Here is a 71,327-nt window from a genome sequence, read left to right as displayed (position 1 = left end):
AGTTTGCGGAGCCACAGGAGTGAGATGGATGTACATCAATCCATCAGTCATACAATCATGCTGTCCTGTCTCTTTAGGAGATTAGGTGATGCAAACAAATGCACTTCCAGTATGGACTTGCCAGGTGGGCTATAAGCTGCCTTTGTACTGCTTCATAAGTCTTTTTCATTCATCACCAAAAGGTGGCAAACATCCCTCCCACTCCTGCAGGCTATGACAGCATTGCTAGATATTGTTCCTCCTCTATCCCACCTGTGCTTACTGCCTACACTGGCAATAGACACAAAGGGTGCTAGTCCTGCCCCAGCTGGACCTTTACTCTCAAGGCATCTGGAGAAGGACTTTCTTTCATTGAGTTCTTCCTTTCATTGGCACTAAATTCAGTTCAATCAAAGCCACTTGTAAGTGGTTAGACTCTGTAAATCCATCTGTCTCAAGCTGTTAGAGAATATAAATTACAACATCACCATTAATCCCAAGATAGAGAAATGCCCAAACAGCTATATAGAATAAGAAACACTCTGCCCTAAGATTTCATCTGGCAGGGAAAATTGTGTTCTACATAAAATACAGCATGTGTTACCTTGTTCCAATAAGCCTAGACTCACTGGAAACTGTCTTCCTTGAAGGAAGGTAAATTGCAGCATCACACCCAGTTGTGACAGAGCTGCTGACTGCCCTGAAGAGTTTGAGGACAACATAGGGCGAGGGAAACACAATGCTATATCCAAAGCATTCCAAATAGAATTCATGGGTGGTATCATTAAAAGTGAGAGGGAGCCACAAACTCTTCTCTGCTCCATGACAAATCACCTGTTCTCTTGGAGACTGGACGTGGCACTTGGTGCCATAGTTTAGTAGTCATGAGGTCTGTGGTGACAGGTTGGACTTGATGATCTTTGAGGTCTTTTCCAACCTTATCGATTCTATGATTCTATGAACATTGCACTGAAACAGATCCACTCCACTGAAATCAATGGATCATTTGGGCTTTTTGATGACCCATAGTCTGGTGTTTTGCATACTGTTGGGTAAATAATTCTAGAAAGACTGTGTTTTCAAAGCAGAAAGAATATTTTATCTGCATAGTCTCCATGGGCACCTATAACCCTGCACAGATAGGGGGAAATGGGATTTGTCATTTATAGCAAGGAAAGATCTCAGAGGACTGCCTTGAGAGGCAAGAGTTGACTGTTCAATGACCCATTCCTTAGCCTATGGGTTATGCTTGCAGAATAGGAAGCAGGGCCAAATCCTGCTATAAAACCTGTTATGAAGGGGAGTGCAGAACATGTTGTGAAGCTCAGAGCTATGTTATTTGGGAAATCAGGTGGACCACTTAAACTAAAAATGGACTGGATCACCTGGAGATGGAATAACTAACCTGCAGGTAGCTGCTCCCAATTGTAATGCTTCAGGGGACAGGATTGGGGCATAGCTCAAGACCGTGCAATCCTATGGGAGCAGATGTGTTGATGTGATGGAGGCCAGCCTGGTATTGTCTTTGTCAAAAATGAAGAGCTTGAAGATACTTTGAGAATCACTGCCACCATCAAGGCAAATTGGAAATATTCTCTGGGCAAGAATTTGCTTGATAGCAACAACAGAAGGGAGTGAAGCTAGAAGGCACTGGCAGCCAACTGGCAGGCAGTTCATGGGTGTCAAATCTTTCAATCCAACCTTTTAAAGCCCATCAAAAAACTTTACATCCAGTACATAAATGCCCCATGAAATATGAGGCTGCTGGAAATTATTGAGGACAAGAGCCAAGCACATCTCAGAAAGAAATTGGACATCACCATGGAAAAGAAGAACTTGCAGAACAAGGAAGGATTTTTTGGAAAGCTTTTCCATTTTGATGCACAAACTAGATTCACCCTAACAGAGGTGCAGAAGAAACATAACTCCTAATTATTCCCTTGCTTTCCTCTGGCTATAATGGGAGCCAGCACACCAGAACTGTGCTCAGCAAAGCAATCCCTATTACCAGTTTGGGGCTCTTGCTGTTTATTCAGAGCTCGCCCACTGACCCATCTTCCTGTCACAAACTGATTAAATGCACATGTCAGAAGGACTGCCTGCAATATAAAACAATCAGTGGAAAGGAAAAGGCAACTGGAGGGTATGAAAACAAGTAGCTTTTGACTAGGGGCTTCACTGTGAAGTACTTGAAAGTCACGGTAGGGCACTAGCACATGTCAGGATAGTCCAGAGAAAAGACGTGGACATGACTGGGGAGCTCAGACCAGAAGAAGCATCTGCAGCCTTATGTTGGTCTGAGCATTGAACACCTTCTCCAGGTATATAAAAGCAGGCTCTCAGGATGGGCTCAGAAAGGTAGGCACAGCATCACCTTACAGTGCTACATGAGGTTCACCCCAAACCTCATTCCTATGACCCCTGTCCCTCACTGGTGTGTCTCATTGCTGCCTGACATTAAAGCCTACATGGAGGACAACCTAGTAGAGGGACAGGGATGTGCTGCCTGGCCCTCTGAGTGGAGGAAGCAGGCCTTCTCTCATCATCAAAAAATAGGATTGTTCTTAATATCTTTGATATTTGGATTCAAATTGTGGTTTGAAACAAACTGAGGAAGAAAGGAGAATGCAGAAGGGATAAAACAGAGCTTGGGGTGTGGAGGTTGTGGGTTTGTTTTGTATACATGTCCAGTGTGTTGTGACTAAGGAGAAGTGGAACAAGATGGCACAAACCAGTGCTGGAGAGTGTGTCAGTGTCAGGGGCATTAGGAGACAATGGCTGGCCCGTGCCCGTGCCTCCAGTGACAGCTTTACCATCTCCCAGGATGGTCAGAACTCCTCAGGGCTCCAGCCATCGTGAGAAGAAAAGCTTTTACAAAGGAGCAGGTCTTTTCTCACCAGCTGGGAAGGGTTGGTAGTCCTAACTTTACACTTCATCAGAAAACAGTTTCACAAACCTTGTGTACTCAGGTGATGAAGAATTGCACTTGGCAGATAGCAAATGCACATCATATCTTGTAAATCATTCCTAAAAGGGCATCACAAATTAATCTCTCTGCTGTAGTTACTATTCCCCCCCCCCTCCCCCCAGGCATCATTTATCAATTTAATTTAACATTAGTTCAGTTGCTAAGGAGCCATGATTGGAAACCTCCATCAAACAGGTTTGAACATTAATACCTGGTCATATAATTGGGAAATATTTCTTAAATCAAGCTGAAGCCCACCCTCTCCAGCCACACTGCACACTAGAGACATGGAAATGTTCCCTGTTATATATAACAACACTGTTTATTAGTCAAAATTTGTAATTGTTTGAGACAACAGCAAGATCACAAAAGCTTCAGTAAAAGTGACTGGCAAATTAATCTCATTATTCTTGAAACTGAACTGCTTTGCATGCTCTTGGCAGAGATAGCTCAAGAATACCAACAGTGCCTGTATCCCTGTATTGCATTCCACACCACGAGCCTTCTGCTATACACAGTAATGCAGTAAGTCTCCATCTGGCCAGTGATGGGAAGGGGCATGTTTACTTAGTGATGTGTGAAATGATGAATAAAACTGCAGGAATTTTTGGGGAGAGCACAGTTGAGTGGAGAGCTATATTATATTACTGGGTCACTCCAGAAATCTTGACATTTTGCACATCTTTCAAATAATGAGCATCAAATGGGGGGGGGGGGGGGGGGGGGGGGGGGAGGAAAGGGGGAGGAGAAGAAAGGAAAGTTAAGTGCTGGTTCAAATTTCTGTACATCCAAAAATGTATCTTCATTTCAATTAAAACTTGACCTATTTTTAATCAAAAGAGCCTGCTGTGTCTTGCTACCTCAGAAGACTGGCATTGCCAGCAGGGAGCTGAAATCTCAGGTCCTGGCTCACTGGGGAGAGGCAGAGACTTTCCGCAGGGCAGCATACAGGCAGGTCTGCCTCTGCGGGGGCCAGGGACTGCATCCCACGTGTGTCTGAGTGCCTCTCCTCACTGCAAAGGAGAGAGCAGACATAGAAATTACTTTTCTGGTGTTGTACAGCAGGTCTCAGATATACCAGCAACTGGAACCATGAATCAAGCCCCTCTACATTCCGGATCATGTGTGCTACAGGCTGAGAAGCCTGCCAAAGGGGTGGGCTACACTGAAGTCCACCATGGGGTTACCAAAAGGGACCTGAACTGTCAGTGAAAGAGACAAGACACAGAGATAGGTCAGTAATTTTTCAGAGAAAAAGTGTGATGTTCCAAACAAGAACTTGCAACATAAATAAAGAATAAGCAATAAGATCTCCATATGCAGACACACACACACATGCATATGCATTACAAAGAGCTCTTCTTTACTCATTAATTCCCTTGGGAGCTAGAAAATCACAGCTGAAAACAATCATTTGTATGCAGAGGCAGACAGAACTTTCTAGTTTGTTTTTTTTTTTTCACTGACACAATACTTTTTGGCAACCCCCCCCAACAAATTAATGTGGGCCATACTCAATAATGTTGTCTAAAAAAATAATGAAACAGACATTTTCAAAAAGCAAGGAAATAATAAAAAAAAAAAAAAAAGCCAAATGATCTTTATAGTTGTAGTTTGGTAAGTTTTAATTTCAGAACACTGCTCTCAAGACCTGAGCAATTCAGCCCCTGCATAAGGCTTCTCAAAAACTGTATTGCCCAGGGAGTGGTTTGGCGTGAAACAGGGGTGGAAGGTACTCACTAGAGAATAGGCAAAACTCCCCAGATTTCACTGTAAGTGGGCTTAGACCAAAGCTTCCACTTTTCTGTTTCAACTTCATAGTAAAAAATTTCCCAGTTCACCCAGGCTTACTCATGTGTCTGACAACTGGCTAGGTGGGCCATGAGCTTGTTCGTGACTTCCCTGCTCTCACCACCAGCTATGTTGCACAGAGGCAGTTCCCCTTCTGCCCCACCACTTCCACTTGTGTGTGTGATCTGCAAACCACAAGACACAAATCCTGGAGCAATGATATTTGATCTGCTATTGCATAATTTGCTGAGCATATAAAAATCAGGAACAGCAGAATAATGTCTACTAGCAGAATGAGTGTGATGGTCCTAATTGTTTTGGGTTTTTTTAATGCTATTAAAAAATTAAATGTTCTCCCTGGCCATTGGGAGGATGAGACAGAGCACTTGGAGTGATTTTTTCAACCAAGGCAGGTTTCCTGGCCTTTTGCAGCATCTCCTTGACTTTATTTCTAATCTCAAACAATAAAGATTTAATCAATCATTGCTCCCCCTGTTCTTGAAACCAAAGTAGTTCAAAGCACTTGTATTTCCTGAATGCCATTAGGTCACAGTGATGAAGTAGCTGTGCTTGTATCCTTAACCCACTCCTTATGACAAAGCAATGCAAGATAGAGCTGTCTTTGTCCGGCACAGCTTTACCAAGCAAAGCCCCAGACTCCGCACCGAAGAACAACGACAGGAGGAGGAGAGGACTGATCTTCCCCATTTCTCTTGGCTAATCTTAAAGGTTAATGGGAAGAGAAAAACAGATGCCTTGTGAATTATTTCTTTACATATTAAACCATCTTTCTTGTGTTGAATGCAAGGCTGAGCTGTTCCTTACTCTGTTACAGAAACCAGCAAGAGCTGATTTTATCCACAGTGCTACCAAATTTTATCTACCTCGTGTCTGAAGAGATGTTTCAGGAAGAGATGCCACATGCTACCAGCAATAACAAATGCTTGTGTTCTTTGGATATATAAGTGAAATTCAGGGACTCACCTAGATGCTTCTAGAAGTACAATCACACCTGGCTAGCAGCAGAAAAGAAAAATGGAAAGCTGCTCCCTGGGGATTTTCAACAGCTTCTTTCTTTTGAAGGTACATGAGGAGGCCTGAAGGATTCACCAGCTCTGCTGCACTGAGTGCTCATACTACTGCTTTATGCAAGTCTCTAGCAATCCATCTTGCTTGGCTTTTCACTGTCTGGAACAAGCCACTTGTAGGAAGGATGTGCATGATGGTTGTCCCAGAGACCTCGTTCCATAGAGCTGAAAAACTTCACAGTGCCAAATACTCCCTTGTTAGGGGTCATCAGGAGTTAAAACAACGATATTATCTGTCATGAACTCTTTCAGGATTGGCAAAATTTCACCCTGCATTGCATTTGTTGAGTTGTTCACTGTGCCTCACTGTTTGTAAATACAGACTGACTGTTTTGAACAAATAATTCTTAAACTTCAGACTCTTCCCTTCAGGGTATTTGTTAGTGACAAGTTCTGCTTCACTTTGGCAGAAACTGGTTTTTCATTTGACAAATTTAACTCTGACCCTTCCCACCAGTTAGGACCTGGCTTTATCCACCTGCAGCAGGGAAACTGTTGCTGCTCAGTCCCCAATGCATCACGCAGACTGCCCCGAGCCCTCCTCACTGTGCCCTCCTGCACTGCATCACCAACAACTACCTCTACAGCCAACATTCCCCTGGCCCTTTGGGAATGGACCTGAGATACACAGAGCAGAGATATCAGCCCAGAGTCACTTCAATTCCAAACCATGTGAATTTATTTACAACTGGATGCAACATCTCTGACCTGTTTTGCCTTGAACATCTGGAACACTTTTTATTTGCTCAGCCCAGTATTACCCTCACTATATATAAAGGAGCACTTCAGCTTGTCCTTAATTTGTAGGATAGCATTTAAGGTTAAATTCATGTTTAAACAACAAGCAATTTTTTCCTTTTAATTAAGATTTACACAGGTTCCCATCTGTGGACTAAGTGATGAAATCCTAATGAGCAGTGAGTCTAATTATGATCATTCTGTAATTGAAATAATGGCATGCTTCAGAATAAGCTATTATGTTGCCATATAATGGACTAATAAGCTCCAAAGAAGGACTAACAAAGGTCTGTAAAAGACTCTTGCTGTTCTTATGAGGACATGCCCACATTTAGTATTCAAACGTGTATAATGTAATAAATAGTATGACACATCCAAAGATTTATATCAAGGCAATAGTGTTGGTAATGGCTGAAGGTCAATGGCATGCCAAAAAAGCAATGGAATTAATTATTTATGGAAGACAGACGAAAATAAGCCCAGAGAAGGCTGCCTGAAGTGATGTAGGAGGCAGATTAAAAGTAGAAAAAGGGAAGTTAGTGGGAGTGAAGACTGGGAAAACAATCAACATCCACCACAATATTGGTCCCATCAGCTGAGACCAGCTCCCTCCACACTCTGATTGATGAAATACACTTGAATCCGATATTTTATCTTGTTTAAATCACCAGCTCTAATCACAAGCTCCACACACTGCTGCTTTCCTCATCGTTCAGATGGTCAGGAAAAAGAAAAAAAGGATAATTACAGAATGTTTGTGTAGTAATTGTCTGGTTCTATTTTGGAGTTTGCTTCTGGTGCTAACGAATGCGACTCCATTATGTCATTTATCATGTGAACAGTCAGGTTGAGGAACATTTTAAATCAGGAACTATTTTGGTTTGCATGAGAAATAACCCCACAGAACAACTGACAGCATGTGTGAGCAGAAAAATTCCATGCCTGAAAATGATAGGTTAGGTGATTTCACTGGATAAGAAGCTTAAGAAAATCTCTTTTCACCAGCAGAGCAGAGTGTTCATGGGGAAGGGAAGAGCTGCCACCCCATATTTATCTTCATGAGGAAGCTCAGATTACAAGTTAAATAAACTGGCTTGCTAGGAGACATTTGTTTTCTGTTACCTTTTTTACTATCATGCATTGCAAGGGAGAAGTTTTATTCAGATCTTGCACAGGCTGAAAATTATATTCTAAACCTGGCCGGAGCACAGGTGACACAGGCTGCAATTATATGTCAGGTGTGGAAAGAGCAGGAAAGTGGAGCTAAGGGGAGGCACCAGTCTGACATTATGCACAGGTACATCTGAAAAATTGATAGGGAGTCACACACCCAAACAGCACCCTCCCCATAAACCCACGTTCGTGTCAGAAACATTCAGTTCCCCATTATACTGTCATGATTTTCTCCTGACGTGCACTTGTCCATTAGGGCTGGATCTTGCATGTATCCCCTGTCCATAGGACAGGTGTCATTATTGGTGAACTGGGCTAAGCCCAGAGAAAACTGGCTGAGAGCACACAGCCCTGTGAGAACAAACTGGAAACTTCCTCTGAGGGTATTTTTTCAACCTCAAAATAATTCGCTAACCAATTGCACAACTGTGGGTCGATAAACCTGTCTGAAGTGACTGCTCAGAGTTAAAACCACCCATTTTATAGGGTGCCCTCCCAGTAACAGTGGAACAGCAGTTGTTTGACAATACTTTTGGTGATGTCTTGAAGACTGTAGGTGACTAATAATAGCAGTGCCTTTTTTTGCAGAAATATGAAAGTCATAAAAATGATGGTTTAGAGGGACCAAAACTATTTATAAACTGAAGAAGAATTCAGTGAAGAGTTCTGACTAAAAAGGAGTGGAGGGGAGAATTTTGATGTGCTGGAAATAGAAGTCAAATCTTAAAGGGAAAAAAAAGTGCTAATTTAAAGTGTTTTAAATGTTTTTTATAAAAAGTTGAGTGGCTCAAACACGAAAGGGACATCTTTTGGTTTAGGTCAGATTTTATGTTTACCGGGATGAGCAACCTTGCTCTGAAATGTTCTCTGACTTCAGCCTTCTGAGGACGGGCAGAGGTCTTCAGTTCACCCGGGATCTTACATCCATGCCACACACAGGGAAATAATAATACAGAGAAATGTGACTGAAAAGTTGCTACAAGTTCCCAAGAGCATTGAATTCCATCAGAGGGTTTATTGTTCCTTTCCTGGCGGCCAGTTACTCTCTTCAGAAGTTTCTCTGGCATATTATGAAAACTGCTAAACCTGGGAAGTTGTTTAACTTGCAGCCTGTCGAGCGGCTCTTTACATTGCTGGTTAACAACTTGTGAACTTCATTGTCAGATGATGAGATGATGCTTTGAGGCTTTGCATCTCCCAGTTGATGGCTCTCTGCTACGAGCCAAGCAACTCCTGGGGTTCGAGGGTGCCTCTTGCCCTTGTGAAATTCAAGTTAATTCTTTCTCTGCTCCCCTCGCTTTCTCCCTGCAAATTTATGACTTGCTAACAAATGTGTTGCTCTTGATTCCCTCCTCTTCAGTGATCTTTAAGATCTCTCACTTTGTAAGGAAGAGGCAGGTGGGTGATCTGCTTCCAAAAAAAAAAAAAAAAAAAAGCTATTTCCATAAGTGTGATTTGTGTCTTAAGGCTGTCTATACATCCATCCAGTTTCCATTGACTTAATTCAGTCTTTTTTGGTCAAATTACATAGCATAGTCAAATTAACTGCCCTAACCACAGTGTTTTCCTCAAGGTGCCCACGTTCCTGTGAGAGCTGTAGGTTGTTGTACCCACACATCCTTTCATCATTCTTCACACAAACTGAACACTTCCTCTGCTGATCTTTACAGCTGTTCTCTGAATACGAGCCACAGTTAATGAGCCACAATATTCCTGTGGCTCACCCACCCTTCAAAAAGCTTTGCCTAAGCTTGTTATGCACTAGGAGACTAATAACATTTATTGCACCTTTGTAAATTTTTGCTCAATCTTGCTTCCTGCTACAGGAGAAAAATAATAATATAGTCTTAAGGGCGTCTGATTTTCCCTTGAAGATAGATGTAGAAATCCAGGGCTAGAAGTTATCAGGAGCAGCCCTGAGCCTTACATTCTGCCTTCACAGAGATCATGACGACCTTCATAATCATACTGATTTCCACTTAAAAATTGATAGATCTGTTAGGCTATTTTATCCTTCCTGCATCTGTGAGGAGGAGGCTGCACTAGAAACTTTCCACCTTGTTACCCTTCAGGGGGTAACAACAAAGGGGTGAGGTGGGCCTTTATCAGAAGCCACTCACCTCCAAGCAGCACCATCGCTGTGGCACAGTGCCAGCAAGTCAGCACATCCTCCTGCTCCTGCCATGAGACCTGGTCCATTTGCAGCTGTCCAGGGTTGCACTGTGCTGATCGAGCACCCGGGAAATCAATAGCAGTCAGGGTGGAAGGAAATACAGCAGATGCCTAGTAACTGTGCAAATGCAAATTTATTACTCCAAAGTCGTCTTTAATGTAAATCCAGTGAGGTCAATGGAGTTAGAGCAAAACTAGCCATTCTGCTTTGTCTGTTATGCCCATTTTTATAAGGATGGATGGCAGCTATTAAGAGAAAGGAACTTTCAAATGCCTGGAAATACACTAACATGGAAATGAGCTGCAAGGATGCCAGGAATCCCTATTTGTGCAGATGGGTATTCTGCCTAACCACAGGGCTCAACATTGCCAAAACCCTACACCAGCATGGACTGCTACAGCACTGATTAACAGGAGCAGAAGGTCCTGTCCTCTGGTTAAAACACACCAGCCTGCTACAGAGGATTTCCTGACTTTGGCAAACAACAGCATCTCCCTGCATCAAGGCCTTGATAACCTGCAGCCGCCCTCGCCAGGGACTGCGTAAGGTTTTCCTCAATTTCTTGAGTTTGCTTCTGTTGCTTGTGCAACCTTTCCAAGAGTTACACAAAGGGACTGTTTTCCTTAAGAGATCCTTAAATTATGCGCAGATAAATCAAGAGTCTAAAGGTTAATGTTGCTTTGTCACTCCTGAAGTGAAATCAAAGATTTAAAAGGCCATTCTGCAGAATGATCTCGCATCTTTAGTGGGAAAAGTAATCCATTATTGATTTTTATAATGAGCTTTTGGAATGTGCTAAGGGAATTTTTTTTAGATCACCAGACCATAACCACTGTAGCTCATCATCGGGCAGTTCATCATCAGACAGTTCTCCAAAAAGCTGCGTCTTCTCCACAAGACAAACACCTATTGAAAAAACTATTTAATGCATCAAAACATCCATATAAGCTTATGTCAAGACAAGAAAAGCCTTTACAAGTAGGTAAGATTAGAACATAACATAGAATCATAGAATAGAATCCATAAGGATGGAAACGACCTCAAAGATCATCAAGTCCAACCTGTCACCCAAGACCTCATGACTACTAAACCATGGCACCAAGTGCCACGTCCAATCCCCTCTTGAACACCTCCAGGGATGGTGACTCCACCACCTCCCTGGGCAGCCCATTCCAATGGCTAACAACACTCTCTGTGAAGAACTTTCTCCTCACCTCGAGCCTGTTATGACTTTTCCTGCATTCTTAAGATCTTCTGACTGAGGTAAGACAGTCTTACTTCAGTGCATTTTCCCTTTCATAATGGTGTCAAGCAAACTATCAGCCAGAGAAACAAGGTGTCTGAAAACAGTTGAGACTGAGACCAGTCCATGTAGAAATAGCCAGCAGCAGGGAACTGCCTAGATGACCATGGCTGTATTCAGACTATTTAGCTTTCTTAATTTGCTCACAGCCTGCCACTTCTCACTGGTATCAGTGAGCACGTGAGGTAAGATGCAGCTAATTCATACCCAGGCTAAATGCTTTCTTCAAAGGCTCTTTAAGACAGATGCTAGTCTTGCCCAGCTGAAGTGCCAACCCAGTGTAAGTGTCCCTGCCAGCTCCACGGTCAGGAAATGTGCTGTGCAAAAGGATGTTCAGGCGTATTAAACACAAACCATGTCCAATGTGTGTACTTGCGGGTCAGATACCTGCCCAAAGTTGAAGCCTTTAGCAGGATGAGAAGATATTCCTCTCCAGCATTGATTTGAAACAGTTTTAGCTTGTATGAAACAGACTCATAGGACTGGAAAATATTCCCAGCCTTAGGCTGTATCAAAACATTTGTGACAGAGATTTGAATGGACTTAGGTGCAAGTCATGTAAGGTCAAGTTTCCATTTGAGAACCATTTGCATTAGCAATCCTACCACCACGGCAACACAGAGGAAGAGACACTAATAATATTTAGCACATGAACATGGACAACAGCTATTTGCTACATCCTCAAGAATAAATGTAGATGAACTCATAATGAAGCTGCGCTTCCAATCCCTCTTTGTTGTGCAAGGGTTTTACAGAGGTTCACACATCATGCCTCACCAGAGAGTGAGATGATTAGAGATCTAGTATGGACATAATCAATACAGCAAGGAATACAAGATCTGTGTTACTCAAGTTCACCTAACACATACAATTGCAGTTCTTCATGCACTTTGGTGAACGAGCAGTGCATACCTGTCTGAAAGCCACGTGTGCCTGCACAGCCAGGCACAGGTTCCTTGCTGGAAAATGGTCTCAGAAGAAAATATTCAGGCCTTACACCCATGTGTGGGTAATCTTAGCTTCTTGACAGAAGCAGATGGGAGGTTCATGTGCTGCTATGTTAGAAATGTCTGTCATTCTCCCGCTTCTTCTCTGTCCTGTATCTTAGGTTATCAGGCATGCTCTTCTCAATGCCAGTTAAAATGTAGGTGTAAAACACAGAAGGCACGTTCATTTATAACTACACAGACTATAATTATATGTAGTCTAGGGCTTGTTTCCTGAACTAGGAAGGAGGAAAAATGGGTTAGGTGGGTGTGAATAAAGTAACAAGCAGGAATATGTCTTTTAGAGGTTATGAAACTACCTTGATCTCCCAGCATCAGAAATGCTGGGTAAGGACAAACAGATCTGAAAACTGTACCCAGGCTGAGGGTTGGGATAAATACAAGAGGATTTAGAACTGACAAGGGGATAGTAACAAGTTTCTGATCAGCCTGGGAACGTAGCATTGTGAGCAAAAACCGAAGAGAAATATGAGGTCATCAGTATGTCTTATTGGCAGAAACAGAAATGCAATCTTGGGATTACCAGGTGAGATATTTCTATGAGAAACGAGGACTTCAATGTCATTGTATGAAGCATCAATGAGACTTCCTCTCATTTAATACTATAACTACTTTTGGTCATCCATATGGACTTTAATTGAAATCAGAGCAGATGGAGTGAAAAGGTCTGAGGTGAATTGAGAGTAATTTAGGAAAGAAGATTGAAAAGCAAGTCCTGTGTAGCTCAGGGTGGGGAAATGAGGCCAAAACCATCTCCATAAAAATACCTAAGTAAAGGAGCAGTGAGCAAATCAGCTACTGAAATGAAAGCTCTTGCCTGTGCCAGAATATGTGGGAATAAACCAGTCATAGAAATGACAGAAAAGTTCCTGATCACCAGGAAGATTTACAGTCTGGGAGAATCTCCCAGAAAAGAGTAATGGCCAGAAAACACAAATTTGTTTCAAGTTGGAGCACGGCCCTTTCATGAAAAGGCTCATAAAACAACACTGTGGCTGACATGGCGGAGAACTGGGCTGTATGATCCAGGCTCCTCCTGTGCTTCTAGCTCTGAACTGCCTAATGGCAAGAGGACAGCAGCAAACCAGGGCCTTTGGCCACTTGTTACTGAACATCTGTGGAATATTTTTTGCAGCAGTCGCAATGCCAGCAGCTCCAGCGTCCTGGCTAAACACCAACGTGTTCCTCTGCTATTTACGTCCCCCCCGTGGTTTCACTTAGTAATGCTGCTTTTTGCTCCCTGCCCAAAAATTGTTGCAGAAAGCTGCTTTTCTGCACTTAAAAACTGTTTTTTATTTACTGAATTGCTCTTCAAACTGTAGTATAATTCACTCTAGGGTGTAACTGTGTTGAATTTTAACCTGCACAAAAATAGCATGTGCAAGTGTGGAGAGAGGATGGGAGAAAAAATAGCTATACAAAAATAATCCTTATGACAGCACTGAGCCCAAGTGAGCAATATTAGCCTTATTTTACAGCAGGGAATTGCTGATTCTTTTAATCTATATGCAATAAGAGTTTGAAACCTTCCCTGTGAAGACACAATTTAGAAGCGTGCTTTGGGGCTTCGCTATCAGCTGTAACCTTAAAACAGTATCTGGAAACTTGGTCTTGAACCTTAATTCATAAGCCTTTCAAAGAGGTCTAAAGTTGAATTCTGGCTTTCTGTCAAAATCAGAGGACATAAATGACACTGTCCTAAAGACTCTAATTTGCACTGGCAGGCTAGGATTTGGGAACAGTATGAATTTCCCAGGGTGTGTGTGTGTGTCGATGACTCTTAACCTGCCTTACCAGTGTTGCAACAGTGCCTGCATCCTCCCAAACAAGAATGTCCTAACACGTCCTATCCCAGACCTGTATCTGTGGATGGCAAGATATTTCATAAAACAAGGAACTATTATTTTTATTATTATTATTAATAATAATAATAATAACTATTATGATATTCTTGCAACAATCACATTAAATATCACAACTAATATATGCCATCCTTTTGCTATTTCATTTTCTATGAGGAAAGTGGACAGTAGTGTTTCAACCAAAGATTTTAAACACATTTCACTGCAAGTATGTTGGAAAGTATAGCTCCCAAAATAGTCCTCCCTATTCCAGTTTTGCCTCTGCTCACTAATGCATCCAAGTTTATGAATACTTGATGTAGTTCTGGACAAGGCAGCTTGGATCCTGGTGATGTGCCAGTAGCATGGAGCAAAAGATGGACTAACCTGCCCTAGCAGTGGGGCAAATTCATCTACACAGAGCTCTGTCTTAACCAGTTACTCTAATATTTGGATGGATTTGGCTTTGAGATGGCTTGAGTAGAGCTGACTCAAAGCACAAGCCAAGCAGGCAGATTTTCAAGGGCATTCACCACCAGGACGCGAAAGCTGCTGAGATAGCAAACTTTCTGCTTAATTTTGCTGTGCCAGAGCCCTGGGAAGAGGAGAGATGTGGGGGGAGAACTATTCCTGCTGGAGCAGCAGGATCAGCACTGGTTTCCCATGGCAGCTCCTTCACACCACCTGGCACAGCCAGGCCACAGTCCCTCTTCCTCAGGATGGGGGGAGACCTTCAGATGTGCCCACCTTGACGTGCTGTGGTGAACAGATGAGGGCAAGGGGCCCCTTTCACAGCATCAGTTAGTCTGCAGTGGTGCCTCATGTGGCCTTGCAGAGAGGTGTGTGCTAGCAGTGGCTGAGAGTCATTGCGTAAGATGCCCTAGCCAGGCCATGCTCTCCAGGGCCGGTTTGTTGCAGAGAAGCTTCATGGGGTAGGGTGAAATTTTGTCTCCTAGATGTCCTGGAGCCACCTCCTGGGGATAACGACTAAAATACTGAATTCAGTCCAGGCATAGCAGCCAACAGTGCTAAGAAGCACTGCAGCACTTTGAACCACTAGGAGTTTCTTTTGAATCAAAGGCTTTATGTCCAGATGTAGCACGTTGCTGTTGGGCTGCCAAGAGGTGACAAAAGCATGAACAAGGGCAGGTCACTCACTCACCAGGATGGAAGAGCCTCCAGGCCGATCTGAAAGAAGAGATAACTTTGCTCTGTGACTGTAGCACTGCCCTGCACTCCTGCACTAGGGACTGCACTTATTGCTGCTGTGCAGCCAGCCCTTCCTTCCAAGAACATCGCAGAAGGAAGAAGGAGAAACTTTGCATTCCTGGGGTGCAAGTGCCCAGCAAAGAGCAGAGGGAGCTGCAGCAGTGTCAGGGCTGTACACCCCAGCCTGCTTTAATGAACAGGCAGTGGACTGGTGCCAAAGGCTCCCCCTCTGCCCTGCTGTGGTGAGACCTCACCTGCAGTGCTATGTCTGGCTCTGGAGTTCAGCCTGCAGAAGAGAAGGGTCCAGAGAGACTTTATTATGTCCTTTCAATACTGAAAGGGGGCTTATAAGAAAGATGGAGACAATCTTTTCATCAGGGCCTCTTGCAACAGGACAAGAAGTGCCAGTTTAAAACTTAGAGGGAAGACTCAGACTAGATTTAAAGAAGAACATTTTTACGATGAGGGTGGTGAGAAACTGGCCCAGGTTGCCCAGAGAGGTGGTAGATGCCCCATCCGCTGAAATATCCCAAGTCAAGCTGGACGATGCTCTGAGCAAACTGACCCGGCTGACGACGTCCCTACTCACGGCAGGGCGGTTGGCCCAGATGCCCTTTAAACCCTTCTAACCCAACGCTTTCTACCATTCTATGTCCCTTGCCGGCCCGTGGGACGACCCTTACTTGAGGTCGCTGCCCGCCCCCCACCGCCCGCAGCTGCGAGTCGGCGACACAGCTCAAACCAGGAGAGGGAGCCGTGGCCCGCGCAGGCAGCGTAAGCCGCCTCCTGCCGACAGGACCCCGCGAACTGACGGGGCACGGCGTGCCAGCAGAACCAACCCGCCGTCCCCCGGGTTCGGACTCTCCCGACCCAGCTGCTGCCGTTTCCTCGGACTGACATCCCCTCCTGTGTGCGGGATCGGGGCTGCGCTGCAGCCGGGGACAGGGGGAACCCCTTTCCCGTGCGCGCAAGGAGAGCACTCGGCGGGGAAAGGGGCGGCCGGTGACTGCGGGGCGGAGCGCGAACCGAGGAGGAAGAAGTGGAGAGCGCGGCGCATGGCTGTGCGGTCCTTCCGCGTCCTCAGGTGAGCCCCGGCGTGTGGGGGTGGCAGGGGTACACGCATGTTTCTGTGGGCGTGGGCGGCAGGAGTGAGGCGCGGCCCCCGGACCGTTGGCGGGGGGATCCGCTCCGCCCCGGCCATCAACTTTGCCCGCACTCGGAGGGAAAGTTTGTGGCGGAGGAGGTTGTTTCCAGCCCCCGCACCGTGGGGGCTGAGACAGGCGGCAGCGGTGCGGAGCCGGCAGCAGTCTCCGCTCACTGACCGGCGGGGGAGAAAAAAAAAAAAAGAACCGCTGAGGAGAAGCCCGAGGCCCCTTCGCGGCGGCAGCGCCCGCAGGCTCCCGGACGGAGACGCCTTAGCACGGTGTAAGCGAACGAGCTGGCCGCCTCCTGCCCCGCCGGGCCAGGGGTAACGGGAGCAAGGGGCGGAGGCGGCGATCGAGGGCGGAAGCGCTTGTGCTGTTGCCGGAGTCGAGGAGACGCTCCGCTCATCCCCTCGGTAAAGGACGCAGCCGGGGTACAGGCGACTCTGAGCCGAGCCGCAGGTCGGCGGATGCGTGTCCCCGCCGGTTCCGCAGCCGCGCTGCCCGCGCCTCCGGTATCCGGAATGCGGAGCGGTTGGCTTGTGTTGCCTCCTTGGGTCAGGGAAATTGAGATGTGCCTCGCTAGAGCGCTACGTGCACTGGCGAATGCAACTTTAATTTTCATCCCTATTAAATGCGTGAGCCTCAGATACCTGTTCCACTGTCAAACTGATCTTGGAAATGGCAGGGGCGAAAGGAAGGGGTCGGTCTTAAGCCGCAGCAGCAGAGTAAAGTGGAAGAGACACGTTCAAGAGAACAATCTGAAAGCCATTAGATGCTGGCAGCGAGATGCTTTTAAGTCGAGGAGAGCAGCCCCCTTATGTGAAGCATTTTGTGGGGGCATCTGTATGGTAACTGGATGGTGGGAATGTTTTCCTGAAAAGGAAGGGGGTGGGGAGGGGGGAACGTTAGGGCTCCAGTGCTTCAGGTGGCTTTTTTCTGTGCCAGTGCCACTTCCCTTGGTTACAGTGGCAGTGCTTGTTCCTCAGCTTGGGCTGGTTTCTCAGAGTGTGCCTGTACAGTGCTTGGCACAAGAGGATCCTGATCTCAGGGCCTGAGGATGTTACTGTAAACTGGATTATAAATCCACTCTCACATGCACATTCTATCTTTCCATCCTGGTGCCTGCTTTGTGAATACCTGGTTACCATGCTTGGATAAAATTCTGGTTTTCTTTACAGATCTTTTTTTTCTTATAAAAGGATGGCTTTTGTGCTGTGCATTTAGTTTGGCTGTCCTAGGAAAGGCTTTTTACTGCTGGGTTTGGGAAGTTGCAGCAAGCTCCTTATTTTTGTTTTATTTTTTATTATTATTGTTATGTAATTAGAAAGGACTATTTTCCTGACACTCCATTTTTACTCTCTCCTTGTAGGTAAGCAGAACTATCACTGACTTTACACTTCCATACATAGAAGGATCGTGGGATATTATTTATTAACTGTGCTGTGAAGAGTCCATATCTCGCAGCTTAGATGGCCATTTATAACAGGTTGCTTCTGGCAGCTCCGGAAGATTTACTTGCTGTCTCGTGTTGCAGGAAAAGGCTTTCCTGTTTGCATGGAGAGCATCTCTCCAGACCAGGGTTTCTGGTAGGAGGGCTTGGTGCTGGCAACAGTCCTGCTTTTTGCCTCCACTGCCTGTATGTTGTGAGTAGAGGAGGGCAAGCAGAGAGGATTGAGCTCTAACACCCAAATACTCTCCTTCCATGGAAGCAGGTATGGAGTTGTTACTGTTAGTGGGAACACCTTCTTTGTAGGAGCAGTTAAGGATGAAGGATAATGAGGGATGTGGAATGTAAGGCTGTGGAGGTGCGAGGTGGTGGAAGCATGCAGAGCATTGAAACTTTTGGGAAACATTTAGCAGGGAAGGTGGGAGCTGTTGCTTTGAAGTGCAGCAGGGACCTGTGGGGTGAGAGAGGTTATGTTTCTATTGCAGTGCCCCTATGCAAGGCAGAGGGCAGGTCTGCATGCATATAGCCCTGCGACTTTCTTTCGTGACTCTGGATATAGCTTGAGTTCAAAGTGTGTACATATAGCATAGGAATTGTTGTGCTTGCTCAAGTCTGCCCGTGCATGGTCCCTTTAGAGTCTGTGGAGGAAAGCTTCTGTCTGAATACCCCTGTGCTCTCTCTTTCCAGACCTCTAGGCTCTGTGCAGGTATCCTGCATCTGAGTGTTAGCTGATGTGCAGTAGGCTTGAGTACTGTGCTGGTCCAGGCTTGCGCAGGGTCATACTCAAGGTCAGATAGTGCTACCCCCAAAGTATCTGTCAGGAACACATAAGTAAGAGAAACTTCAGAGCATTGGGAGAGTGGTGCGGCAGCACATGGAGGTATGGGAAATGCCTCCTTGCTGGCCCTGGTGCTGTAATTTTAAGCTCTGAAATATGCATGTAGGAAGGAGGTGGCAGAGAGATACTGCCTCAGCTTTATTCATTCAGTACCTTCATGTTCTAGGTGCCAGCACTAGGGAAGAAGCATTTCAATCCTTCAGCATAAGAAGCCAGAACATGTTCTTTTATTCCTTTTTCTCACATACTGTTGTGTTTGGATTTTCATGTGTGTTGTTTTGGCAGGCACATGATTCATCTTCCTTTCTTCATCTGTCTCAGGTTCCCCACTGTCGCCAAATGTCCTCCCATTTCAGAAAGACTGACTTGAAAACTTGCCACGAAGATAACCCTTGCAGCTGGTGTTGTGGGAGGGGTGATGTCCCAGCTTGGCTGTCATAGCACAGGTTGCATTAGCAAGGTGGAACAGTTAAGAAGATTAAAACCAGCAAGTGAACATGTTCACATATCTGTGAGCATCCGTGCTGTCCGGTCTTTCTTGTCGGCATACAGCAATGGGGAATGCTTTGGGAATAAAAATAGATATATGGAAAAGCCGATATAAGCTGAAATCTGTGAACAGCGCCACATTATGTGGGAGCTGAAACACTTTCTACAGTGGAGCTCACAGTTCAGACATTGCTGGCTCTTCTCTTTCATCCATTGCTTTTCTCTTGACACTGCTTAGGGGGTTCACTGCCTCCGTAAGCAGAGCCACGAGCTGTCTCCTCTGTGCTGCCTGGCAGATGCAGCCTGGCCGGTAGCATTTCTGTACATGGTGCATGAGAACTGGTGCTCCTCTAGTTATGTGAGATGGGTCGGATGCAAAAGCAGAAGGCGGGCACACTTCAGCTGACCCCTCTCTTGTGCCAGCCCTTCAGCCTGGGTGCAGCTCAAGGGCCTAGGTGCAGGTGGGTTTTTTCCCCGAGTTTGTAACCGCTTTGTTCTGCTCTGCTTTGGCGAAACGTGTGCCTGCAACTTGGTCACTGCTAACTGGAACAAAACAGCTTCTTTTGGGAGGTATTTTAGGATTTCTCCCGACACTCCAATGTTTTAGCAAAACAGAAGGCTAATCTGGCGTTTCTCAGCCGCAGTGTTGTTATGTGTAGGGCTTTCGCATGCGACTGAGCCACATGCACGCTCAGAGAAAGTGCAAAAAGAGAACTGCTTTGGGGAAATCAGTTCAAATGTTGCCTACGCTTTGGGGAATTTCAATTGTAGCCAGCGGGCTTGCTAACTTTAACCTCAGAGATCCCAATGCAACACATGCACAGGTCATGGCATTCGTAAATTCAGAGTCTGCTTTGACAGAAAATGCAAACACAGGATCCGAATCTACAAGTGCACCTGTTTTGTTATAGGGTCCCTTCAAAACAGCTGCTGGTAAAACGTGATTTCTACTACAAAGAAAGAATTGCATCTTCAGTCAGTCCTTCGGTAATTTAGCAGCTCTTGGGTTTATCACATGGGGGCTACATCCCCAGGAATTCCTCTGACACAGGTTTCCCCTGAGTCTGGGTGATTATCCAAGTACATTTTTTTGTAGGGAAAATTACAGCAAGGATAACTGGCTAAAGATAGAAGTTTCTCAGAGTGTTAGGGAAAGAGAAGGCAAGAGTGTGAGAGAGTGACAGCTTCACTTTCTCATTTGAGTAAAAAGAGAATTCTAAAGCTCCTTATCTTTTGCAGTGAGTGTTCCTGGTGTTGGGTTTTTGGTGTTCCCCCCCCTTCCCTGTTCCCCCTTTTGTTATGTGCCAAGTCCATATTTCTGTGAAAAAGTATCAATTCTTTGGAGCATTTTTAGATTTATATGTGTTAACAAAAAGTGACCTTTAAAAGCTCTGTTTGGGACAGAGAATAAGAATCCTGGGCTGAGTCAGGGGAGTGGTAGCTGGCTGCTTCTCTTTAGCACACCAGGGAGGTGCCAGAGAGCCATTACCTTGGAAATCCCACCCAGAGCATGGATCATCAAGAGCTACCAGCTCTTCCCAGCCCTCTATAGGTGTCCACTAAGGAGACCGTATTATCATGCCTGGAAGGAGAACTGGATGGTCATACATTCCCATCTCATATCCATCATGGGTATTGGGATCGCTGAGTTGGCATGGGAGAGCATCCAGTTGCTTCAGAAGCATTTGAGACTGCTCTCAAGCGCTTTTACTCTTCTTTATCCCTCACAGCTTGGCATGCCTGGGTATGCTTTGCTATTTAACCCTTGCAGCTTTGGAGCTGGCCTTCAGCTTCAGCCAGTGTGGTCATGGGTCACTGGGTTGTCTGGGCACCATCTGGGAGCTCTGCATTGCAGCCTGGAAGTACCACGGTAAAAGGTTGGCTATTAGCTTCTCATGAAGCTCCTTGGACAGTTTTGTTGTGTGACTGAAAGGCAAAGATCCAAGATGAATTGCACACTCATGCAAATACTTAAGAAGCCTCTTCAGCTTTGCTGAGCTGAGGTGTTATCGGAATTAGAAGAGGGCTGTAAAAAAAATAATTAGCTTTTAATACCTCTGTCTCTAACTAAAAAAAAAGGCAGCTGTGTGTTGTCTTTTGGCTGTTTTTTTTCCCCCCTGGTTTTGCTTAATCCCTTGCATGACTGAAATAAAAAGTGCGCTGAAATATCTTGACTCTTTTCAGCCTCATGCGGTCCCGCGTAAAGGGATGTGATCATTTCAGGTGATGATTCGTATGTATTTGATCAACTTGTCTGTAATAGCTTGCAGAACTGTGACCTAAATGTTTATCCTTAGTGCTGACAGTATGCTATGGAGCTGTTTAACTATATATTTATAGGGATTATGCTGCTTGGTGAGAAAGACACGACGCTTTCTTCTCCAAGGGCACTTTGGCCTTGTTCTGTGCCTTTTTCTGCCTGTGATTTGTGGCTGTAGCTGCCTGTTAAAATAATTTTACCTTTTTTCCCTAGGTGTAAATAAAAAGCTAACAACAGTTAGTGCAGGGGAATAACATTTTTAAAGAGTGAAAAATAATTCCAAATCTGTTAGATTGGTTTTTTTTTTTTTCCAATAACATTTGGGGGTTTGCATTCTACTCGGAAGGAAGCCAAAACTTATCTTGCTCAGATTAAAGTTTTCCTTGCAGTATTTAAACCACATTTTTAATCGTCAAAAAAACCCACAAACAGACAAATGGAAACAGCTTTTCAAAGTATGTTTGACCTTGTCCTTAATGTGCTGGTTGCTAAAATCTGAACAGCTCTGTCACATTCCCGCTGAACAGAAATCCTACTACCAGATTCTAAGAGGAATAGGTTTGAGACCTTATTCTGGAGAAGCATCTGTTTTTCATAGTAGTATATTCCATTTCTGTGTTTCCTGCCTGCTGGGGCTCTATGTGCCCAGTCAACCAGCCCCAAATTTATTTGTTCCAAGGGAAATTCTGCTTAAGTAGTTACTATTTAAGGCAGGCTCAGAACCCAAGTTTTACTTGGTGGATACATTTAGTGCCATCAGATCCAGTGACAGCTGAGCTCAGGGAATTAATCTGTACTTTGCATTCACATACTATCATCTCGGCATTGCTGAGCACATTAGAGACATTACAATGTGCAGTTGTGGTGTGAGGTGGGAAGAGGCTGTTATAAATGTGGCTGAAGAAAGAGAGGCACAGATTTCAGAAGCCTCTACTAAAGTGCTGTGGTCAGGGGACAGCCCTTTATATGCTCTCTGATGCCCGATTGTCAGGAAGGCACTACAATTTTTCATGCACTACGATTGGTGATTGATGCCTCTGTAGGTTTCATGTAGGTTAACCAGAAACTCATATTGCTACCCTAAACTAGTAAACTCTTTTTAGAATCTTCAACCTTAGAGACTTACAGGAGCATAGTAAATGGCAGTGGCAGAAGCCCAAATGTCTAGTTATTTTAGTTTGGGGGTTAGCCCTATTGCAAAAAGCAAATCTCACCTCTGTCCCACCACAGTTAACATCTAGGGCCCCACCTATGTAAAATTATGAGCAATCTGTTGATTCAAAGCTCTGGGATCTGTAGAAAGTACTTTTTTTGACAATAAGAGCCATACTAATTCACTCTGATACAAATAATTGGATTTGTTCTGTTGAGAAAGAGCTGCCTCTCTACTCTTCCTTCAAGCTCAGATACCTCCCAGCCCTTGTTTATAAGGGGGAATCCAGATAATGGGAAGATGAATGTATTGCTGTCCAGTGTGATAACACTGGCAGGCTGTGAAGGGCTTGCAGGGCACCCAGCCTTTTTGAACCAGCACAAATGTGCTGTTGGATCCTGCAATGTCTTGCTGTAGCCAGCTGTGCTGGTTGCAGTTGAGCTAGACAGGGCCAGTACGCTGGGGTAACTGAAGGACATGGCAAAACCCAGACTCCATCCCCATGGTCTGGGTTGTCTTTTCCCTTCCTCCATCCTTCTGCAAAAAAATAGCTGCAGCCTCAGTGCATTTACCTTTCTCTACCTTGTTGTGCTTTTGTTTTGCTGTATGGACTTTAGGGAGACTGTTTAATTCTGACTCCTTGGAAGGGTTTGCCCATGCAGACACCCCTGACCTGAGGCCATAAAGAGGTGGAAAAGCTTGTCTCGAGCTTCTTGCGTCTTCCTGTTCTCTTGTTGCACCCGGGAGCTGCATCTTGGCATTTCAGCCGTGCTGAATAGACCTGGCTTCTGGCTACTCAGGGAAGAAATTTTTTCTCCTCTCTTAAGCTTCTTTTTTTTTAAAAAAAATCTTATCTGGCAGGTGCAATGGCTCTGTAGTTGTTGACAAGAAGTGTTGAAGAGCAAGAGGGAAACTCAACCCAACTTTCCAAAGACAATCAGTGATTGCTTCCTCTCAACACAGGAGAGCCAGACCAGGGCTAGTGTCAGTGCAGATTTTGGAATATGAAGGCATTCATTTCCTGGTATTACAGGTGTTCAGAAATGAAAATTTTGGAGACTTCAAAAATTTTTGGCCCTTTGCAGCGTGGTTTTAACACATAGTGGTATTTCCTCCTGGCACTGCTCCTTGTAGCCTTTGGAAATGTCAGCAGTGCATATATTGCCTTTTGTTTGTCGTTCAGCTGAAGAAATGAATTCATTGCCCTCTTGAGATCAAACATATTCCCCCCAAATAATTAATATTGATGATGATCACAGCATATTGCTGCTTGCAGCTTTCTCTCAGCCTTCCCACTGCGTGGGTGCTGTGGGTCACAGAGCGGATCTTCTTGTAGGAAGCTCCTGGCATTGTTTTAAGGTTGAATTTAAAGCTCCACTGATGGGGTCAGTGTAGGCAAAGCCCAAGCAAGTTCCCAGTTGTGGTGCAACCTGGTATTTGCAGAAGGAAATGTTAGACATGGGGAACAAATGTGATACACATGACATGGGAAGGATTGTCTCATTCTCTCTTCCTTCTTTTTTTCTGTCTGTACCCAGCTTTTCCTAGCCTGCTCTGCAAAGTGCAGCTGTACTGTGCTGACTAGGAAGTGGCAGGCACGCAGAAGAAAGTTGCTTTAACAGTCTCTGGGGGAACCAAGTGGGGTTTGGGGATGCGGAGGCCTGTGGGAGGGCTGGAAGAACCTCTGGAGAACTGCTTGTAAGTGGAGTGTTATCTTGGGGGAGGCAGGTGGGTCCTGGGTTTTCAGTGCCTTTGCTGTTCCTTTCTTGGTTGGTTTAAGTTTTGCCGTGTCTTGATGTGTAAAGCATGCTTACAGAGCAGCCTGTCTGAGCTGGAGGGGAGGGAGTGAAGCATCTTCATGTCTTATTCTTGCTGTTTTTTACAAAGCTAAAAGTGATTAAATTAACATGATTAAGCTAAGTGCCAGGTGTGCAAACACTCTGTGGTCCCAAGTTGAGAAATTAAAGCTCAGCTAATTTTTCCCTTGAAGATGTTGCTCATCTCAGGATACCCAGAGCCACTCGAGAAAATCCTCTTCGTGCAGTGGGAGATCAGGTCTCACCACTGGCAGCAGCCTGGGTAAACTTGCCAGTGGTGCTGGAAACACTGCAGTCTGCCTGGGGAATTTGTGGCAGCATCACACTGAAAGAGGTGCTTGCAAAGGGGAATGAAACAGTGATTTTGTACTCTGGAGCATGGTGGTGCTTGGAGGGTGTTTTGCCTGCTGTGTCTCTCTCTGGGGGAACAAGAAGGGGAAGGAGTTAGCTGAATATAGAGCAGCCACCCTGGGAATCTGATCTGCAAGCACCGAGGGCTCTAAGGGGAGGAGATGAAGTGAAAGAGCAGGTATGCAGCTGGCAGTATGACTTGAACTCAAGAAATTCGCGGTGTGTTTTTTGAGACTGAGATTCTACTTTAGCAAGTACTCATCAGAGTTGGGTGCAGTGGGGCTGAGGAGCATTGGCTGTGGCAGGCTGGTCTTGTTCAGAGATGTCTCTTCTGGGAGAGCTGCCCTGGGGATCAAGAGTCCCAGGGTGATCCTTCCAAAGACAGTAAGCCCAGCTGATAAACCTGCTTGAGTTTATCTCATGTGCTCTGGATTTAGAGACTTGGGCTGAGCTAGCTTGGGGTTGCTGTGCTGCAGTCTGTTGTATGATGTGGATGTGCTGCTATAGCCACAGGGACAGTGGAATAAGCTCTTAGAGGAGGCAGTAAAGTTGCTTACATCTAAAAGCCATTAAAAAGGTCAGGAGGCAGAATGTATAAATTAAATGCGCACTTTCAGGGGTCTCCACGTGCTTCATGAGAGCTAATCAGAGCTCTCCCAGCAAGGGAGGAATCTCACTCTGGATTCTGACGTCTCCTCAGGTCTTTGAGCCATGTTTGATGCGTATTTCTTGTTTTCTTTTCTGTGCAAAGATTAGTTTGTCAGTTTATTTTCTGGTAGTGCAATATGTGACCGTTTCTCAGAGCTCTCCTTTCTCTGTAACATTGCCATCCAAAATAGAAGCATTGTGTCTGGCCTCATGGAAGGTCTCAGCTCTTTGAAGCTCAGTTGGAAGCTTTTCATTCCCTGGCTATTCAGACTTAAAAAATAGACTGTCTTGGCGGGGTACCTTTTGCTTGAGCACAGAAGTGCTCTTGTAGGTTGGTGTTTGAACTGCTCAGTGGCCAGCATGTATGAATTTGTAATCTGTGCTTTTGATTTCATAGCTGTGACTCTACTTGCCCCTCTTCATCCCACTCCATAGATCTCTTCGTGATAGTCCCAGCTGTTTATTTGTCTTGTCCAGGTGTGCCTAGATTTCGAAGAGGTGACAGATTATTGAGAGAGTTTATTTTAAATGCATGAAATGCAGTGTGCTCAGCCTGCCAAACAGCTGCCAATGTGTAATCAGCAGCACCCTGGGCTCCAGCAGAGCAGTGCGCAAGATCTGTAGCATTTCTGCTTTGCCAAGCCCTGAGAAGACCCCAGGAGAACTGCAAAGGGAAGGAGGAGGGGATCATGACTTTGTTCAGGTTTTCAAGCCTTCTCTCTACATGTCTGGATTGCATTTTTTTTTCCTTGTCTCTTGAGGAGGAATTCCTATGAATTCTGATTGTCAGTGTTAAATTTGTTGAGCCAAAAGGACACTTGGGAGAAGGTATCTAAAAGCCAATAGCAGATCACAAATTCCCAGCCTGGCAGTCACCTCAGTGTCCCAAATGCTGGCCCTGGCAGAGGCAAATCTTGCAGACAGAGGCAAGTCTTGTACTACCAAGGAAGGTCCCAGAAATGACTCGTTGTAAATGAAAGGCTCCCTGCTTTTCCCTGAGCTTCTCAGCTCTGATGCCTTGCTCTGCCCATGGGAGCTCATGGTGCACTTTGAAGGTTGGCCTTGCTCATGCACCACGTGCTGCTGGTGCTCAAAGAGAAATGGCTTGAGACCACCTCCCAGGGTGACCCTGGAATGACGTACCGCTGAGTTTGTTCATCTCCATGTTGGGGATGTAGTAAAAGCAATTACTGAAAAGCCAGTAGACTGCGGCCAGTGAGGGGTGATGGGCAAAGGGAGCCACCTCAGACGTGATGCCTAGTGGCATGTCCTCAGCTGGGGAAGAACTGGCTACGCTGCTGACTGAGAAGACTGTTTCCAGATTTTTTTTGTTGTTGTTGATTTTTGTGTTTTGTTTTTTCTGTCTTCTGGGTACTCAGCAGACCTGGGTGTAAAAGCTCTCTATGAGCACTGTAGCTCTTCAATGCAAGGAGCCAGTGTTTCTATGTCCTGTATGATGGTGACCAGCTCTAGCCAAGGAAGACAGAAGGTTCTTTGAGCTAGCAGTGGGGGAGTCCTCTAACCAGGGCAGCTTTCCACCTGACTCCCACTAGTTTCTAATATTTATTTTTGTCCCCTCTGCAGAAGCAAGTGTTTAATATCTGCTGGTATTAGAGTTTGCCTGATCCAAATCTAAATGTTTCCTTTGGTTCTGATGATATAAATTGCTTTTACAATCGAAACATTTCAGAACAAAATCCTTTCGGCCCACTCTTGTCAGGCATGTGGTACCCTGGTGAGTGCAGCTACCCTGACAAAAGTGGAACGTCTAGCATCAGTCTCGCAGGTCCCCTGCCTTGGATGCATCACCTTAAGATGCACTGGTTGGGTTACAATTCATGGCTCCTGCGATATCCCTGACTGCAGCCCAGGCTTCAGCCCTGACCAATTCCTGCTGATATATGCCTAGCTGTTAGGGAGCTGCTGCCAAGACAAATTGGGCTCCTTGCCCTTAGGAGAGATGTGAATGTTTTTCTGAGGACAGCATTGGGGGCCTTTGATGGTCACAGTGCCTGGGTTCAAAGGGATGAGTCTGGCACAGCGTGCCTGAGAGCAGGGAAGGTGCTCTGAGCTGCAGCAAACTGCTGCTGGCTGGCAAGGAAAATTTTTAATGACTATGCTAATTTGTCCTGAGGAGGAAATGCTGGACTCCTGAAACTCTCTGCCTGTCCCCAGAGATTTCAGTGCCAATGGTAAGTTGCTCAGGAGGGCTGTCTGCAGCACGGGCCAGCTCACGGCAGGAGCAGCTCTTCGGACTGAGCTGGGTGTGAGAGCGCTGACGCCATAGCAAAGGGCAGCACCGTGAAGCGCCCAGATGGCCTCCGGAGGACAAGCAGGGCCAGAGAGATGCTGCACAAATCCTAGCTAAGTGGTATCAAGATGGTTTATGCTACAGTAATTCCTCCCTTTGTATGACTTAGTCGTGCACATGCTGAAAAGCAAAAGTGTTTCCTGGAGGGCTGAAGGGCCTTTTCCCACTTTCCATTAGTGTTTTTGCTATTACTTGTCCGCAGCTGCTTTTGCAGGCTGCCCTTTGTCTGCCTTTTGGGTTCTTTGAATTTACTTGGACTGGACATCTGTCCTCCCCATAAGAAAACCCAGCAAACTCATCCAGCAGCCTTCCCAGTGCTGCTGTGTGATGATGCACAGACCCAGAGCTCGTGGGCACACAGTGATGTGGGAGCAGAGGAGCTGTGCCCTTCTCCTGAGCGCCAGCCCTGCTCTGCAGTCCCTCAGCCTTCAGCTGCAAGTCCATGCGGCAGCTTGCCCTGGTTTTGCTACCCTTCTTGTGTCTTCTTCACTTTTCCTGGGGTCAGTCCTTCAATCTGAAATACTTTTGACTCAGAAGGGCTTGGGACAGAATTACAGAAAGAAACTAGTATGTTAACCCTGCTCTGGCCACTGTTATTTTTTTTCCTCTTTATGAAACGGTTTTATTTCAAATGTCCTTTTAGCTGGAGCACTTCGTAGCAGGGGTTTGAAGGTTGCTTTTATTCTGCATGCCATAGTGTGACTTCTCAGTGAAAAGCCAAAAAACCTGTCAGCTCTCCCTAGGTGCCTGTGGTTAAGAGGGACAAAGGCATTTTCTGGGAAAATGCAGCGTTGTTCTGTAGAATTGGTACAATGTCTTTGAGAAGAGGCATGCAGTTACTGCTTTGATTTCAGCATTCGCTGTTAATTACTTGACATCTATTTTGGGTTTATATAATCACTTGAGGAGTGCATAGGCTTTGTAGGGTCTGTGCTGCTAAAGGTCAGAGTGAATGATTCCTTGCCTAGGTCTGCTTGGGGAGGGTGTTGTATTAATAGGTGTGTTATATGAAAATATTTATGCTTTTCTCTGGCATGAAGGCAAATTCTGGCCACTATCAAATGAAAACCAAAACCTTTCTACCCACCTCTGCTTTAGAGAGCAAAGGACACTTCTACTGCTGTGTTTCCCCCGAGCCTGCTTTTCTTTGCTCCCCAGTAGACAGAAGGTGAAAGTTTCAGGAAGAAAAATCTCAGGAACTGAAAGGAAACAGTTCCTGATTTGAAACAAATTGATCATTTTAAGTACACTCCTTAAAAAAAATTTCTAGCAGCCACAGTGATGGATTGTTTTGCCCCAGCTGCCTTGTGGATTATTATTGTTATTAAAATGTTAATTTATGGAGACACTGGGAATATCTCAGAGCATATTGGTCTCTGGAGAAATTCCTGGAGTGCTCAGGATGTATCATTGCTCTCCAGCTGCCTTCTGGCCACGCCAATTGCCTGCTTTCTAGCTGTGGTGTGACTTCTGAGCTGGTGTACTCTTCTGATCACTGATTTTATTCCTGCCTCCTTTTAATGTTTGCTTTTGATTTTGTTTGTTTACTAGAGGTGAGGTCTGTGACCTTTTTTGGATGGAGGTGGTTGGATGAACCCCTCTGCTGCAGCCTGGGGTTTGTACTTGCTGACCTCTGGCTCCTTTGATTGTAGCCAGGGATGCTGGTGTTGCAGTGCAGTGCTACCAAATTGTGCAAGAAGTTAGCCAGAATCAACTGGAATTGCATCATGTACAGGCAAAATGGCAACATGATTTCTGAAATCATGAAACAGAGAAGAAGGTTGCTGGGAAAACCTGAGAAAACTCTTCTGTTCCTGGCAAGGCCGGGGCATGTTGTAGTCCTGATGCTCGCTCTCTCTGCGGCTGAAAGGATGCAATGTTCTGCTGGTGTCACTGCCACAATTGTGTTATCCTCCCCAGGGAGAAATGACGACATTGTGTCACCACAAGACTACTGTGGGAAGACCTTTCTCCTCTGGGAGTATCACAGATTTTGGGCTGCTTAAGAAAAAAAAGGCATCACAGTGCTCGCAGCACTACTACATCAGAATTGGTCCCTGTGGTGTGTTAGTAGAACAAAGCATCACATCCTTTGGCATTAATTGATTTGATATTTCTATTTAACAATCGTGTGCCATGGGAATGGAACTGGACTAGAAGCCACCTTGCCCCACAGTCCCCTTTATCATCTTCATTGTGTGTGCAAGCACTCCACTTCTTTACTAAAAGAGGACAAAATCCTGTTCCTTCATCCCAGGTGTCAAGTACTGGCATGGTCAGGGCATCCAGGAGGTAGTGATGGTCCACCTTGACCAGCCCTTGACTCTGTGCGTGTGCTTTCCACAGCCCCTTGTATTTTGTGAGAGCAGCCAGGGCTGTGGTCAACTGAGTCCCCTTCCCATAATGGAGAAATTGCTGTAATCTGACAGGCTCTGTGTCTGTCTGTCTCCACTGATAAGATCTTGGGAGACCCTGGAATGAACCAGAAGTAAATCATGCTGTGCAGGACTTTTGATTTTATAGCTGGGTACAGCAAGAAACAAGAATTTTCTACTAGCAGGCAGAGCATGGAAATCTTAGATACCTTGCTTGTGGGAGCAGAGACCTGATGGTTGAGACAGTTGAAAGGAGCATGTTTCTGTAAGCATGGTTAATGGATGTAAATATTAGCTTGCTGCAGAGTTCATGTATCACTGAGTGAAGTGTAGTAGTTTATTTTGGCCTCGGGCCACGTAAATGGCCTTGCTCTAAACGAGAGAAACTCATCCAAAGTCAGTAGTTGTTCCTGCTTGCTTCAGGGCTGAATTCAGTCTGATTTGTGCAAAATGCAGGAGAGAATCACTGGAAAATGAGGGTAAGTTAGGACACACTGTGCATTTATCTAATGACAAAGGAGAGGGAATCATGAGGAATCTTTATGGGAATGATCCCTGCCACGGTTTACACTCCCTCTCTTCCAGCATCTGCATTGCCAAGTTTCTGAATTCCTACTGAAAGTGGAACATGTTGTTTCTCTCTGTCCAATGTGATGGTGTAAAGATGTTTTATCTTTCCTCAACATTTCAAGAGGATAGGAGTACTTTAATTTAGTCTTCTCCCTACATAATCGTAAGTGACATTGGAAGCTGGTTGTAGATGGCAGGAGGGAAGGATGTGATTGGCAGCTGGCATTTTAGTTTGGATGAAGGACATAGGAGAGGACCAGTGCTCTCAGCTGTACCCAAGGGAAGAAAACTCACCTTCTTCCCACTTTCTTGCCAATATCTGAAGGCCTTTTGGCTTCTGAGGCATCCTGCATCTCTTTTCAGGGTCTGTGCAGGGAAGAGCAGGCTTTCTCTGGAGTTCCTTTGTCTGTTTGAGATGAGCCCAGAAAGGGAAAGCTTCTAGCAAAGGCTTTTCAAATGCAAGCATTGAAAAGGAAGGCCTCGATATCCGCTGCTGGGCTTTGAGTAGAACAGTTCACATGTACCCATTCTTGTTAATCTCTGCAGTCTTTGCAGTCTTAGGTGCTCTTTGTCTATGTCAGAGCTCTTCTGTGTAATGCATATATTATGGACAGGTTTTCCAGGGTTGTGTTTAAGGGAACTCTGTGACTTCTATCCTTACCCTTTTAGACAACCTTGATAGAGCACATTTCCTTGTTATATTCCAAGGGTGCTCTTGACTGTATCACCATGCTCATTACTGCTGCTGCTGGTGGAGCTGAAGTGCTTGGATGAAGTTCAGCCTCTTAACCATCTCTTCTCCCTTTGTGATCCGACAGCACCCAGGAATATCAAATGTACCCTTCACCCCATTAATGAGAGCATCTAGTAAATGTCAGCTTTCATGACTACCAGGTTATGAGTGGCATCCTGGAAAACCTAGAAATGCAGGGAAATTCAATTCCAATGAGTGAACAGCTCTGAGCTGAATGCCAGATGCTGGAGCGGGTGGCAGGTGAGGCTCTGGCAGTGTCCATTTATCTTAAATTACAGGAAATTGTGCTCTGTAGTGAGGAATGGAGAAGCCTAGGATTGTTTTACCTATCTGCTGCTTTGAAGGTGTAGAGCTTTGTTCAGATCATTTGTGAAAAGCGTACAAACCTGGCGCTGCTTTGCTTCTGCGAGGTTGACTTGCTTAGAATAGAATAGAATAGAATTAACCAGGTTGGAAAAGACCTTCAAGATTGTCAAGTCCAACCTATCATCCAACATTATCTAATCAACTAAACCATGGCAACAAGCACCCAATCCAGTCTCTTCTTAAACACCTCCAGTGATGGTGACTCCACCACCTGCCTGGGCAGCACATTCTAATGGCCAATCACTCTTTCTGTGAAGGACTTCTTCCTGGCATCCAGCCTAAACCTCCCCTGGCACAGCTTGAGACTGTGTCCTCTTGTTCTGGTGCTGGTTGCCTGGGAGAAGAGACCAACCCCCACCTGCCTACAACCTCCCTTCAGGTAGTTGTAGAGAGCAATGAGGTCTCCTCTGAGCCTCCTCCTCTCCAGGCTAAGCAACCCCAGCTCCCTCAGCCTCTCCTCATAGGGCTTGTGCTCCAAACCCCTCCTCAGCTTTGTTGCCCTTCTCTGGACACGTTCCAGCAAGTCAACATCTTTCCTAAACTGAGGGGCCCAGAACTGGACACAGGACTCGAGGTGTGGTCTAACCAGTGCTGAGTACAGGGGTAGAATGACTTCCCTGCTCCTGCTGGCCACACTGTTCCTGATCCAGGCCAGACTTTGCCTGCAAAGGGCTGATGGAGCTTTGTCCTGCCTTGACCTCTTCCAACCTTGGTGATTCTGTGATTCTGTGACCTGCCTGCAGGAATGGGGTGAAGCAGTTGGGACTCTAGCAGCTGGCTTCTTCACAGGCCACCAGCAGCAGACCTCGTACATTTGGACCAGCGTGGTTGTCACACTGAACTGTCAGACACATGTTCAGTGCAAATGTGCTTCAGCCACCACTCACCAGCGCGACTGCTTGCTGCACTCCTCCTTAGAAATGAACAGAATGAGGTTTGGTGAAGGACTTTGGTGTTTTGGGAGTCAAAGCTTGGGAACTCTGGTCTGCCTTACTCCTTGTCCTCACAGATACAGACTATTCCAGTGACTGAAGTCAGTGAGCCCAGCTGTCCTCTTCTGAGCCATCAGCTCCCATGCTTGGGGAGCTCTTGCAGCTGCCCACAGGCAGAACAATGCTGCCACACAGATGCTGTTCTGAAGGGAAAAAAAATAAATAAAAAGAGCATAGCAGAATTAAAGGATCACTGGGTGGGTGGAGGAATAAACACATATGCTCAGAGCTAAAAAATTGTCTGCAGTGATGAAACTGTGTAACATAACCAGAACCTTTGTGTGTGCTTTGCCTCAGCAGGATGAAGATGGATGGTGCCCTGCTGGTTACGCTCTGGCTGTGCATGGTCACCCTTGGCAGCGGCTCGGGTAAGGTCATGGCACATGATGGGTCCCCTGCTTATCACAGGAAGAGCTGATCTGAGGCTGGAGAAAGAAAACTGACTGCAGGGATGCACTGTGTGAAATACTTCAGCAAAGTGCATGAATGTCATGTTAGTTCTGTGTGGGAATGTAAAATGTAAACAGGTGCATTAGCAAATAGCAGTGAGCAGCACCTTGACCTAGAAGTGCTTTGCAAATTGAACTGCCCACTTGGTGAGTGGTGCTACTCCCTTTCTATGCAGGGCTTGGCACATGGCACTGAGTTGGCACTGAGTTGGGACCTGGGCTTGAACCTGAACTCTGCTATTCCTGGTTGGATCCGGAGGGGTTGAGCTTCCGGCTCTTGGGTTCTGACTCATGCCTCAGCAATGCAAGGAAAGAGGGGAACTTCTTGAGTAAGAGAAGCTCTCATACCCATCTCACTGAGTCACTTTCCTGACAGGAAAGATGTTGTCATGCTTGCAGCTCCACTGGCACATGTTCAGCCCAGCTCTTGTGAAGAGGCAGATTGTGTGTGTCTCGGCTCCGGACTTCCTATTTGGGGGTGGAAGGAGACAGCATGATTTGCAGGAGGCAAGTGGAAAGGGGGAGGGAGGAAAGAACAGGCACTGGCTTTATACAGGGAAATGTTCAGACATAAAGGCTATGCAGGGGACTGACAATTCTCCCCATGAGCCCTTGCCCCTCTGCAGGGATGGCAAACAAGCAGTTATAATACCCTGAGCAGATGAACAGCTCTTGTATCATTATTGCTTAGACTACACCGAGTTATCAGGGCCAGATTCACACCTCATCGAGTTTCATCTTGATGCAAGGTTCATTACAGTGGCTGAAGACAGAGAGATTTGTCTCCTGGGATTGCTTAAGGGCAGGCATTTACAGTAGACTGTAGTCTTCAGCAGGGGATGTCCCATCCTAGCTGACAGGTGCCTGCTGGAAGTGGTGAGCAATGGGGAAACAGCAAAGGAGAAAGTGTGTGGCCCAGGTCTCCTCTGCTAAGCCCTGGGTAGTAGAAGTGTTTTGAGGAAGGAGAGATCCGGTGGCACGGATTGCTGCTGCTCCTTGGGAAAACCCCTGCTTTGCATGTGTTTCTGTACGTGTTGTTCTGCTCTCCACCAACACAACAGCCTCCTCCTGCTGAGGCAGCATTACAACACCCAAGTCTTGGGCTTTATCAGAAATGGGAGATAGGTGCAACTGAGTCAGGATTGACCAGGAAATGTTAGAGTAACTCTGAAAGCTGAGGCTGTCAGCTGGGAGACATGAAATGAGCACCTTGGCGTTCAGGTCACAGGCTTGTGCCAGTTGATCTGGCAGAACCCTCCATGCATTTTTGCAAGGTATTCAGTGTTATTTAAATATTCCTCCTTTAGCAGAGGCTTTCTGTACAGGATGCTTAGAGCCCTTGTAGAGTGCTGGAAGAACATAAGTGTCAAGGGTTAAAATACATTTCTCCTGCAAATCCACTGTGGTGTGTGTGTTTGGTTTTCTGCAGGTCCATGGGTGAGGTGACAGACCCCTCTCTTCACTTCAGAGCTCCTTTTTTGTTCCATAGACATCATAAACCACTTGGGCTGTAAAAATGTGGTTTTTGTTAATTCATGATGGTCTTGGATGGCTGTTTGTACTTGGATGGAGGGGCAGCCGTCTGTGCAGCCCTCTGTTACACTGTGGGGTTTCCTGGGACTGGCACCAAAAGGCAGCTGAGGCTTGTCTCACCCTTGTGAAGTCGTAAATACAGAGCAGTGTGGGAGTCCAGACATGCTCTGGTAATGTTACAGCATTTGGGCTCACTTTCCTTCTCAGAGCAGGGAGCGTAGGTGCAGGGAGCGGAGCAGAGGTTAGCTGGAGTGACTGCAGGAGGGCTGCGCACAGTCTGCAGCTGCCCCAGTGGTCTTCTAACACCAAGGAAAGCCATGGTTCTCACTGGGGAATCTAGCTCCTGGGGTATTTTAAGGTGCAAGGGATTTGTCATTTCAGCTGGATCTCTTTCTGTGCTTTGCTCAAATAGTCATGTGGTGCTGTATTGTTGGGACCAGCTCTGTCTCGAGCCTAGGCTGGCAGGGTGCTGGGAAAGGGCTGGAGGCAGGGTCAGGATTCCTGTCATGGTTTGCTGCCACTTTTCCTGCCTGCCTCTGCAGTCCTTCCCCAGGGAGCAGCATGGTCAGCAACACTGACCAAAGACTGCCCAAGGTACTGGCCCTGCTGAGTCCCAAGCTCTAAGAGTTTGTAGAGGGGATGAGAAGCCAACAGTTGCTGCATTTCAGCTATAAACACTAGCACTGCTCTGGCTATAATGCAGATGGGCTTTTCAGCCAGTACAGCCAACAGTCTCCCTGGCAGTGTCAGAAGCATTGTACTTTGCCCTCCTTCTTGCTGAAGAGACAAACCTGCAAACTTTGTCTCCCCCTCCCTGATTTTGCCAGCAGCACTAAGGCTATAAACATCTGTTCTTTGGGCTCTGCTGGTTCTGCATCCAGCCACAAGCTGGTAGAGGAAGGAAATGTGATCCGAGTAGTGTAAAGACTTGGAGTCTGAGGCTGAATTTGTGCTTGAGTCTGCTACTCACTCATGCTGTGTGACCCAATCTCTTCTGGTTTTGAGAATATACATAATCTGCCATGTTTGGGTTTCAATTCTTTACTCATGACCTTTGCTACATTGTTTGCGATGGTACTTGGGTCTTCGGCTTGCCTTGCCTCAGCTAAGCCATCCTGAAGATAAAAATAAAGTGTAGATCTCTGAACTTCTTTTGCAGGATGCTTAATGGAGCCAGATATTCCGATACCCAGAGAAGGATAGCAAAAACCCATGAGCCCAGTTTTGGTCTCACAATGATTTCTTTGGCACCACTGAAGTCATAAATATACACTGGCTTAAGAGAGATGAAAAAGCAGTCGGACAAAGAACTGCCAGTCTGAACACAGAATAATGCCATCTTGTTTCCAAAGCTGGCCTATTTAGATACTGAGTTATTTAGAAGATGTAGCTGTAGTTGTGCTCCTTGTTCCATTTTTCTCTCTCTGATAACCAGGTTGCTCTCGCACTCTCCAAGACCTCCCTGCTTTTGCAGGGTGAAGGCTAGGGGAGGATCACAGTTAAGATCATTGTCTTGGGGAATTAGAAAGGCAGAATAATATTGCTGCTGGGAGAGGAGGAGAAGCCTTGTGCTCATTATTTCAAGGTCCTGTCTAGTGTGAGCAGGTAGATGCTGCACATAAATAGTCCTTCGGTGCGAGGAAGCATCGTGTTTGCATAGCAAACTGCTCTGACAGCTCCCTTGGGGGCTGTCAAACAGACTGCCTGGTAGGATGAGCCCAGGTCTGGGGCCAGCTTCTGCACACAGCAGCATCCCAGCATGGTAGGCAGTGGCTGTAAAGCAGCCAAGAGCCTCTGTCCTGGTAGTGTTATTTTGGGCTTTGCTATTATTTGCTGTCTCTTATGCTCACTGATATTAGAGGCTCTCAGGCAATAGTTTTGTCCCTTCTGAAGTTGGCTCCAAAGTGCCAGATGTCACCAGTGCCTCAGGTGGTGGTTGGAGCAGCAAAGTTCTGACCACAGCAAGCCAGAAACTGGCCTGCACCATCTCTCCTGAGTGCCAATCTACCCTGTGTGTCTCTGTTGCACTTAGCAGAGAGGCAGAGCAGTTACTTATGGCCATGGGAAATTTGCAGATTAATAAATTACTGTCTGTAAAACACTTTGAAGATGGAAAGCCCTGTGCAGCTCCTCAGGATTATTACTATATAGCTCTTATTCTACTGAGGGGGTTCCAGTGGCCTTATTTTCCTTGTGATTTGTGACAGCCCCAGAAGCTGAGAAGCTTATTTTAGTGTGTAAAGTCAAAAGAAAAATAGATTAAACTGCTTTATTGTTTTCTAAAGAGACTAAATCCCTCCCCCACCATCTTCTCCTGGGATTTCCTGATTTCCTCCTACTCTTCCAATCTCAGCTTCTTGCTGTCCTAATTTAGGACATGATTTTATAACCATTTATACCCATCTGTGAGTTACTGTGGTTGTAGAAGGTTATAGTGCTTGCAGGCATGAAGTTATTCAACACTGTGAGTGTTGCAAGGTGTGTAGCCCTGAACTGGATGCAGATAATACCTGCAAAGGAGAGCTGGCCTGAGTACAGATGTGTAACCACAGCTTCCAGCCTTCCTCCACACCAGGCAGAGTTGTGCCCACCAAGGAAATAAGACCTCACTTAGAATCATGGAATCAATAAGGTTGGAAAAGACCTCAGAGATCATCAAGTCCAACCTGTCACCCAAGACCTCATGACTACTAAACCATGGCTTCAAGTGCCACGTCCAATCCCTTTCTGAACACCTCCTACGATGGTGACTCCACCACCTCCCTGGGCAGCACATTCCAATGGGCAACAACTCCCCCTGTGAAGAACTTTCTCCTCACCTTGAACCTAAACTTCCCCTGGTGCAGCTTGAGACTGTGTCCTCTTGTTCTGGTGCTGGTTGCCTGGGAGAAGAGACCAACCCCCACACTTTCTGTCAGCTGAGGGAAGAGGTTGTGAAGGGTGAGTTTTGTGCTGGTGTCAGTGTGACGTGACACAGCCCATCTGCATTGAAGAACAGAAGCTTGTGGAAAGCAGCCTGGTTTATATGTGTCACTGATGTGTTTATTGGACAGTAGCTTTTGCTCCTCTGTGTGTATCAAACAGTGGACATCAGGGACCTGTCTTCTACCCTCCTTATCCATCATGTCTCCCTGCTGCAGCCGCAGAGCTGAGTGCTCAGTCGCCTACATTTTATTGTACACAAGTGACTTCTGCTAGGCTCATAGACCTTTAAGGTTCCTCTTACTGCCTGCTGCATTTTCCCTGTTCCTGTCCTCATCTGAGAACAGTGACTGCAGCTTTTTTTTAACTTTTTTTTATCTTTTCTTGGTGTAGATATCCCTGTGGATGTTTGTGGTGGGCGGTGCAGATTTGTTGACTGCATTTTAAAGCAGGCAACAGGGACCCTGGATAATTGCAATAACTGGCATGCATGTGTTTAACTAAGCAAGCCTGTGGCAGAACCAGGCATTGTCAAATCCCAGTCTGATGTCCCAGGCACACAGATGAGACCCTGTCAGCTTGAGCACAGCTCTGTGGTAATGCTAATCAGGTAAACCTCCTTTTCATGCTGCCTCTCCTACAGATGATTTTGCAATGGGCTGCTCTCTTTCCTTTCTCTCTCATGCTGCTCTGCTTTGCTTCATGCAGCAGTTTCTTCAATGAAGTGGAGTGGGAAGTAGCTGTTTACCCCTTTTCTCCTTCAGGATTTGAAGCAGTTCATGCCACTACCTTTACTGTTTTGCTCTCAAATTTTAAAATAAGCCTCCAGGAAAGCATGTCAAAACCAAAACTTTTTTCTTCCTCCCCCAAACCCCCAGTTGCTGGAGGTAACCAACATACTCTGTGCCACATACAGTAAACACAGCTTTACACACAGAGTAAAGCAGGGAGCTCACTGTGGAGGAGTATTAAAAGCCATAAGTACCCCTCCTCATGTTACAGGTTGAGCTTGATAAGATGAATAGAACAGAATAGAATTAACCAGGTTGGAAGAGACCTTTGAGATCATTGAGTCCAACCTATCATCCAACACTATCTATTCAACTAAACCATGGCACCAAGCACCCCATCAAGTCTCTTCCTAAACACCTCCAGTGATGGTGACTCCACCACCTCCCTGGGCAGCACATTCCAATGGCCAATCACTCTTTCTGGGAAGAAACCCAGCCTAAACCTCCCCTGGCGCAGCTTGAGACTGTGTCCTCTTGTTCTGGTTGGCTGGGAGAAGAGACCAGCCCCTGCCTGGCCACAACCTCCCTTCAGGTAGTTGTAGAGAGCAAGAAGGTCTCCCCTGAGCCTCCTCTTCTCCAGGCTAAGCAACCCCAGCTCCCTCAGCCTCTCCTCATAGGGCTTGTGCTCCAAACCCCTCCCCAGCTTTGTTGCCCTTCTCTGGACACGCTCCAGGAACTCAACATCTTTCCTAAACTGAGGGGCCCAGAACTGGACACAGGACTCGAGGTGTGGCCTAACCAGTGCTGAGTACAGGGGGAGAATGACCTCCCTGCTCCTGCTGGCCACACTATTCCTGATCCAGGCCAGGATGCCATTGGCCCTCTTGGCCACCTGGGCACACTGCAGGCTCATGTTCAGCCTACTATCAACCAGCACCCCCAGGTCCCTTTCTGCCTGGCCACTCTCCAGCCACTCTGAGGAAACTCATTTGGGAGCTATGGGCTTGTTACATTGTTTTTTGGATGCCATGCTTTGGTTGCTTCCTCTGAAGGTAGCAGAAGTTTTGCAGTCACCATACTTCTCATGGATTTGTCAGAGGCAGACCACCACCCCTGTTTAAAATAGACTTTCAGGATCTACAGTTAAACAAGCACAACGTGTGAGTGGGTTTGGACGTGGTGAGCTGTTCTGCAACAGAAAGTCCTTTTCCTTCTTACTGTCTCAACTGTCCCATCTATTTAAATGATAAAAGTGGTTGAGGAGAGAGGAACTCCATTCTCATGTCCAGCATCCATTGGAACTACTTCCATGGTGGCGTCGCAGGGTAGCTATGGTGAGACCTGGGAGAAGTGTGAAACTGCATTGCTGGTGAGCTGCAGAACTGTGTGCTCAGCCCCATCCATGCATTGGAACCAGGCATTGGGAGATTTGTGCCAAGACCATGTCCACTTGCTTACTCTGTTGGAGAGGCTGTGAGAGGAAGGCAGGGAGCTTATGATAAGTCATTTTTTGATGTGCTTCTACTGGAAGTCAGATTATAAGTTCCTGCAGAGTTTGTCCAGCTTCCAAGCTGAACCTCCAAAGCAGCATTGAGCTACAACCAGTTTTTAAGGCATTCTCTGACCACTGTTGGTGCTGTGGAGGTAGTGGGAGCAAATGGTGAGAGCTGTCTGATCTTGGCTAGGGCTAACTTAAGTTGTCTGTCATCCTCAATTTCAGTGTATTCAGATCTGCCTCTTCTTCCAGTTCAGGGAAGATGTTCTCATTTGATTTGTTCCTTGCTACCCATGTATGGTCTTATGGGATCATAAAATCAATAAGGTTGGAAAAGACCTCAAAGATCATCAAGTCAAACCTGTCACTCAAGACCTCATGACTACTAAACCACGGCACCAAGTGCCACATCCAATCCCCTCTTGAACACCTCCAGGGGTGGTGACGCCACCTCCTCCCTGGGCAGCCCATTCCAATGGCTAACAACTCTCTCTGTGAAGAACTTTATATAGACCATGTGGGAAATGCTGCCCTGATATCAACTTGATGTAGACCATGTGGGAAATGCTGCCCTGACATGCTGCCTGCTTGCTCAGCTGCTGAGCAGAGTACAGAGCCAGGGGGCATGGGATGATCTTGTGTGAGGAAAAACCCTGTGAAAGGAAAAACCCAGGTGCAGTAGTCTTGGTACTGAAATAGATGTAAAGTGCAGCCACATGTGGCTGCTGGCCACAGCTGGTAGCTCCTATGTTCACAGTGCAGCTCCTCAATTCAGCCCTGCTTCTTCAGTTTACTTCTCAGTGACTGCTGTGAGCTTGAAAGAGGGTGGTGGTGGTGAAATATTTTAAGGTAGTAATGATTAGTTCTTGTTTAATCACTGCCTGAACAGCTTTCCCTGCCTTATTAATGCTGATACTTGCATCAAGCTAACCTGTGGCCTGGCTGCGCTCCCCAGCTGGAGGCTGACTCATATCTTCTTTGCTTTAAGATAATGCAGCAGAGGCAGCCAAAATGTTGAGGTACAAAGACCTTATCTACTGCTGCTGCTAAAATGGTGTGGAGAAGATGGCTCTGCTGTACCATTCAGCTGGCAGCATTGATGGGTTTGTGTCCTGCTGCCACTGCATGGTCCCAATCTGCATGCAAGGCAGGCCCCCTCCCAAAATTAGAGATGATTAAGAAGGATGCATCAGTTTGGCAAGTGGCAGGGTAATTTGGGCTGGCATGATAGACCAACATTATGGCATTCAACAAGTCCAAGTGCTGGGTGCTGCACTTTGACCACAACAACCCCATGCGGCAATACAGGCTGGGCTGGAGAGCTGCCAAACAGAAAGGGACCTGGGAGTACTGATTGACAGCTGGCTGAACATGAGCCAGCAGTGTGCCCAGGTGGCCAAGAAGGCCAATGGTATCCTGGCCTGCATCAAGAATAGTGTGGCCAACAGGAGCAGGGAAGTCATCGTGCCCCTGTACTCAGCACTGGTTAGGCCACACCTTGAGTACTGTGTCCAGTTCTGGGCCCCTCAATTGAAGAAGGATATTGAGACTCTTGAACGTGTCCAGAGAAGGGCAATGAGGCTGGGGAGAGGATTCAAGCACAAGCCCTATGAGGAGAGGCTGAAGGAGCTGGGATTGTTCAGCCTGGAGAAGAGGAGGCTCAGAGGAGACCTTATTGCTGCCTACAACTATCTGAAAGGTGGTTGTAGCCAGCTGGGGGTTGGTCTCTTCTCCCAGGCAACCAGCACCAGAACGAGAGGACACAGTCTCAAGCTGCACCAGGGGAGGTTTAGGCTTGAGGTGAGGAGGAAGTTCTTCACAGAGAGAGCTGTTAGCCATTGGAATGTGCTGCCCAGGGAGGTGGTGGAGTGAGGTGTTCAAGAGGGGATTGGACGTGGCACTTGGTGCCATGGTTTAGTAGTCATGAGGTCTGTGGTGACAGGTTGGACTTGATGATCTTGGAGGTCTTTTCCAACCTTATTGATTCTATGATAGATTGTCCTTCATAAGGATGGCTCTTTATTATTTCTTCACGGAAATTTTGGCTAGGGGAAGCTTTCATAGCCCTTGGGAAGGAAAGGAGTGGAGGTGGCACTGAGTTTTGGTGGTGGAGATACTTTTTTTAAAACAGAGACTGCATGGGAAGGTCAAGCTGTGGGCACAGTGGGATGGTATTTTTTGATGTGGCCTTACTCTGATTTTCTTTTTTGTTCTATGAGTTAAGCAGTTTGTCACTCCTTGAATAATCCAAATAATTGCACCGATTGCTTCTCCGTTTTGACTGTGTGGGTGCTTGTAATGGGTGCTGCAGAGTCATTTGGGGAGCATTTCAGGTGTGTGTATTCAAAGCACTGTTCCAAAGGGGGTAAATCAGTGCAGTGAGTGAAAGATTGGGAAAGATTCCCAGGAATGTCTCTTCTCACCTTTCTGCAGCTGAATAACTTTTTGCATCTGGAGAAGCCATTTTCTTCAGCTTTGCTTGGCTTCTGAGGAGGAGTCTGGTTTGGGATACATCATGTTCAAGGACATTGTATCACCAGATTCTGAAAGAGAACAGTTCTGATTATTTCTGTGACAGGTTTCTGTCTGCTGTATCAGTCACAGATGACCCCCTAGGTAACAGGGATTGCAATGCACAGCCCAAGAAAGGAAGACAGTTGGAGCTAACTTTACCCGTTCACCTAGTTCCCAGTGTGCATTAGGGAGGAGCAGTAGTGCAGCAGCCTGCTCCTATTTTTATCTCAAGGCACATAAAATCAAGCTGGGCATCCTTACCCTGACCTTTCTTTTCCATTCTTTTCCAATGCTGGAGATAGGTGTTTCTACAATGCAGCATCCCTCCAGCCTGTGTAATCATCAGCCCTTTTCTCAAGCAGGGCTTGAGGAAACAGGACCATTTATTGCCTTTTTTCCTGCACTGTCTGCCACAAGTAGGTATTATGGGACTGCCTTGCTGTGTGATTACAGAGCACCCAGCAGTAAGAGGGGTTAGTTGAGGCACCTGCAGTACACCTCATCAGTAATGAGAAAAAAGGGGATTTATTTCAAAAGCATTTTGCAGAGGCGTTTCTAGGAAGATGCGTTTGTGGGATGCTGGATCTCTAAAGAAGTTTATTGTACCCCTTTGTTACATGTGTAGGGGTCTGTTTGTAGGGGACCATGGAGTTGCATATCACTCCCACATCTCTTCACATGTTTCCATTTGTTAGCGAACCTCTGAAGTCATGAATGCCGATCCTGCTTGATTTAATCAAGAGTGGCTCTTAACTCCTATGGCTCTTTTGTGCAGGAAACTGTTCAGGAGAGAATAAACTCACTTCCTAGGTACATTCAGTGAAAACAAGTGTGAGTTGCTGCAAAGGGGCACAGCACTGTGGAAGTTAGTGCTGTTTCTCACAATTAGAGCTGGGTCCTTGCATCTTCTTTTATGCAGTGCCCCCAGAAATATTGCTGTTGGAGTCGAGATATATCAATGTGTGTGTGTGTGTGTGTGTGTGTGTGTGTGTATATAGTGGGATTTGTTTGTGTTTTGTTGTGGTTTGGTTTGGGGTTTTTTTTTGGGGGGGGGTGTGTGTTTTGGTTTGGTTTTACTGAGGGTTTTTTTTGTTGGTTGGTTGGTTTGGGTTTTTTATAGTGAGATTGAGTGTGAAGTCATGAAGTCTTGCCATTTTCTCCAGGCGATCTCTTGTATACTCTGACACTCAAGTAGCTGCATGCTGACGTTAGCAGCAAATAGGATCTGAATGTCCAATGAAGGTTGAAATAGTGGAAGGGGCACATAATGTTGTAGGGAGCTGTTAGATGCAAATAATATTTCAGCAGTAATAATGTGATCATGCCCTCCACTTTGTATGTGCATAGGGAATGCAGCCAGCTGTCTGGGCTTGACCTGTCTGCTGGGGTATGTTGCCAGAGTGCAACCATGGCAAAAGATATTGGTGGCACAGGGAGATGAGCTACATGACAGCTGAGGAGGAAGAGGCTCACAAAGATAGTTTGAGGGTTGCCCTGCAGACTCCTCACATGCCATGTCATGTCAGGCAAAGCCTAGCTATCTCAGGTATAAAGCATCCTAAAACATCACAGAGCAGTATGTCAGCATGGCAGGGAGGAAGGAAGTTGTGCAAAGTGCCACAGCTTCTGTCCTCCTGCCTGCTCTGCTGTGAGCAATGGGTTGTGACTTTGCTCACTGAGCCCTCAGAGTCATGCTGGGCTGGCTTTGCCCTGGAGTCCTTGCCAGCAGGGTGGCAAGCAGAGCCTGCAGTCTCAAGCCACACAGCTGCTCTTGTGGTTGGTATCTGCATGTTATGTGTGGTGGTGGGGCTCTGTTCAGAGCATGAAGCACCCCAAGGCAGGATGCATGTGGGGAGCCTTAGGACTAGAAGCCCAGTGTAACATTTTTCTTGAAGCCATGTGAATTAGCCAGCTTGGAGGCAAAATCTCTGGGTACAGCTCTTCTTGTAAAGAGAAGTAACGGTTGCTGCTTCTCCTGCCAAGAAGACAAGGCCCATGCATTGCTTTCCAGTAATCTTGAAAGAAAAACAATAAACCAGTGGTAAATTTATCTTCAATAACTCATTTCAGTAGAATGGGTAAATAGTTACACAATGAGGATATATGAGCTGTTCATGATTGCAAATGTTATTGATCTCATCTCCAAGAATTTCAGTGCTGCAATGTTTTATGTAGTTTTCTTCCTCTCCAGTCAGGCCATTCAAAGTAGTAAGGACAATTTGCCTCTATGCAGCCCAAGAGGGGACAGTAAGGTCAGTTGCTAGGAAGAGAAGTCAGGGGTCTTGATTTACAGGCCCAGGTCTGCTCCTTTCAGAGAGCCTTTCCTTATAAAACCAAATGTGCCCCCCACCCCCCTGAATCAGTGCTTTCTCATGCAGTTAGCACACCATCTCTGGCACGCTCATTTGACCATGCCAAAGCCAGTAGCTTGACCCCATCAGCATAAAGCAGCATACTGGTTCCATTTGGCCTTGAACATAGTGGTGACTGGAGACTATGCACCTTCCCATGGTATTAGGCTTCCAGCAAGCCTTAGTGCTGGCCATGGTAACAGCCATACTTATCATTCTGATGCTGTGCTGTTGTGGAAGAAATACCTGTATGTTTCTTAGCTGATGAGTGATGGCACTCTCCAGCCATTTGGGTTTGGCATTCCAGTTCCTACTAGCAAGTGCTTGTACTCTGGATAGCTTCACTGCCTCTTCCTAGCCCAATTCATTCTTGTTTTCCAGAAGCAGCACTCTGTCATAGGGGTGTTTGGCATACCATCAGAGGAGCAGCGCAGTTTGCATTTCATTTATGTGTAAACCCACCAGGAAACATTTCTATTCTTACAGGCCCAGATTCCTCCTCACTGTGACTAAACATTGCTGAGCCACAGGCATGCACATCACTGCCTTTAAGCACTGTGGGGCTATCTTCTCAAAGGTTTATCTGTTTGCTTTTTAAATTAAGTATGAATTTGGGGCCAAGCTACATCCATTTAAGGAAGGTGGAATGCCAGAAATCCTGCTTTGGGGCCTGTGAAGTCAGTTCAGAAGGACTGGGCTCAACGAGCATATTGTATTGTGTTTTCCCTCTTGCTCTGAGTTTTTCTAAGGTCTGCAGACAAGAAGGGCTTTGCGGTGTTGTCTCTGGTGTGCCTGCGATAGGCTGAGACACCACTCCTGGGGACTGCTGCAGGCAGCACACCCCTCCTGTTCCAACTCATTTTGGGCTCTCAGACATCAGGCTGCCCTAGCTAATGCCTCCCGGCAGCCACAAGAGATGTGCCGGGGCATGTGCGGTGCCATGCTCTGCCTCCTTGGCATGGGCAGACAGGAGATGCAGTGACAGCAGCTCCTCTGTGTGCCTCAGCTGGCACCAGCAGTGCAGGCTGCGCTCAGGTTTGTGACATCCTGCTACTGTCTTACTTGCAGCAAATCTCTTCCAAGACTGAGCATCCTGATGGGTAGGAGAAATGGAGTGGAAAAGAGGGCTCAGGAGAGAAATTAGTGCTGACTGCGCTGTTTGTCCTGATAACATTTGCTAATGATAAGAATAACTATTTTTAAAGGAGGTACTGAACCGCTTTTTTCATGCTGTCCTGTTTCTGTGTCAGCCTGGGTCTGTGATGGGCCATGCTGAGCTTGTTGAGCTGTTCTTGGGGATTGCACCTGGGGGCTGTGTGGGGATCTCCAAGAGCAACTGGTGCTATACTGTTCCTTCTGCTTCCCAGTCTCTTTTCCCAAGCTTCACTACAAACAGTTGCTACATGTCACTTATTACTGCTTCTACTCTTTGTGTTATCCTAGCTGCACAAGCATTGCATGAATCCAGTCCTTGCTCCCAGAACCTACAGTCCACCTTCCTCTGGCAGGGCCAGTGGCTTTTAGTTCTGAGGGAGGGTTGATGTTTACACTGCTTTTGGGTTTTTTTTCCCCCCTCTTATTTCAATCCCTCTATTTCCATCTTACCACTGTGTATGGATGTACAAAAACCTCTAGCATTGTTTTCATCCAAATTTTCCACACAAGAGTTTAGGGTTGAATATTCTGGGAATATTACACAGCAATATCCTGTCCTCTTGATGAGGAATAGAATGGGATGGAATGGAATAGAATAGAATAGAATTAAGCAGGTTGGAAAAGACCTTTGACATCATTGAGTCCAACCTATCATCCAACACTATCTAATCAACTAAACCATGGCAACAAGCACCCCATCCAGTCTCTTCTTAAAAACCTCCTGTGATGGTGACTACACCACCTCCCTGGGCAGCCCATTCTAATGGCTAACAACTCTCTCTGTGAAGAACTTTCTCCTCACCTCAAGCCTAATTCTCCCCTGGCGCAGCTTGAGACTGTGTCCTCTTGTTCTGGTGCTGGCTGCCTTGGGGAAGAGACCAACCACCACCTGTCTACAGCCTCCCTTCAGGTAGTTGTAGGCAGCAATAAGGTCTCTGAGCCTCCTCTTCTCCAGGCTAAGCAACTCCAGCTCCCTCAGCCTCTCCTCATAGGGCTTGTGCTCCAGACCTCTCCCCAGCTTTGTTGCCCTTCTCTGGACACATTCCAGCAACTCAACATCTTTCCTAAACTGAGGGGCCTTTAGGAGGTGTACAAGTCAAAGTAGAGGTTTGCAAGTTCTCTAGAAGTGAAGGCCATGTTCTTGCTTGGCTGTATAAAAGCCCAGTTTTCTTCACCCTGAACTGCCACATTGTTGCCTGATTTTCATGGGGACAGGACCAAGGGCTGTGGGGAGCACGGGCAGAAGCATTTTTCTCCTGCAGACATGCAAGATAAGGTGCCTTGTTCTCCTTGCTGCAGAACGTTGTGATGACTGGGGTGTGGACACCATGAAGCAGATCCAGATCTACGACGGGGAGCCTGCCAAGATCAAATGCCCGCTTTTCGAGACCTTCTTGAAGTACAACTACAGCACAGCCCATTCTGCTGGCTTAACCCTGATCTGGTACAGGATCGGGCAGGACCGGGATCTGGAGGAGCCCATTAATTTTCGATTGCCAGACAATCACATCAGTAAGGAGAAAGACACCCTTTGGTTCTGGCCTGCCCTTCTCAACGACACTGGGAATTACACCTGCATGCTGAGGTGGGTTTTGCAGTGCAGATCCTCCGTGTCTTCAGTGTAACCGAAGGACTTTTCATGCAAGTGGGAAAATGAGGCTGTTAGCACCGGTTGTTTCTGTAGGGAGAAGACCATTTACATAAGCATTACTGGGAAAAGAATGTTACAATTATAAGACCACTCAGTGCTGAGCCAATTTACATCATAATAATGCTTGGAGCCTTGCAAGCGTTAATGAGCATGCCTCTCCTTGCTAGCTGCAAGTGTCCATGAAAATATTATTGCTGAGCCCATGGCAAAATCCACAGGCACTCACCATTAAGGAGTGATCTGTACGTCTAGTGTAAAAATAGCTTGAGATGCAGGGGTAATGTTTTGACTGCATGCTAATTTGGCAAAGATTCATGAGATTCAGACTTCTAGGAAATTAAAAGTGTCTCTGAGTGTGGTACGAAATGAATATAGCATCTGCTCTTGCACTGAGCACAGGCTCTTTTTGATCTCCCTCGTGTTGTCTCTTGTTCATTGTGTCTTTGACCCTAATATCTGCTTTACCAGCAGGGGAGTGGATGTGGTTTGTTAGTCATCTTTATAGGCTTTCCCGAGCCAGTGTGGCCATCTCTGATGGCGTTTTCCTTCCCGTTTATAAATGAGTCAGCTCAGGCTGTCTATACCTCATCAGTGCTGTGATGCTCATTATTGCAGATGTGATTTTTATTTCATTCCACTGCTACAGGAGTAAACAACTTTCAACTAATCAGCCCTATCCTCTGTCCTTAGAAATACTACCTACTGCAGCAAAGTTGCATTTCCCTTGGAGGTTGTTCCAAAAGACCCAGACTCTTGTGTGAGCCATTTGATAAAACCCACTGAGGAGATCTTCTACTTAGAGCACGCCAATGAGAAGATTGTATGTCCAGATATCGATGGATTTTACCCTGCTAGTGTAACACCGACGGTCAAGTGGTACTTGGTAAGATGGACTTGTTTTGGCAGTGGGAGAACAGAGTGTTGTGTCCAAAAAAGCAATAGTTGGCATGAGAACCATGGGGCTGTGTGTCAGCCTTCCCAGTGATGAAACTGTTAATGAAGCTTTGTTGATTTTAACAGCTTTATTTCCATTCAGTTCAAGGGTAAAACTACTCTTCTTGGAATGGAATTGAGAGCTAACACTGAAACTTTTTTGACCAGTGAGCGCAAGTGGAGAATACTCTAGCAGGGGTTTAGTAACCTCAGCTCATTAATAGGCAGTACACCTGACCTGCTGTGTAAGCCAGTCACTATCACTGTAAAGGAAATTGTGATTCATATTCCCCACTTCTGTTAAAAAAAACAAACACCAAAAGAAACCAAAGCCAAACCCTCAAAAAAAAACAACCAAAAAACCCAAACCAGAAAACACATCAACTGAAAAAAAAAACCCCAACAAACAAACATAACCCCCCAAACAAAACAACCTCCCCTGCTAATGAGTAGAGCATCCTTTCCAAAATCCTTTGAGGTCAGGAAATGAAGTTGTATGTCAGGCCTCTGTAAGGACACTGTTTGACACAGTTCAGCAAACGCGTTCTCTGAAGATGGAGACATTCCTAACCCGCCTTCCAGACTGCTCTGGTAATTAGGCTGTCTCACAGCCATCCTCAGGCTCTTCCCTTCAGAATTACTGCTCAATTTTATTAAATTTTGACCTTGGTATTTTTCTCTAGGTGGATGCCTTTAGTCAAGAGAGCATAAGAATTCTCAGTGGATATGTAGCTAGAGGGTTTTGAGAGCGAGTTCTCTAACTGCTTATAAAGTGCTTTTGGATTTCTAGACAGGAGGTTCTGTATGAGTAGATTTAATACAAATATATCTGCTGATCTAAAAAAGTCCAAAACAAACAACAAACCCCCACCACCCAAACCAACAACAACAACAAAACCCAAACAAATGCTGCTCCAAAAGGAAAAACCCAACACTAAAACCCTTCAGGAAGAACTGACTTTTGTATCCAACAGGAGCAGTTTAACTCCAGCAGCTGAAATGCTTCACTTGTGCCACTCATTGAAATTCCCGCCTCAACAATCAATTAGCAGAATGAAACAAAAAGCCCCATGGAAGTAATTTTTGCAGGCAGCAAGTCATCCCATGCCTAATAAAAATCAGTAGAAATGGTATATGACCACTGTCTTAAACTGCCCCATTGGGATGTGTCTGGTTTGTAAATGTGCCATTCAGAAATAGTCTCTTAGAAAGTGTGCACATCTTTGGGCTTTATGCCAGTCAAGATGTCATCTGCATAACCCCATTCTGAAGAGGGATCACTAGTTTGGTGCTTGGCAGAGGTTTTCTGCCTAGCCTGACGGAAAGAGAAGAGTTTATTAAGGTTGCTGTACTACAAATTCTTATTTTGGGCCTTGATCCTCAGCTGAAGTCAGTCAGGGCAGTTTGATTCGTCCCAAGAGAGTGAGACACGCTGACATCAACGTGGGGCATGCCCTTTAGTCCTGGCATCCATTTGTCAATACATCACCATTTCCTTCCCATCTCTTTTTACTTGTACTCTTCACTTGCCTTGATTGGAAATTTATGTCTGAATCAGAGATGTCTCTTTCATAAAATTGTCTGCATTTAAGGTGGGGTAAAACTATTAGGTTCCTCTGCTTCATCACCTTGTTTTCAAGGCGAACGTAACAGTTTGTATTCCAACACGCTCAGCGTTCAACCTACATCACAATCCCAAATATCATGTTGATATTTTAAGAACAGGTATTTGTAGTAGCATTCAAACTGTTAGCTTTTACTTCTGAATTCCAAAATTTAAGTGTTTTTCTGCCTGTCTCCAGAACTGCAACTTGGTGGATGGCTTCCATGAGCGATACCCTCAAGGGCCCAGGCTTGTCATTTCCATTGTCCGCAGCCCCTACAAAGGCAATTACACTTGTGTTGTGACATTCAAGGACCATGGAAGAACCTATAATCTCACCAGAACCATAAAGATGAAGGTGGTGGGTAAGAATGACTTTAAAATGTGTAAAATGCAGGTGTATAGCTGCAGAAGTGGTAAAAACATCTAGAAGTCTTAAGAGTCTGTCAGAGGACCCATTTGTGGTTGTGCTCAGTCTGCAGTAGCTAACTGACCTGGTACATTTTTGCTTGTGGAGTTGGTTTCCTGTGACTGCCTGGAACATAGAATCAATGAATCAATAAGGTTGGAAAAGACCTCAAAGATCATCAAGTCCAGCCTGTCACCCAAGACCTCATGACTGCTAAACCATGGTGCCAAGTGCCACATCCAGTCCCCTCTTGAGCACCTCCAGGGACAGAGATCCTAGCCACCACCACGTCAAATACCCCAAGCATCACAAATTGTGACTGGGTTTAGGATGATGATATAAAGCCCATGAGATGGCCAGGGGTACCCTCTGCTGGCATGTGAATGCATAACCCTGGTACTCTTGCCATTTTTGTCTCCAGTGCCTTTTGCTTGTCAGTATCATAGCCAAATTGCTTTGGTCTTCTTCCAGTCCCAAATCCTTGAGATTGTTATTGGCCAGGCAGGGCTCCAGTTACCCAGCCCAGTGGTTTGACAGGTCTGTCCTAGGCACAAGGACTCAGTCTTTCTGCTAGGGATTTGTGGACAGAGCTTAAACTAGTGAGCAGTAGAACGTATGCTGAGTTCTGTGGTAACTGCTGCTTTAAGAGCTGCATTAAGTAGTTGTGACAGGATATTGTGTTTGTATTTTTTTTAAAGGCATCAATAAAAAGAAATTGGCACAGGTTGTGCTCTATGGGAGATGTTGTTCAGGGAATGAGAGGGATATGGAGCTCTTCCCATGTGAGAGGCCAGAAAACTTGTATCTAGTCTTACCTAAACTCTGGAGGAGCCTCAAAATCTGGATCTAGCCCTGGGTTTGGGGACTAGGATTAAATTTCTCTTTGCTTGGAACTCTACAGCAGGATTGTATCACAAGTTAAGACTGGGACCCATGAAATGGGGCATGAGGACATAATGGGCAAGGCTGCAAGGACCACAGGTTCTCATCAAGTCTGGGTCTCCATGGGGGCTCTCTCTGTTCTCTCCTGCAGGATCTCCAAACAAGGCCTTGCCACCACAATTCATCTCTCCAAATGAGAAAATTGTCTATGAAGTGGAAGCAGGTAAATGATAATGCTCACTGCTATCACTGACCTGGCAGCCTGTCTGTTGGGGTGGGGAGACCCAGCCAGGCACAGAACCTCTCCCATTCCACTGCATCCCCATTGCTTTCTGTCACAGAGCACACAGGCTGCCACAAATTGCCTGGCAGACAGCGTGGAGTGCTAGTTCTTGATGCCAGCTTCAAAAGTTTACTTTGGAAAGCACAGTTAGATTCAAGTAAAGATGGATATTCAGGCACAGAGATGCAGGACTGCAGCTGCAGAGGCAGATGAAGAGGAGACTCTGAGCTGCTTAGAGAAATTCCTGTAGGACCTTATCTCAGCCCTGTTCCTGGTTGCGGTTTGCTCCCGCCCTCTCTCATATTAAGTGTGTTCAGCCTTCTGGCCACTTCTTGCTCATCTCCTCTCCCTTTTTGGCTGATTACTTCCTAAATAATGACAGCTTTTCTTTTGCTGGCCTCACAGCATTGATTAGCAGGGTACCACACCCCTTCCCCCACTCCATCTGTTTAGACTGATAGTTCTTTGGAGCAGTTCCCTATATTGAACAGATCATGTCCCATTACATTGCTGTAATAAATAATGGTGCCAATGATGATGATGCTCAGCAGCAGAATTTTTACTCCATAGCACAGGTTTTTTGGCTCAGCAGGTCAGACTTCTTCCATAGTCACACTATAAGATAAAATCACTTACAGACTGATGACAAAGATATTTATGTTCCCTAACTTCTCCAGGGGAAGTTAAGTGCCTGAACAAACCTCCTCACACCAAAATGCTGTGGGGTTGGATCCTTCACTTTATGACATCTGCTGTGCAGTGGGGATGATTAATACAGCCTGGCTTTCTAAGGAATGGTTGGCATGGAGTGTCTGCCTTTGGGTGGGTCACTTCACACAGTCAAGAGAATTTGTAACTTGTTTCAGAAGGCAGAAGATTATTTTCCAATTTATTTTCCTGTCCTAAATCAGTATGTCTGGGATGTTAAACTGTTCTTAAATGTCTGAAGGTAGATGCTGGGCTAATTCCCTCCTGAAGAGAGGCAGAGCTTAGGCTGGTAGGATCACTGGAAAGAAGTCAGGGCAATGGTGTTCCTGCTTTGCAATACTTCACTGTGATCTGTCCTTCCCAGGAGATGACCTTGTTCTGGTCTGTGATGTCTTCTTCACTTTCCTGAAGGACTCTCGGACTGAAGTGTGGTGGACCATCGATGGGAAAAACACAGACGACATCACAGACTCCAAGATAAAAGTCACACAAAGGTAACACAGAAACGTGAACCTTCATTTGTATCTAACCCTCCCTTGGGTCCTGCAAAAGGTACAGATGTGATAGCCCCTTTTGCCTTTGCAAGGGAGCATAGAATTCCCTACTTGCTTGTTAGTCAGAAGCCCATGTGTCTGCACCATGTCGTAATGAGCAGCAGGAGCTCCAGGGAGGAGGCTTGCAGGCCTGGGCAGCGTCTTGTTTGCACAAAGATTTGAGGGAGCTTTGTTTACCAATTTGCATCATGACTTGTTTAGGTCCTGGTAGAGGACCTGGCAGCTGGTGCTATTGCAGGACTTTTGAGACAGGGCAGACACAATTTTATTTAGAAGAATGTTCCCAGATAGCAAAAGTGACAAAACGAAGGCTGAAAACAAAACTGTAGTATTATGCACGGTATTGATTAGGAGGGATAGAGATCCAGTCATATGAAGGACCCAAATGAGGTTCAGAGTCCCATTTGCTGGGTGGGAGGTGGTCACTGCCCTGGTTGGTTTGGAAACCTCAGTAGAAAAAGGAAACACCATTATCCCCATTCTGCAGGTGATCAATTCAGGCAAAGACAAAGTGACTCCTCCAGGATTGCACAGGGAATGTGGCAGGGGCTCTGAATCCTGAGTTCACAAGCTCTTGTTGCTTTGTGGACATGAACTTCTTTAAAGTGCAATGTGTCACAGCTGCAGTGAAAAATAAATATTAAGAGAAATCAGATAAAGCAACAGCTGCAGCTGTGCTAAAATCTGAAGTGTGTATCAATTGATAAAGCCAGTTTAGGTGCTTTGGTTTCTTTCAAGAAAGAGATTGCAGCGAGGAGAGGAGCATTTGTCACGAAGATTGTGCTGCAGTTTTACATATGTAATGTTCTAGTTGTTCTCTTGCAGTGAAAATCCTACAGAGTTTGAAGACAAAACTGTCAAAAGGATTCTGACAGTTTCCAAAGCCACGCCAGAGGAGTTGAAACGGAATTACACTTGCCATGCCAGGAACGCCAAGGGCGAGGCCCATGGCCAGGCCATAGTACACATGAAAGGTAAAATACTTGCACAGCATCAGCGTGAAGTGAGGCACGTCCAGAGAGGGCTGTCAGTTCTGCCATGAGTTTTGCCCTGCAAAACAGTAGGGAAGCAAATAATTCTGTCAGGCCTCTTTCCCCAGCACGTGCTGTTCTGTACGCACTGCTGCGTTATTGCTGCTATACTGCACCACTTCTTGGAGGCGGGAGCAAAGGATGCGTGTCACGTGTACCCTACCATGGTCAGGTGCCTCAGGAGGGAAAAGGGGTGGGATAGACCTCATGCCATTCATGTCCACAACTGAAGCAGACCTGAGGGGACAGGCTGCTTGAAATGATTTCAAGTTCCTTGAGTGTGTGATGGTTTTGCGTCACTCAACAGCTACCAGTTGGCACCCTCCAGAAGGCAGGCTGCACTTGCTGACACTGAGTGAGACAGTCTAGCCATGACACTGTGGTTTTACTCCTTGCTGTGAGGATGTTCCAGTCTAGACACAGCCATTTCAGCATGGATAGTATGGACTGACCCAGATCTTTTCAGTGTAGGCTTTTTTCCTGCATCTTTCTTCAAGGATTTTGTTCTTGTTTCCCAGACCTGCCACTCAGTAGTAAGAACTGAGCCTGCACTATTGATACCTGAGTTTTCCTTAATAAGGTGGATTTTTCTGCCTCTTTATCAACCTCATCTAGAGCTTCACTCCTGTTTACTGTAGGTTGGTCTTCCCTTCTCACATAAGGGATGCTGCCCTGCCTTGTGTAGATCATGCCAGATACTTCTGCTACCAACTCTGCTCTATTATTAGCATGAGGAGGCTGACAGAGGTTTTTGCTGGAACAGCTGCTTCTTTCTTGGTGCTTGTCCTCCTTTTTTAGTCCCATTCATTTGACAGAAACCTTTATTGGATCATTAGAATGGAACAATAGGCCAAATACACAACTGAGAAAGGCTGAAACCATCTGCCAGTAAGTTCATCCTACATACATAACTCTTCTGGGATGATAATGTTGGTACATGTAGCAGAAGCAAATCTAAAATCTTCAGGTTCTTTCCCTATACAGCAGTGCCTAAATGCTGTTGTCTGGTGGAACTGATTTGTACTGTCTTCTGTCTTCCTTCCCCATCGTCTCCTGGGCAGCTAAGTGGCTTTGCTCTGAGCAGACCTGGTTACTCACCATCCCTCCTTTCTGCTCTGTTCCACAGCAAAATGCAAGAACCATCCCCAACAACTGCTGGCAAAGCAACCTTAAGCTAAGCTCACTGCAGACCATCCCACTGTGCATGGGAACATCAAGCATTCAAGAATCTTAACTCCTCAGCACTTGTCTTCCAGTTTTTAGCAAACTCCTCCATTACATTAGCTCCAACTCCTTCATGACATTAGCTTATTTACATCTCCTGCTTTTTCTGGATGATCTCTCCCCCTTATGTACTTCTGCTGCTCATCACACAATGAAACTTGTTAAATTCCTTCCATTTTCTTTTTTTTTTTGTAATTCATTTTTAAATAAAACTTATTTGGTGATGTTTCCACTCACTGCTGTTCTTTTAGCATGCAGTTTGCCAGTGTGCATGTCACCTGCCACCTGAATCACCGTAACACCAGAGCTGCCCAGGAACACAGTCAGAGGAGCTCTGTCCTTAATGTGAATAAGCAGCAGTGGTGTGGCAGATAGTGTATGAGTTGGATGGGTGCCTGTGATGTTCTGGCTTGTTTTCTATAGGTTGTCCTATTAGTATTTCAGCTTTTCTGTAATTATTTCCCGAGAGGAAAGAGGCCATGGCTAGATATGTCCTTGCTGTCAGTCTGGGACAAGCCACAGGAACTGTGTGTGTTTAATGGGGAGGGAAAATGCTGGCCATTGCCTTTATTTTGCTGCAGGTGAGCTTTGGTTGGCTCATTTGGCTGCATGCTGTTGTGTTTCTCCAAGAGTCTGCATATGCTGCTGAAAGGCTAGTGATCACAAGCTGGATTTGGACTGTGCAGGTGGTTTCCTGCACAAGGAATGCACAAGGCATTCTACCATCTGGCTGCTCCCAGAGTCTTGCTCAAAGGCAGAAGTCCAGCCTGTGCTCTGACTTGCTCTGCCAGCCCTACCAGACCTAGTAACCCAGAATGGGGACTCCAGGCTGGCCAGCCATCATGTCCTGCCGGAAAAGTCCTGGCTACCTTCCTCTAAAGGGCCAGCTTGGCTCTTGACTGCTCCTCTGAGGCGTTTGGCTGCATGTGACAAGCTTGTTTCTGCCTAGCTGAAAGTCCAACCTGTTCTGTAAATCAGACCACCTATTTCTTTTCAAACCCAGTTGTAGCACCAAAGTACACTGTGGAACTGGCCTGTGGACTGGGGGCAACCATCCTGCTCATTGTGGTGCTGATAGTCATCTATCATGTTTATTGGCTTGAAATGGTCCTCTTCTATCGAGCTCATTTTGGAACAGATGAAACCATTCTAGGTAAGGAGTTGAAGAGCTGCTTATGTATTTAATCTTGCTGCAAGCCAGAGCCTTTGTTTTCATATAGGAATTTTCATAGAAGATATTTTTAACCCTCTTCACAGCACAATAAGAGTTCAGCATTCCATTTCTATATCTGTATTCAGTTGTATTGGGTCTTTTTTAGAGCAAGAGGGGTCAGGCTTGGGTCAGGGGACAGAGAAGTTATCTGTATTCTCTGCAGAGGTGAAGCATGAATGTGTCAGGCTTCCTGGGGCATTTCCCTATTGATGACTGGCTGTTTCATCTGATTTAGATGGTCAAGATAAGTCATCAAATTTCAGGAAGTCCCTGCTTTCTCTGGTGACTGTAAGGATTCACAAACCCAGGATGACTTGCTTTAAAATGTGGGAAGGCATATAAAGGGACAGATCTGTAAATCACCCTTCTGTCCTCAGTTCTTCCACAGCTTCCCTGTGTTAGTGGGGGTTCATCTGTTGAAACTCTGAGCTGAGATTTCTTTCTCTGTAGGATGAGGAGGGTGTCTGAACCCTCTCAGCTTGTGGTGTGAACCTGCCAAGCAGGGTGTGGTGGCTCTTGGAGGGTGTAAGCAGGGTGCAAGTCTCTGGTGGGACTGCTCAGGTGGGTAAACAGAGATGTGATAAGACAAAAGAACCCTGGACAGAACAGGCTGGTTGTCTTGCAGCGGTCCCATGCCTTCAGAGACCCAGCAGTTTCTGGGTGCCTGCACATTCATGCTGGGTAGTTGAAGAGGCAGTGCTGCTGTCTTGTAACTATGGAAATTGATGTGTCTAAACCTGCAGTGCCTGGGCTCCAAGTGGCTCCAAGCTTCATAGCTGCTTTTCTTGTGAAGCAAGTCAAAGGCTCAGCAGGTGCAGTGTCACAAGTGTGTCTTCTGCTGTTTCTGTTTCTCTGTGCTCCCCATGCTCAGACGGGAAGGAGTACGATGTGTACGTGTCGTACGCGCGCAACGCGGAGGAGGAGGAATTTGTGCTGCTGACGCTGCGAGGAGTCTTGGAGAACGAATTCGGCTACAAGTTGTGCATCTTTGACAGAGACAGCCTCCCCGGGGGAAGTGAGTATCTCACAGGGGGCTGTGCTCCATGGGCATCCTCTCTTTCTTGTTCTTTGGTGCTGATAATTGATAGGAACTGGCTGTCCGGATTAACTTTAGCCTTTGTTTTTCAACCCACCTCCATCGACCATCTCTTGTTGGTATCTTCTAATGTTTTTGCTTCGTGTGATGATGACACAGGTGGTTCTGGGCACACAAAAAGGCTACAGTGGGCAAGTGGTGTTTGATGGTCATTTCAGTTGCTCTCCCCAGGAGCAATGTGCAGGAGTGATTGATCTATCAGCATGAGGGAACCAGACCACTGACCTTCATACAAACCCTTTGAACTGACTTCAAAAAACAGGGATAAAGTCAAGGCTAGAAAGAAAAGAAGCAGTGTGTGATACTGGACCAGACTTGTAACTCCAGAGGGTAACAGAACAAGAGGACACAGTCTCAAGCTATGCCAGGGCAGGTTTAGGCTGGATGTTAGGAAGAAGCTCTTCCTAGGAGTGACTGGCCATTGGAATGGGCTGCCCAGGGAGGTGGTAGAGTCACCATCACTGGAAGTGTTTAAGAAGAGACTGGATGAGGCACTTAGTGCCATGGTTTAGTTGATTAGATGGTGTTGGGTGATAGGTTGGACTTGATGATCTCAAAGGTCTTTTCCAATCCTATTCTATTCTATTCTATTCTATTCTATTCTAATGGTGAGTGCCTATAAAACCAGGAGTGTCTGCTTCAGGGAGGTGTGGAGAACACCATGCCAACATCAGTGAGAAGATAATGTGCCCTCCCAGAAGGCCTCCCACTCACCCTCATTAGTTGCAGTCTGTCTAAAACATGGCACACAATTACGTTGCTGTGATTAAGAGCACTCTGTTTCAGGTAGTGAGACTCATCTCTTTACTGAGATGTAAATTTGGGGTTGTTTTTCACTGTTTCAAAGTAAGTCATACAAGGTTCTGGACACAGCATTTGCTAGAGAGATGTCTGCTCTTCAGATATGCATAGTCACAACATGTGCCACAGCCAGGGCACAAATCTAACAAACACTCTCAGTTTCCAGTGTCCTAACTTGGCTGTATCATCATCCCTCATGCCTACTAAAAGTTTAAAGCCTGAACTTTTGCTAGTGCAAACCTCCCTGCTTTGAATTCATGGGGTTTGGGTCAGGACCCCACTGATGACAGAACCTGTGCTGATAAAGTCCGTTGGAGTCCATTTTGGGTAGGACAGGAGATACTGCTGGAGTCCCAGGCCAGTTATGTGACAGAACAGGATTAGCCTGGGATCTGTGATCTCCTAAACTGTTGCCAGGACACAGCAACTTTTAAGTTTGAGAGCAAATAAATACAAGTGCCTCAGGGGACATGGAGACAGCTGCAGTCCTGGTGCTGTTTGTTCTACAGAGAGTCTGGATGACATGGCAGGGCCCTCTCCAGGCCTTATTTACTTGATACCAGAGCCAGGCTGAGAGCAGGTTTGCTGTGTTCTCACCAGTTGTTCCTCAGGATATGCATCTCCCTCCTGTTGCCTCTGCCACTTCTTTCCATCCTTCCCTTTTAAAGCATCTCCTTTTCCTCCCAGCACAGCCCTACACCCTTAGCCCCAGAGTGCTCCCATCCCTGATTGCTGTGGCAGTCACTACCAGCCCAAATCCAGCACCAGCCCTCCAGATCACTGCACTGCTGTTTGCAACACTACTGAGGCTTCTCCATTGCTGCTTAGCTAGGATTTGACTAATTTCCTTCCTGGGGAAGCACGGCAGGCCAGGGGATAGCTTTAGGCAGCTGGTGTTGTGCCTCCAGACTACACATCTGAGTCACGGGTAGAGAGCGAACGTTATCCTTGATGAAGAAACAGTGGGAGATAGATTATCCTGCAAGTTTGCTGACAGGAGCTAACCAAACATGCTTCACAACTAAATGAAGTTGCCAGTCAGCATTATTTTATTCCCCGTTGTATTTTCTGGCCACTCGAGAGCATTCCCTTGTCAGTGAAGTGTGGGAGGTCCTGCAGCAGAATGCAAGCACTGGGATTCACACTTAAGAGGAGTTTTCACATTCATTACAGAAAAATGCCTAAGGACAGCCTGTCTGCAGATATTAGAGAATCAAAGAGGACCCACAGTTACCATGACACATCCCCAGCTTGAAGGGTGTCACTTTGGGGGGCACTTTATTGAAAGTTCTCAGATCATCACTTCTAGAAAATGCTCCAACCTGCTTTTGTCAATGACAGCAATGGGAACAGCTGGATGAGTAGCAGGAGTTAGGAGGGTAGCATTTCCAAAGCAAAGTAACCCATGAGGATACTCACAGATGATGCAGATACTTATTGTATGTGTTTGTGGTGAGGAAACTGAGGTAAGAGGAGTGAAGGGATTACCCAGAGTCATTCTGGATGTCTGCCAGAGGGAGATGCAAGTGCAGGCATTCAGGATTCCCACCACCTCATCAGGCTGAGTCTTTCCTTGAGGCCATGTCCAGCTGGAACTTTCCCTGCTTTGCTGCAAAGAGCTTCTTTTTCCGCTGTCATTAGAAGGAAGTTAAATCTAAGCCTACCAGATTATCTCTCTTGGCTACATGGCATCCTCAAACTGTTGGGTGGTGATCCTACCAGGCAGTACAGTGCCTTTTAGATGCAGCTACCTCAAACATCTCTGTGTAGCATGGGGTGGAGGCAATACATCCACAGGCGGTCTGGGGCTGGGACTAGAAGATATCACTATATGGGACAGTCATGGTATAGGAGGCCTGGAATCACTTGCAGGGTTGGGAAGAACCTGTATAATCTTTGTAGAGGACCTCCAAGGGATTGTGCGTTCCCTTCAGCAGACAGCTGGTGTCACACTAGTAGCTCAGCAGCATGCTCTTGGCCATTACTAACCACCTGAATGTTTCTTTCTCCCAGTTGTCACAGACGAAACCCTGAGCTTCATCCAGAAAAGCCGACGTCTGCTTGTTGTCCTGAGCCCCAACTACATCTTGCAGGGGACACAGGCCCTGCTGGAGCTCAAGGCTGGTCTAGAGAATATGGCCTCCAAGGGCAACATCAAAGTCATTCTAGTGCAGTACAAAGCCATCAAGAAGAGCAAAGTGAAGGAGCTGAAGCAGGCCCAGACGGCATTGACTGTCATTAAATGGAAAGGCGAGAAATCGAAGTTCCCAAAGGGCAGGTTCTGGAAGCAGCTGCAGGTGGAGATGCCAGTGAAAAAAATTAGCAGGAGTTTGAGCCTTGATGGGCTCATCTGTATCCCTGAAAAATGTTTGATGTCATCAGAAAACAAAACAAAACAAACCTCAGGAATCTGCAGGTTAAGCCAGGGCATGGGAAGGAATTTGGAGTTTTTGCCGTGAAGCACTGTGCCCCAGGCATTTCAGAGGGCAGTCAGGCCTCCCTGTGGCTGTTCTACTGCCCTGGCAGTAGAGGGACCAAAGATGCACACGTGTCCTTTCTGCAAATGCACATCCATATCATGAGCCACACAAGCTCTGGCCCCAGGGTCTAGATTTGGGCTATCCAGGTGGGATGCAGTCAGCACTTTGTGATAGCAATAGTATTTCTATAGGCCAGTACTCCTAGATCCAGTTCCTATGGGATTGGCATCCAGGATAGAGCTGCTTTCCTCTCTTCCTGGTCACTGATCCATGTTGCAGGGGCTGGGGAACAGTATGAAAGGTGGCTCCGGGATGGAGCCTTTTATACCTGCCCCAGCTCTATAGTCCTGATCACTGTGGGATCACATTTCTGCTTCAGTGGTAGGAACATACACTCTTGAGGCTCCTCATCTTTGCTCCCCACATTTCTGTAGGAGCAGTGCATTCAGCTAGTTTGGCAATGTGAAATGGCTGTTACAAGAGCATTTCTATTAAAAAAACCCAAACAAACCAGCAACCTTCTGCTAGGTGATACTTGTGTTGTAGCATTTCTCCTAATAACTGGTCAGTCTCTAGGACTCTGTTACTCTCCTGAGTACCCTAGATCCTTCAGGGCTATGGAGCATAGCTGAGAGATGCATCTGTGTAAAGTAAACTCAAGGACTTCACAAGCAGTGCAAGGAACCCAAATTTACTACTCACTACTTTATCCACCTACTGTATTTGTGCTGTTGGCTAGGGGAAAGCATTATGCAAGGTGCTGCTGAGGCCTCTGGGATGACACTGGGTATATGTCCAACTCCCCAGGGGAACCTACAGATTTATTGGAACTTACTGATAATTGTTTGCTTTTGGGTAAGACTATGAGGGGGTAAGACTATGAAGATGTCCCTGCTGACTGCAGTGGGATTGGATGAGATGACCTTCAAAGGTCCCTTACAACCCAAACTGTTCTATGATTCTGTGAAAACTCAAATGTTTTCTGCCTGGGTATGAACAACATCACCATTCATAGTTCAGGGCTCAGGTTTAAACTACCCTTGGCTTTACAAAGCAAGTCTCCTCCCATCTTATTTCCAGCCCAGAACTGCTGAACAGATCTCAGCATCTGCAACCTTTGCACAAAGTGGAAATACTAACAAACCACTGAACAGGACTCCATGCTTCAATGGGAGGCAGCAGGCAGAGGAGAGGACCTATTGAGTGAACCTGCAGCAGGCTTTCCTCAGGCTTTTCAGACTGAAGGAAGTGTCTCTTCCCTTGTAGGACAGACCAAAGCGCAGCAGGACCCTGGCATTGACTGCTAGTGTTGTTCACAATGTTTTCACATAAAGCTACAAGCTTTTACAAACCAACCAGGGTGTTGCCTTACTCTTGTAGCTCCCAATGCAGTGCCTTCTCACCTGCAGAAGTCAGTATTATGCACACTAAGTCCCTGCTTGTGTTTGATAATGGCTGTTCCTGAGTTACCTCTGACTCATGCTTTTGCTCAGCTGGTGTCCAGTGAGTGAGGCATATCCATTCACAATGGCATTAAAGAAGCACTACAATCTGGAGACTATACACTAGTAACCCAGCTGAGCAAAGAGGTTTGAGGGTATCCCAGGAAACAGCTCAGCTTTCAAGGTGTAGAGTTGAATCCTGGCATCAGCAAAGGCTCTTACTCTTAGCATGTTACTATGAATAATGGGCGGTGGGGAACCATAGCCACCTATGCCACTGGGCAGGTACTGTAAAAAAGTGGAACAACTAGAGTTTCCTTCTCATCTTCCTCTTCATTCTCTTTGCCCCATGTAAGCTTTGTTTCAAGCAGGTGAAAGCCTAATCAGCTTCCCTGAGGGCAGTGGAGCTCCTCATCTGTTCACAGGTGCCTTAAAGATTTGTTGCTATGAGGTTTTCTACTGTGGCTGGCTGTGGAAGGACAGAGCTGCTTCTCACACTCCATAAAACTTCATTTATGTCAGACAGCACCCAAAACCAGGCTCAACTTCATGAAGCCATTGTAACCCTGTCATTTTGCCCAGCTTCACCTTTTTGTTTGTGTTTTCAGCATCTCTATAATTGATTGCCAGCTCTGCAGGCAGAGGGAAGGCCTTGAGGCCAAAGCAGAACTGTGTTAGATTCCTTTCCCCTCCACCCCCTTAGATTAACTTAAAAATGCCCATAAATTCAATTAACATCCCAGACCTCACCACATCTCACTTTTGGCTGACTTCTGCTGATGTTTTAGTATGTCTTATTGTTTTAGGAAGTTAAATTCACCTCATTTATTTTGCTGATTTTATTCAGAGTTTTCAGAGTAAAACAAGACCAGGACTTTGCTCTGGCATCCATTGCAGTGGCCCTTGATGCTGCTGCAACCCCACAATGGGATTGCTGAGAGACATCAGCAGAGCACCCACAAGGCAAATGGTGTAGTGGTCTCAAGCAGGTCCAAGAGGTCCGGAGAGAGCAGCATGGAAGGAATACAGAATTAACCAGGTTGGAAAAGACCGTAGCACTGGAGCAGGTTCCACTCTCCCAGGCGCTCGGTGACTGGCAATAGTGGGAGCTGTCAGGCCCAAGGTAAAGCCCAGTCCCAGCTGTAATGCAGAGCTGCAAAGCACCTCAGCTCTGCCTGCCATTTCATCCTGTGCCATGTGTGGTTTCCACTATGGGATTCTGTCTCAGCATCTGTGTAGCTCAGTCGATTCATTTGAGTTTCTGTGCTCTAACCTAACGTTTATCAATATGCAGCTCGTGCAGAGCTCCTCATTGTTATTTTGTGGGGAAACAACATGGCACAAATTGCAAAAAAATAAATGTCTTCCTGTGCTGTTTGATGTTGTACAGCTGTTCCAGAGTTTTCCCTTCCCTTTTTTTGTATGTTTTTTTGCCTTCTGTGTTATTTGGTCTGTTGAAGTGTCAGTATTATTTTATTTTGCTTTTCAATAAAACATTTTTAGTTTTGCATTTCAATCCTTGTGCATTTCTCATAAGTATCATTTTCCTTCCCATTACATCTGTGAGAGGCTGTTAAAGAAAGAAGGATGTGTGTAGTCCAAGTGTCAAGATCATCTGGGGACACTTCCTTAGCTGCTTTCTTGGCTCTTTTTTTGGTGTGCCTACAGAAATCTTGAGGCACAGCCACCGCTACCAGGGCCGTGTAAGCAGAAACATAGTGACAAGCAGCATTCAAATGTCACCCACCAGTGCACATCACATGCACATATAGAAACTCTTTGACTCAAAGAGTGCTTACACAGCAATCACAAGACAGAAAGAGGGGAAGGAAACCTCAGCCCTTTCCTTGAGAGACTAAGCAGAAATCTTGGAGATCTGCCCTAACCACAGAAATCAAACTCGCTTTGAGGCTGCTTTGCCTACCACCTTCCAGGTAGCTGGGCAGAACACGTTCATTTAGCTTCCTGTTTTGACATCCACATCATTTGGGGCCTTTCCCTTTGTTTGCATGCTAGCAGGTAAGTTGAGAGAAAGTGTCTAACCCTTCCAGGCTACTAGCAAAATGAACACTTGTGACAGCCTCTGGATTTGGGGTCTATGGATTATGAGCTCTATGAGTTCTCATAGAGCTTTTACTGGGCTGGAATAAATATATGGCTCTTAAGAATCCTCTGTTATACCTCTGGGGTGCATTGGGGGAAACACAAACCAACACAAATACGCAGTGTCCTTCGTAACCCTGTTGTAAAGATTGAGTGTTTTAGCATAGAGCTGCTGTCCAAGAGTACCAACTTTTAGCTCTGTTGGTACAAAACACCACAGCCTCATTGCTGGCTGCCCTGTCCCGTGCTGTTGGTGTCTCTGGCAGGACCCATCCTGTCTGCACACTGTGAAGCAGCCACTTAGGCTACATTAGGATACTGGGACTACATTATGACTTGGCCATCCCAAAGTATCCTGGTCAGCCAAGGCTAAATGCATCCCATTCTCAGAAATCAATTTTCCCTGCCAAAAAAAACATAATGCTGGGTATTGTGAGTTCAGATTTTTTAAAAGAAGAGCATCACTGTGGACTCAAAGCGTTTCCTTTCAGCAGTGTTGGAATCATTCCTGTTAATTGAACCTGTGCTTTCTGAGCAGGCAGGTAGAATAGGTGACCTCTCAGGTGCTGCTGCTGCCGCCGCCTACGTTTTGCTGTGATTCTGGGATTCAAAGAGAAAGGCATTTCAAACCAGCAAAAGAGCTTTTCCTTTGACAAACTGCTGAAGCTTGACTGGTTTCAAAATAGATCTCAATCAGTTATAGAAAGGGTTGAATGAGGTCTGGACTGAGTAAATTGAGAGATGGCTGCCAATTCTTTGTGCCTTTGAAAAGGGGTGGTAAGAATGTTATGTGGCATTAAGTGACGATTCTTTATCATCTGCTTTTGGTTTCAATGAATCAGTGTTTTCCTGTGTGTGTGTGTCGTGAGGGGAAATCCCTCCAGCCCTCCTATACAAGAAAAAAAAATAAATACTCCAAGTGGTTTGATTTAAATTCCAGTATTATTTTGAAGAGCCAAACAGTGCCTGGCTTTCTCTATTAGCAATTACTGTTCAATCATTTTTCCTGTCCCATGGTCTTGGTCCCCAGACAATCCAGCAACAATGAGTTTTACAGCTAGTCATATATCTTCAATGAAAAAAAAAAGTATTGCTCTGTACAGTATTCAAATAAGATGCATTCAGGTGCAGCATACTGCACCTCCTGCTGTGATGTAAGGAAAGAGACAGACAAACGCTAGAAGAGTAAGATGCATTGCCAGTGCAGGGAATTTTATTCATACAAAAGACCATAGTTCCACTGGGAGGGAGGGAGAGAAGTCTCCAAACTGAGAAATCAAGGCTTTAGCACTGTGAAAGTTGCTGGAAGCAGCAAAGAGCTGTTGTTCTAGTACTCCCTGTCCTCCTTGGACACCACCTTGTCCTCAGGTCCCCTGCCATCTCAGACACCAGCATTCAGTAAGCGTGGGGGGATTTTAAAAGGTTTTTACACTTCTGTTAATCAGTTTGGGTTGATTGGCTAAGTGCTACAGTCCTGTTGGTTCCTATCCTTTCCACTGCTCACACCTTAGCCATGACACCTGCAATATGCTTGCTGCATCCCAAACCACAGATACAAGTTCAAGGGCATCCTTTAGGTTTGCTGCTTTTCAACATTCATAATAAAGGAGATGCTGCCTTTGCCTGGCACTGTTCCACCTAAGCATCTTGCTGAGCTTTCAAACTACAATTAGTCCCAAGAAATGCCTTGAAGGACAGTATATCCCCCCTCCCATCACAGCTAGGGAAACTGATGGAGATGTTGAAGGCTGACATTTTTGCTTTCTAAGTTCGAAGGCTTCCATTTCTTGATGAGAGAGAATGGGAGGGAGGGAGATGGGTCTCAGCCTCGGCAGTGCAAGCTGTGGCACAATTACATAATTGCTTCACTTTGTTCCCTCATGCCAAGGACTGCCAGAGCTGTGGGCAGGTGGTTCTTGAACAAGACCTGCCCTTTACAAATGTCTTCACTTCCCTGGGCAGCAGTAATGCTGTGTAGTGCAGAAGGCATAGTACAGTCCTGGCTTACCCAGCTATCCTGGCTTCTCATTTACCACTTCAGCCTTCTCAAAAATCAACTGCAAAGCAAAACTGCTGCTGTTGCTCCCGCAGTCCCTGCTGGCAGGAGCATGGGCAAGTTGAAAGTCACTGGGTTTGTGCCAGGTTTCCCTTTGTGGGAAGGGGGAATCTGTGCAGCTATGCCACCAAACAGCTTCCTTCAGCTTTTCTCCCCCTGCTCCCTCCTCTTTGTGCTCCCCAACTCCTCTGCTCTTGCGCTCTTAGATACCACCGAAGCTGTGTTCGACTTCATCCAGAGGAGCCGCAGGATGATCGTGGTTCTGAGTCCCGATTACTTGACAGAGAAGAGCATCAGCCTCCTGGAATTCAAGCTGGGCATCATGTGCCAGAACGCCATTGCCACCAAGCTCATTGTGGTGGAGTACAGGCCACTGCAGTGCACCCACCCCAGCATCCTCCAGCTGAAGGAGTCTGTCTCCTTTGTCACCTGGAAGGGAGAGAAGTCCAAGCGCTCCGGCTCCCAGTTCTGGAAGGCGTTGCGGCTCGCCCTGCCGCTGCGCAGCCTGAGTGCCGGCGCTGGCTGGAACGAGAGCTGCTCTTCCCAGTCAGACATCAGCCTGGACCCCATTCAGAGGAGAAGGAGCCGATTGAAAGGGCAGCCTGACCCACGGCGAATCGCGGCGATGACTTTCGCTCCCGGGGGGACGGCCCCGGTCTCTGAATCGAGTGCCAAACACCGAGCCAAGCACTTCCTGACCTGCCGGTGTTGTGGGACCTACTGCAACGATGGCAGCAGGCTCAAGCGCAAACACCGAGCCGTGGCCGAGCCCAAGTGGGACACTCACCTCTGTAAGTCAGGCTCAGGCAGACCTGCAGCGCAGGGGATTCAGGGCAGAAGCCGACCCGAGCCCCCACCAGCACAGGCTCCCGCTCTTGCCCTCTGCCATTACAGCGACCTGTCCAACAACAACGACTTCTACGTACTCTAACCAAGAGGCTGGTGGCACCGCAGGTGCTGGGCCAGCAAAAGCAGCTCGCTGCAGCCTCAGCCAAGATATTTGTACAATATCACAGGCTGACATGGTGTTCCCTCTCAGTCCCATGCCAGCATGGAGGACTGCAGCAGTATCACTGGTGCTGGTGATCTGAGCCAGGGACCTGCAGGCACAGAGAAGCAGCTAGAGGCTGCCTGCCTGGGTCCTTCTCATTAAGTTAAATTGCAAAATGGAGCTGAGAATGGATTTCTCTGGTGTTGCTTTTCTCCAGATGTGGTTGTCTTTGCCACAGGGCTGCTGCTGGGGTTGGGTGTGGAAGGGCAGGACCCCAGCTGGAGACTGGGAGGGAGAGAGGCTGGAGAAGCTGCACTCCTGGCAGCAAGCTCTGGAGAAGGGACAGCAAGCCTGCATTTTGCAAAGGATAAAACTTTGCTAATGAGAGCAACAAGGAGCCTCCAGCCAGTGCAGGAGTGCACTGTGCAGTGTGGTTCTTTCATCTACTGTGGTTTAAAAGAGCCTGGTCAAAAGTTTTAACACAAGTCCCTTCTCTCTAAATAAAACTGATTTCTTTAATCTGCTGTTGTTATAAGTGCCATGGGAACTGGTAAATGCTGGAGCCTTGTTCACCAGGCAGCGCCTGGGGAGGCAGTTTGACCACGCTAGCTGAGATCCCCTCCTGCTCCAAATGCTTCCAGTGAGTGCTCCTGGGCTCAGTCCCTCTCTCAGCTTCACCATATGATGAATTTGTTCTGGCAGTTGCATGGCCTTTCATGCAACAAGAAAGAAAACTGTTACAAATGTAGGGAAATATGATTAAAAAAATTCTCTGAGTAGTCAATGAGCTCAGGGATAGGAGCAAGACCTAAAGCACTCTCAGAAAACCCCAGGCACTAGAGCTCAGGGGTCAAAACTCAACCACACTTCATTAAATAACCAAAAGAGCCTTTGAACAGTCTTCCCGGGGCCGCTGTTTCAGCAGCCGGTTGAGCTGGCTGTCAGCAGTGTTTCCAACTCTTCATCCACAATGAAAACTTCATTTGCCTCACTCTGCTGCGTGTAATGACTTCTCTCCTCACTGAGAAAATGTGCTAATGTTGGGAGCTGGCCACTCTTCTTCAGCTGGGCAGCCCAGGCTAGGTAATACACTGCATTTGTTTTCTTTCCCCAAGACAAAATGAAAAGAGGTCTCCCCCACCACTCTGGTCAGTCTAGCTGTTGCTTCTCAGGCTGGCAAGTCATTACATTTTTCTCTGCCTTGAAAATATGAACCCTTGGGGTGCAGGGGTCTGTGACCTTTAGGACAGACCCTTATCTCATGACCTCAAGGGCAGCCCCTACTGAAATTGCTGGAGCTGTGAGGAAGGAAGGGGAGACCTCTCATCTATTTCAATGGTGCTGAAGCCCAGTTATAATTCACACATCACTTACCTTCCCTCAGCAGCCCCTCTTCCCAGTATTGCCCTGACTTTTTTTGATCCTTCTGAGATCAAGCACAGCTGGCAGCTCTCCTGCTACAAGACTCTGTGAGCTGAATCCTAACAGCCCTGCTGCAGCAGACCAAGAAAACAGAAACAAAAAAAAACCACCACAGAGCTGAATCAATCTAAATAAAATAAGGGCAAATCCCCCCTACCAGCTCACAGGAATTAGAAAATCAGACTCCAGAAAATTCTCCAGGCATGGATTTCTCTGTAATTTCAAGCAGACACATTCCAAATGCCTCAGAAAATTTTGTCCACATGTGCCCATTCTCAGTGATTGAGGAGGAGGACCAGGAATAAGGTATGTGGAAAGCAAGCTGATAAATTGCAGTATGCTTTGTGAGAAATAATTAAAATACCATTACATGGTTAAATGGTTCTGGTTGCTTACAGCTACACGTGGGATGGTACTGTCAATGAGCCTGGTAGAGCTGAAAACACAAGCTGCAAAATACAAATAGTCAGCCATCAGTCAACCTCCAGAGTCAGCATATTTGTTACTTGTTGTCATTTGAACAGCTTTTATTTACAGACTTTGCCCTTACTTGATTGTGGGTCAACTACAGCAATCCAAAGACACAGGAAACAACAACTGGAGCTGGTAGCAGATGTACCAAATAGCCAGCTCCTGCCTTTTAGGACCAGCTGTCATCTCCCCATGAAGGAACAAAGGCAAATGGGTAAGTACCATTGCTTCTGCTGTTGCTTCAACAGAGCTAGTGCAATTTCACCACCCTTTTTCCTGCTCACCAAATAGACCCAGGGTTTTGGTTGCTCTTGTAACAAACACTGGGACAGGGTGGATTGCAGTGTGTGCATCAAATTTTAAATCCTTACTCTGTGTTTGTATGTTTCCCCCTCCCCCCCCACTGGTGGTCTACCACAAATCTCTGTGAAGGCCTGCACCATGTCTGAGATTGTGTCTGCTCAGAGCAACATAGCCATTGTAAAGGTATAACCCAGAGCCATATCAAACAGGAGAAGGGAGACTATATGAGGACATACATGAGGGTGCATTCATAGTGTAGAGCCTGAGCGACATAGATACTCTTTGCTCACCACACAGATCCTCAGCCTCACCTGGCACCCAGGAAAGTATGGTGCTGGTCTGGAAATGCACGAGTTAAAACACTGTGGCAGAAAGAGAGAGAAACACTAATGACCAACCCTGTAGCTGCCTGCCCAAATCCATGTGAAAGAGACACAGTTTGACTCATGTTCACATAGATGTTCATGCTACCTACCATTGGTGGTCATCCTGAGGAAAGGCTCTAAAAAGATGTAATAAATGCACCACTTAGGTCTCTTTTGCAAAGGCAATAATGAGACAGAAATGTTGCAGAATGGTTTATGGAAGAATATGACTTTAATTCTTCGTAATACCAGACACAGTAATGGCCAGGCATCAGGGGACAAAACATTTACACTGTAATGAGGCTAATGATTTGTCCTTGACTGAAACGTATCTGCCACAAAATCATTTGGCTTGAAAACATCAAAGAGTTTTCCAGCTCATCAGTATTTGTTCAAGTGAATAATCAGCATCACCCTTAATGCCATGCCTGATTGGTGGTTTGCCTACGTTTTGCTTCCGGACAGGGTTCACATTCTACCTACTGATGCTGCAGCAAAGAGACTACTCAGAGATTTTTCTGTCCATGGGGGTATTTGCATGCAGTTGTCAAATCATCTGGCAATCCATTGCCCATAAAAGATTTGTTCTCAAGTTTTCCAAGAGGTTCTTCCTTACCATTGCAGTCTCAAACTGCGCCAGGGGAGGTTTAGGCTGGATGGTAGGAAGTTCTTCATAGGAAGAGTGATTGGCCATTGGAATGGGCTGCCCAGGGAGGTGGTGGAGTCACCATCACTGGAGGGGTTTAGGAAGAGACTGGATGGGGTGCTTGGTGCCATGGTTTAGTTGATTAGATAGTGTTGGGTGATAGGTTGGACTCGATGATCTCAAAGGTCTCTTCCAACCTGGTTAATTCTATTCTAACCATTTTCAGACCACACCAGAGACATCTCTAGTGTTGTCTGGACTGTACAAGGAGATGAAGCCCCTGACTCATGGTTACTCACTCCTTGCCACTGTATCTCAGTGGGAAACCTGACTTCATTGCTTGTCCACTCCACCATCTTTTCCAAGGAGGTGTTATGGGTGAGGTGCCCCCTGTCATTCCACTGGCATGATCTGAGGGGAATTTGTTTGTTATGCTGCACGGTATCTCTTTGGGTCCAGTTCCTCAAGCAAGCCAGATCACATTGCATGCTTGGTGAAGCAGGAAATAGCAATGACAGATAATCTTTGTGCCATCTGCCACAGTTATTAGCAAATGATGTTTTATTTATCTCCAGATCAGCCATGAAGACAGGGACTCCCTTTAGAAACATGTTTCATGACAAGTTCTCCTTCGTTGAGATCTACAGGTTAATGGATGAAGACATAAAAACCTGCTGTTAACATGCACCAGGAGATTCTTACAAAGCAGTAGCACAGCTATGTA

At 46.2% G+C, this 71,327-nt stretch overlaps 1 protein-coding gene across 1 annotated transcript; it reads left to right on the top strand.

Annotated features, from left to right (window-relative positions):
• The first annotated feature begins 15,920 nt into the window (after nt 1-15,920).
• IL1RAP (interleukin 1 receptor accessory protein) lies at nt 15,921-67,427 on the top strand. Its single transcript, XM_054166558.1, has 12 exons — nt 15,921-16,354; nt 33,087-33,154; nt 34,665-34,672; nt 47,199-47,521; nt 48,278-48,470; nt 50,323-50,488; nt 51,566-51,637; nt 52,770-52,899; nt 53,785-53,933; nt 56,218-56,367; nt 57,299-57,442; nt 66,612-67,427. The coding sequence occupies exons 1-12, from the start codon at nt 15,921-15,923 to the stop codon at nt 67,334-67,336; spliced, it is 2,562 nt and encodes an 853-aa protein (XP_054022533.1). The 3' UTR covers nt 67,337-67,427.
• Nucleotides 67,428-71,327: the final 3,900 nt, after the last annotated feature.

The sequence above is a fragment of the Dryobates pubescens genome, chromosome 13 (genome assembly GCF_014839835.1).
Source record: "Dryobates pubescens isolate bDryPub1 chromosome 13, bDryPub1.pri, whole genome shotgun sequence".
NCBI lineage: Eukaryota > Metazoa > Chordata > Aves > Piciformes > Picidae > Dryobates > Dryobates pubescens.
The sequence above is the reverse complement of the archived record's forward strand: the minus strand, read 5'-3'. Positions and strand labels throughout refer to the sequence as shown.

Excerpts from the sequence above, each read along its gene's own strand:
- IL1RAP (XM_054166558.1), top strand. The coding sequence starts at position 15,921 with ATGTCCCTTGCCGGCCCGTGGGACGACCCTTACTTGAGGTCGCTGCCC. Across the intron at positions 47,522-48,277 it reads AATTACACCTGCATGCTGAG|AAATACTACCTACTGCAGCA; the intron begins GTGGGTTTTGCA and ends CTCTGTCCTTAG. Across the intron at positions 51,638-52,769 it reads TGTCTATGAAGTGGAAGCAG|GAGATGACCTTGTTCTGGTC; the intron begins GTAAATGATAAT and ends TGTCCTTCCCAG.